This window comes from Cervus elaphus, chromosome 22 (genome assembly GCF_910594005.1).
Source record: "Cervus elaphus chromosome 22, mCerEla1.1, whole genome shotgun sequence".
Classification (NCBI taxonomy): domain Eukaryota; kingdom Metazoa; phylum Chordata; class Mammalia; order Artiodactyla; family Cervidae; genus Cervus; species Cervus elaphus.
In genome coordinates this window covers 44,170,656-44,231,903 of record NC_057836.1, presented here as the reverse complement: position 1 = coordinate 44,231,903, position 61,248 = coordinate 44,170,656, and the positions used below count along the sequence as shown (strand labels likewise).

The following is a 61,248-nucleotide window of genomic DNA, read 5'->3' as shown; positions in this document are numbered from 1 at the left end:
TCCCTTAGAAGAAATGGAGTAACCCTCATAAACAACAAAAGAGTCTGAAATGCAGTACCTGGGTGCAGTCTCAAAAGTGACAGAATGATCTTGGTTTCTTTCCAAGGCAAACCATTCAATATCACAGTAATCTAGTCTTTACCCAAACCACTAATGTTGAAGAAGCTGAAGGTGAATGGTTCTATGAAGACCTACAAGACCTTCCAGAACTAACACCCAAAAAAGATGTCCTTTTCATCACAGGGGACTGGAATGCAAAAGTAGGAAGTCAAGAGATACCTGGAGTAACAGACAAGTTTGGCCTTAGAGTACAAAATGAAGCAGGGCAAAGGATAACGAAGTTCTGTCAAGAGAATGCTCTGGTCATAGCAAACACCCTCTTCCAAAAACACAAGAGATGAGTACACATGGACATCACCAGATGGTCAATACCGAAATGAGATTGATTATATTCTTTGCAGCCAAAGATGAAGAAGCTCTATAGAGTCAGCAAAAAGAAGACCGGGAGCTGACTGTGGCTCAGATCATGAATTCCTTCCTGCAAAATTCAGACTCAAATTGGAGAAAGAAGGGAAAACCACTAGACCATCAAGGTATGACCTAAATCAAATCTCTTATGATTATACAGTGGAAGTGACAAATAGATTCAAGAGATGAGATCTGACAGACAGAGTACTTGAATAACTATGGACAGAGGTTCTTGACATTGTACAGGATGTGGTTATCAAAATCATCACCAAGAAAAAGAACTGCAAAAAGGTAAAATGGTTATCTGAGGAGGCCTTACAAATAGCTGAGAAAAGAAGAGAAGCAAAAGGCAAAGGAGAGAAGGAAGGATATATCCATTTGAATACAGAGTTCAAAAGGAATATTAAGGAAAGATCAGAAAACATTCCTAAGTGATCAATGCAAAGAAATGGAAGAAAGCAATAAAATGGGAAAGACTAGAAATCTCTTCAAGAACATTAGAGACAACAAGGGAACATTTCATGCAAAGATGGGCACAATAAAGGACAGAAATGGTATGGACCTAACAGAAGCAGAAAATATTAAGAAGAGATGGCAAGAATACACAGAAGAACTGTATGAAAAAGATCTTAATGACCCAGATAACCATGATGGTGTGATCACTGGACTAGAGTCAGACATCCTGGAGTGTGAAGTCAAGTGGGCCTTAGGAAGCATCACTTCAAACACAGATAGTGGAGGTGATGGAATTCCAGTTGAGCTCTTTCAAGTCCTGAAAGACGATGCTGTGAAAGTGCTGCACTCAATATGCCAGCAAATTTGGAAAACTCAGCAGTGGCCACAGGACTGGAAAAGGTCAGTTTTCACTCCAATCCCAAAGAAAGGCAATGCCAAAGAATGCTCAAACTCCCGCACAATTGCACTCATCTCACACACTAGCAAAGTGAAAGAAAGTGAAGTCGCTCAGTCATGTCCAACTCCCTGTGACCCCATGGACTGTAGCCTACCACGCTCCTCCATCCATGGAATTTTCCAGGCAAGAGTACTGGAGTGGGTTGCCATTTCGTTCTCCAGAGGATCTTCCCGACCAGGGATCGAACCCGGCTCTCCCGCAATATAGGCAGATGCTTTACCTTCTGAACCACCAGGGAAGCCCTAAAATTCTCCAAGCCAGGCTTCAACAGTGTGTGAACCATGAACTTCCAGATGTTCAAGCTGGATTTAGAAAAGGCAGAGGAACCAGAGATCAAATTGTCAGCATCAGTTGGATCGTCGAGAAAGCAAGACAGTTCCAGAAAAACATCTACTTCTACTTTACTACTACGCCAAAACCTTTGACTGTGTGGATCACAACAAACTGTGGAAAACTCTTCAAGAGATGGGAATACCAGACCACCTTACCTGTCTCCTCAGAAATCTGTACACAGGTCAAGAAGCAACAGTTAGAACCGGACATGGAACAACAGACTGGTTCCAAATTGGGAAAGGAGTACATCAAGGCTGTATGGTTTCACCCTACTTATTCAATTTATATGCAGAGTACATCATGCGAAATGCTGGACTGAATGAAGCACAAGCTGAAATCAAGATTGCTGGGAGAAATATCAATAACCTCAGATATGCAGATGACACCACCCTTATGGCAGAAAGCGAAAAAAGACTAAAGAGCCTCTTATGAAAGCAAAAGAGGTGAGTGAAAAATTTGGCTTAAAACTCAGCGTTCAGAAAACCAAGACCATGGCAATCAGTCCCATCACTTCATGGAAAATAGATGGGGAAACAATGGAAACAGTGACAGACTTTATATTCTTGGGCTCCAAAATCACTGCGAAGGGGGATTCAAGAGAGAGGGAGAGGTTTCCACCTGAAACTAACACATTCCAGGGAGAGGGGACAGCAGCACACTAGGCAGGACCTACTGTGTGGCAGGCACTGGCCCTGGACATGGACACACACGCGATTTCACCCTCATGAACACATAGGGAAACATGATTTCCATCTTAAGGTGAGGTCAGTTAAGGAGCTCCAGGTCACACAAGTGGGACGTGGCAAAGGCCAGACTGGGGTTTAGTTCAGGGTCTGCTGACCCTCACAGAGCGGCTGGGTGGACAAGGGCAAGAGCTGGAGGAAAGAGCCTCTGTGGTGACGCCCCAGGGCCTGGGAGCAGGAGGAGGCTGAGACCAAGGAGAGAGCAGGAGAAGCTCCCGGGGTGCTGGGAGGCCGCCTTCCTCGCCCCTCCTGGCCTTGGGGACTCAATGTGCTGCCCCCCTCCCCGTCCTGCCCTCACTGCTGAGACAGGTGCTAGATGACAGTGGGAGAGGAAGTGAGCACCTTGACTGATGCTACTGCCGAGTTTTCCCAATTTGTTGACATACTGAGTACAGCACTTAGCAGCAGCATCTTTTAGGATTTGAACTAGTGAGAGGGTTAACACTCAGGTAGGAAGGCCAGGGGTACCCAAGCAGTAGGAGGAAATTAAACTGCAAGTGGCAGAAGCTTTTTTTCTTCTTTAACACAAAATTAAAGGAGGCTCCTCTAACCCTGTGTTGAAGGAGGACACTTGGTTGTGAACTCAGTGTCAGAACTTAACCTTGGGCTACTAATGACTCAGCATACCAATGCATTCTTCTCATGGAAATGTGTTTCTTAAGCTATGCTAATGAAACTATGTATTTGCTTTGGAATCTGCCTTTCTTCAAATTGATTCCCCCTAAGACTAACCTTTTCTCAAACTTTGAGCTGATAATAACTCAGCATACCAGTATATCTTACTCACGGAAATATTTTTCTTAAGCTATATTAATGAGACTAGGTATTTGCTTGGAAATCTGCCTTTCTTCAAGAGGTATGTCAATTGTTTTATGGCTGGAGATGACTCCCCTTGTGCCATTCTATCTCAAAATGCATATTGTGGGGGAGGAGCCTCATGCAACACTCTCTGTCTGAGGCATTTCTTTTATCTAATAGCAGCTTGCTATCAGGTATATAATGCCCTGCTAAAAACTAGCAAGGGGTCACTCTTTCTGCCCTTTCTGATGTCTATCTTAGAAGCTTTCTCTATCCCTTTTACATGTTAATAAAACTTTGCTACACAAAAGCTTCAAGTGATCAAATCTCATCTCTGGCCCTGGATCAAAATCCTCTCCTCCAGAGGCCAAGAAGCTGGGTGTCCTTAAAGGGTCACAGCCTCAACCTTTCAATAGCTCAGCTGGAATTCCACCACCTCCACAAGCTTTGTTTGTAATAATGCTTCCTAAGGCCCACTTCACTTCATACTACAGGATGTCCAGCTCTAGGTGAGTGATCAAACCATTGTGGTTATCTGGGTTATTAAGACCTTTTTCTTATAGTTCTTCTGTGTATGCTTGCAACCTCTTCTTAATATCTTCTGCTGCTGTTAGGACCATACCACTTCTGTCCTTTATTGTGCCCATTTTTGAATGAAATATCCTCTTCAGTATCTCTAATTTTCTTGAAGAAATCTCTAGTCTTTCCCATACTATGTTCTCCTCTCCATATATATATATATACATTTTTTTTTTTTTTTTTTTTGCATGGTTTGGTTAAGAAGGCTTTCTTCTCTCTCTTTGCTGTTTTTTGGAACTCTGCACTCAGATAGGTGTATCTTTGCTTTTCTCCTTTGCCTTCTTCTCTTCTTTTCACAGCTATCTGTAAGGCCTTCTCAGACAACTAGTTTCCTTTTTTGCATTTCTTTTTCTTGGGGATGGTTTTCATCACTGCCTCCTGTACAATGTTATGAACCTCCATCCATAGCTCTTCAGGCAGTCTGTCTATCAGATCTAACCCCTTGAATCTACTTGTCACTTTCACTGTATAATTGTAAGTAAGGGATTTGATTTTGGTCACACCTGAATGGCCTAGTGGTTTTCCCTATTCTCTTCAACTTAGGTCCGAATTTTGCAATAAGGAGCTCATGATCTGAGCCACAGTCAGCTCCAGGTCTTGTTTTTGCTGACTGTATAGAGCTTCTTCATCTTTAGCTGCAAAGAATGTAATCAATCTGATTTCAGTGAAACGTTACCTGTCCTTGGAGGTCCAACTCCAAAGCCTTCTTCCTCTACTGCCTTCCCCCACTTCCTCTCCAGGCACCCCTGGAATCTTGCACTTCCCTGGTTGTGACTCTATTTGTGTGAAGTTCTGCAGCTCCCAGCACTGGGCAGGGGCCCTGTCTCTTCTCTTCTCTTCTCTTCTTCAAGCTCCAGGGCCTCCAGGGCACCCTCCAACCTCCTGAACAAAATCTAGCTAAAACACGAGGTGTGGGACCTGTTACTGTGACACGAAACAACCAGCTTCTTGAAGACACAGCACAGCCCTTGTTTTTCCTTTGGTGCAATAATTCCATTTGCTTTCCTTGTCTATCTGGATGAAAAACTCTTTCTGACAGTCTCTGCTATCAGATTTCTGAGTATTTCCATTTACAGGCATTCCCCAATTTCCAAAACATTGTTGTAGCTACGCATTCCAGGAAACAAACTCACTCAGAAGGACAATGCAGATAGTGGAGTGCAGTTCATTACACTGGTGGGCCCAAGGCAGAGTCTCCTCTTAGCCAAGGACCCCGATCAGTTTTTATGAAAACCTTATAGACCCTAAGTGTACTTGCTCAAACCCACCTCTCCAAATTCCTTGAAACTAGTCTGGACAAGGTAAAAGAGAGATACGATCAAAGTTAACCCATGATTCATGTGTCACAAGACTAGATAAACAGTGGACATTTATCAATAGGCCTGTGGTCATATCCTGATAAACATAATGGAATTTACGACTTTGTTCTGTTACAGAGATAATTACCATATTCTTTTAGGCAACAGAGAGTCCAAGTACAAGTCCTGAGGCTCTTTTATCCGGGGGTCTGGTTTCCCATTGGTATGCCACTTCTATAGACACGGGGCACAAAGTTCAGAGTCCATTAGGAGGGTGACCAAGCGTGTAGCCTAATGCTTGCAGCCTGGCCTAAGATGGAGTTTGGCTCTCTCTGTTTCCTCCTTCATTCTCCCCTCTTGATGCTCTTAACTCATATTATGAGCATCATTCATAGGGATATATTGCACCCTGGCTCTCCGACCGCCAGTTTGGGAGAATGACGTCAACCTTCAGGTTACAAAGTTCATAATACGTTGTAAAATTCAGGGTCCACAAAGCAGAACTATCAAGGCAACTATAACAGTGGTGTATATAGTTTTCTACCAATCGCCTTCACCCAAGATAGGACCAAAGTCCAGAAAGGAATGTTTTCATTTGACATTGCTTTTACCTGGTTTTTCATGTCATCTAAAGCAGTCGATACATTGCCAGATAAGTCAGGAATGTATACACAACATTCAACCTTAATTCTAGCACAGGTCCCTCCTTGAGCAGCTGTGAGTATCTCCAAAGCCATTCTATTATAAATTACTGCTTTTCTCATTTGGATTTGCTCTTCATTTAAGGCTTGGATGGCTTTTGTTCTATCTAGGAGGGCCTGTTTTGTGAGATTGGTCAAGGCCTCTACTTTAATCATAATATCCATTGTCCCTATAGAGGGTACGCATAAGGCAGCAATATACTCATACCATTGAAACACAGATATTGTCCACCTAGCATGTAAATAAAGTAGATTCACTGGGGCTTGTTGTAGGTTAGGCTTTTGTTACACTGGCGTTTATATCAAATGTAACCCCATGACCCAAGTCTATTGACTGTAGGTCTTACACCAAGAGAACAAAGAGAAGTTATGATTGAAAAGAGAGAGGAACGTCTCTTTTTGTCGTCCCAGAAAAGAGCAGAGTGGTTCAAAGTCTCCTTGGCAGAGTGGTGACACCAGCCAAAGAAGTCCATCCATCACAGACAGAGGTATAGTCCCACATACCCAGCAGTTGAAGGTGTTGTGGAAGTCCACATAGGAATGTGCCCATGAGATGAAGACATGAGTTGAAACGGAAGTTAATTCAAAATCACATTGATGAGGCCAAGCAGCAGGAGTTGATTATGCCGCTTCATCCTGAAGGGGCTTGTCCGGGATCTTCTTTTCCTTCTTAAGGATGGTCTTAGTCTCTCGAGGGTCAGCGGGGTCCCTCTGTGCAGTCCACTCAGTGTTTTCTGGGTCTGTATGGTAGGCTCTCTTCACCCTCGTATGATGGATCCAAGGGACAATACCTGCAAATTTAACTGCAATAGGGGTAGTTAAAATAACATAAGGGCCCTTTCACCAAGGGGCTAGCAAATCATGTTTCCAATCTTTGACCCATACTTGGTCACCGAGTGTAAACTCATGAATCTGTTCCCCAAGGGGGAATGGCACCCTTTCTTATACAAACTTAGTTACCAGATTTATTACCTTACCCAGTTCCATCTGCTGTGAAATCCTATCCCCCCTTACCTGAGGCAAGTTTGTTGACTCCTGTTTTATTATGGGAGGGGGCCTCCCATACACAATATCGTATGGAGAACAGCTTTGGGACTGTGGGGTCATCCTGAGTCTGAGCAGAGCTGTCGGAAGCAAGTCCACCCAGGACCAGTCAGTCTCTATGATCCACTTGGAGAGTCTTTGTAAGTGTCCAGTTGGTTCATTCCACCATCTCAGAACTCTGGGTCTATATGCAGTGTGCAGTTTCTATTTGATGTTTAAAGTTTTGCTTACTTGTTGTACTAAATCAGTTACAAAAGCTGTGTCACTGTCTGAACCAATGCTGGTAGGAAGTCCAAATCTGGGAACTATTTCCCTAAGCAGGCACCAGGCTACTTCTGATCCTCTTTCAGTCCAGGTAGGAAAAGCTTCTACCCATCCTGAGAACATACATACCATGACCAGCAGGTAACGGTAGTGTCAGTGAGGTTTCATTTCAGTGAAGTCCACTCCCAGGTGTTCAAATGGCAGCATGCCTTTCAGCTGAATACCCGGAGGATTTTGTCTGAATACCTGAGAGGCAGCATTAACCTGTGAGCAGGCAGCATGGCCTAGGTGGGTCGCTTGGTGTGTTTGGCTTACCAGAGTGTGTGCCAGCTCCTCCGGTACCAATAATTTGCCACTTGGTAATTCACACCATCCCTTTTTAGTCTTGATGGCCCCTTCCACTTTGGCTAACCTGACAGCCGTTGTCCTTGTTTTATCAGGCTAGTGCCACCAGTATATAGGACCCAGTTAGGGTCTGGAACCTTGTGCCCTTCTTTAAAACAAACCCCAGATACCTTACCTCCTCTTTGTAGATCTGTGCCTTCTTCTTCGACACCCGGTAACCTGCTTCCATCAACAGCTGGAGCAGTGCTATTGTCCCTTTCCAGCATTTTATCTTGGTCTTGACAGCCAGCAGCAGGTCATCCACGTACTGTAGGTGCCAACATCCAAACTCTTTCGGATAGAATGAGTCCAGGTCAGAAGCCAAGGCTTCCCCAAAGATGGTTGGGGAATTCTTAAACCCTTGTGGGGGGTCCAGGTGAGCTGTTATTTGGTGCCCCCGACTGGATCTTCCCATTCAAAGGCAAAGATGGGCTGTGACGCTGGGGCAAAGTATACGCAGAAGAAGGCATCCTTGAGATCTAGGCAAGTATAAATTTTAGTCCTTGGCAGGAGGAGGCTAAGTAAGGTATAAGGGTTTGGAACAGTGGGGTGTAAAGTCACAGTAGCCTGGTTGACTAGCCTGAGATCTTGTACAGGCCTACAGTCCTGTCGTCCTTCCTTTTTCACTGGCAGGATCAGCATATTCCAAGCTGACTGGCACTCTACTACAGAGAATGCCTGCTTGTTTCAATCTATTGATGTGGGGCAGTATGCCGGCCCAGGCCTCTATCGGTAGTGGGTACTGGCGCTTTCCAACCGGGATGGTGCCTGGTTTGAGTTCTATTATCACTGGGGCTTGATGTTTAGCCAGCCTGGGGGGAGGGGGGGTTGTCTTCCACCCAGACCTCAGGGAATAATTGTGTTAGCTCTCTCTCATGCTCTCCCAGCCCACCCGGTTCTTCCTTCGGAGGCTCATGCAACCTCCACTCATCTTGCGGTGGTATTGAGAGAGAGAGAGAGCAAATAAGTCATAGTGCCCATCTGGAAGGGCACTGGCCTTTCTTCAGGAGAGAAAGTCACTTGTGCTCCTAGTTTGGAGAGCAAGTCTCTTCCCAGCAGGTGTACTGGGCACTCAGGAATGTAGAGGAATTCATGAATCACTTGGTGCCCCCCATCTGACATTTTCTGGGCTGGCAAAATGATTTAATCATCTCTTCTCCCTATACCCCAGTTACAGCGGTAGTCTCTTTGGACAGTGGTGCCACAGGTTTTCTTACTACTGACAGTTCTGCTCCTGTATCCACCATGAAGTCAGTGTTTTGGTTCCCCACTTCTCAGTTTACCATGGACTCTCGGGGACCTGATATCTCTGAGCCCCAGCAGCCCTATTTAATTTCCAAGTCAGCAAGCCCCACAACTGCGGGAAAGTCCTCTTCCTTCCTTGCCTTAGGGCATTCATTCTTCCAGTGGACAAAAGCTCAGCACCGGGCACACTTGTTTGGCTGTAACGGGGCCCATGGCCTCCGTTGGGACCAGTTGAAAGCCTGTCCTGTCCCTGGGGCAGAGGAGGTTTTACAGAGGGCCCGAGATAGACTTTCCCAGAGCAGCAGCTAGCATTGCAAATCTCTTGTCTGTTCTCTTTCGTTCCCTCCAGTTCTCTGGCAGAGCGCAGTCTCTGCTTAATTCCAACGTCTCCTCTCCTTCTTGTCAGTACTCACTGGGAGATGCGGGTATAACTTGGGCGGCTCGGCTGAAGCCGGATCCTGGAAGTGTTGGCCAGAGGCTTCTGTCACCGGATCGGAACCTGCCCAAATGGCAGCTCTATGAACTCCGGGAGAGCTGATGGAAGAGCAGTGGCTGCTGCAGGAACTTCACCTGGCCCTGGATCTGGCATTAAGGCGGCCTCCGGTCCTGGTGGAGTACTGGGAGGCAGGCGCGTCATTATCCAGTATGGGAGAGGGGCCAGGTCATCCCCGTCCGAATCCTGTAGAATTTCCTTTTTTATCATCAGTCAATTTTTGTGCCATTAATATTTTTCCCTTTCCCTTCTGGATACAGAACCTTGTCCAAGTAGGAGGGTCTTGAGCTAACCCTAGCCATGAGTCATTATATGGATATTGATCCAGGTGTCCTGGCTCTCCTGTGACTACTGTATAGACTGCTTCCACTATTTTTAAGCTCATGGTGTTCTCTGGTGGTGAAATCTTGAATTTCATCCTACTCCCATAGGGGGCCATTTGACTTCACAGAGTATGTGGAGGCGGTTAGGCTTCATCTTCACCCCATCAGTCAGTTCAGTTCAGTCCAGTCGCTCAGTCGTGTCTGACTCTTTGCGACCCCATGAATCGCAGCATGCCAGGCCTCCCTGTCCATCACCAACTCCCAGAGTTTACTCAAACTCATGTCCATCGAATCGCCCCATAGTCTCCTCCTAATCCCTTCTTTAAATTTTTAATCATTCACTCCAATACAGTTGCCTTAGATTCACTTCCCCCCATCTTGCTTACCTTCTTGGACCTTCTTCTACTTTTCCTTTTCGTTCTGCCTACGAAGTTCTCAGTACCCTATGTACTTCTGATATTTCCACTCAATGACACTTAAATTGCCATTCTGCTTCCTTCCTAATTGGGGTGAGAAGAGCCTTACCTGCCAGATCCCAGAGGGAGAAGGGGGATCGGCGTGTCTTCACCTGCTGGTCAGCACAGCCAAACCAGAACACCACGTGGTCCAAGGCTGTTTCTCCCTTAAAGTCCATTCTGCCTTGGTGGGCTTGATCAGGTGTGGACGAAAACACAGATGGGTTAAATATCCCATGTCCCAGGCCATCTCCGGAAAAGCCAATTCATCCTCACTTATGTATCCCCCTCCTTCTAGCCTAACAATTCCAAGGGGGTCAAGAATTTCACAGCAGACGGGACACCTCCTGGAGAGGGCAGAATACGAGCATACAAGGACCAGTTTCCTATCCTAAAAATCCCCTGGTGATCACTTGGTAATAATTTTCCCTGAGACGGCATGGACACACCTCCTAAACGACCTTCACAAATTTCTTCCTAAACCCTAGCATGTTCATCAACCTGTGTACCAAGCAATCGCTGCTGCCTGACTATTCCAGGCTCCTGTGGGTCCGTGCCCCTTCTAGTCCCTCCCAGGGGGGTGATCAGGCCCCTTCTTCCACCCTGCCGGGTGGGTTCCTCCTCACCTGAGCGCTCAGTTTCCCAGCTGCTGTCCACTACCTGCTAACGTGAAAGGTCTGGGCGTTGAGAAGGAGAATCCTTCCAGAAGGGCGAGGCGCCTTCCCCCTTCTAGAAGATTCAAGCCGCAAGGCCTCGGAGTGGACCCAAATGGGACTTGTCTCCTCAAAGTAAGGAGTTTCCTGGCCAACGCACCAAATATTGTAGCCACGCGTTCTGGGAAACAAACTCACTCAGAAGGACAGTGCGGATAGTGGAGTGCAGTTTATTACACCGGCAGGCACAAGGCAGAGTCTCCTTTAGCCAAGGACCCCAACCAGTTTTTGTGAAAACTTTATATACCCTAAGTGTACTTGCTTAAAACCGCCTCTCCAAATTCCTTGAAACTAGTTTGAACAAGGTAAAAGAGAGATACGATCAAAGATAATCCATGATTCATGTGTCACAAGACTAGATAAACAGTGGACATTTATCAATAGGCCTGTGGTCATATCCTGATAAACATAATGGAATTTACGACTTTGTTCTGTTACAGAGATAATTACCATATTCTTTATAGGCAACAGAGAGTCCAAGTACAAGTCCTGAGGCTCTTTTATCCAGGGAGTCTGGTTTCCCATTGGTATGCCACTTCTATAGACACCAGGCACAAAGTTCAGAGTCCATTAGGAGGGTGACCATGCGTGTAGACTAATGTTCGCAGCCTGGCCTAAGATGGAGTCCAGCTCTGTTTCCTCCTTCAACATCACCCTATGCCAATAAACTGTGATATGAGACCTACAACCTTTTCTCTCAATGCCATCCCAGTTTAAGAAAAGTTTCCTAGGAACACTACTTTCAGGTAGCAGGAAACACCTGCATTTCCTCATGTCTCCTTTCTAAAGTTACGATAGTTTTCTATAAGAAGAAAGATATGGGTTCCAGCTAAAATCTGAAAGATGCTTTACTGCACTGGAGGCTCCTTTGAAGCCATAGAGGAACAGTGTGTTCCTTTTTGACTGCAGTAGGTACCTGTTAAACATGTTCGCTTTAAGGAGAAGAAGAAGGACATAGGCAGGGAAAGAGGGAGTTCAGAACAGTAGGTGAGTAGGAGGGGAAAAAAAGGAAGGAAGGGGAAGATAAAAGTGGGAAGAAATAGAGGACAAAGAAGGAACAAAAAGCTTCTAATCAATCAATCAATGAAACCTGAGGGGATCTGAATGTAAACCCAAAAGAAAAAAGAAAAATATTAGAAGAAAGGAAACAATCTGGAAAAATATTGTTAAGGAAAACTTTCTCACCAACACACAAATCCCAGAAACCATTTGACCTCAAAAATCAAAAATTTCAGAGGACACCATAAACTAGATCAGAATATAAGATAAATGACCTGGAAAGCAACTAGAGAAGGAAGAAATGAAGAACGCCAGGGTTAGTAGAAGGAAAGAAATCTTATAAATTAGGGCAGGAATAAATGCAAAAGAAACTAAAGAGACCATAGCAAAAATCAACAAAGCTAAAAGCTGGTTTTTTTAAAAAATAAACAAAATTGACCAACCATTAGCAAAACTCATTAAGAAACAAAGGGGGAAGAACCAAATTAACAAAATTAGAAATGAAAATGGAGAGATCACAACAGACAACACTGAAATACAAAGGATCATAAGAGACTACTACCAGCAGCTCTATGCCAATAAAATGGACAACTTGGATGAAATGGACAAATTCTTAGAAAAGTATAACTTTCCAAAACTGAACCTGGAAGAAATAGAAGATCTTAACAGACCCATCACAAGCAAGGAAATCGAAACTGTAATCAGAAATCTTCCAGCAAACAAAAGCCCAGGACCAGATGGCTTCACAGCTGAATTCGACCAAAAATTTAGAGAAGAGCTAACACCTATCTTACTCAAACTCTTCCAGAAATTGCAGAAGAAGGTAAACTTCCAAACTCATTCTATGAGGCCACCATCACCCTAATTCCAAAACCAGACAAAGATGCCACAAAAAAAGAAAACTACAGGCCAATATCACTGATGAACATAGATGCAAAAATCCTTAACAAAATTCTAGCAAACAGAATCCAACAACATATTTAAAAAATCATACACCATGACCAAGTGGGCTTTATCCCAGGAATGCAAGGATTCTTTAATATCTGCAAATCAATCAATGTAATACACCACGTTAACAAATTGAAAGATAAAAACCGTATGATTATCTCAATAGATGCAGAGAAAGCCTTTGACAAAATTCAACACCCATTTATGATTAAAACTCTCCAGAAAGCAGGAATAGAAGGAACATACCTCAACATAATAAAAGCTATATATGACAAGCCCACAGCAAGCATTACCCTCAATGGTGAAAAATTGAAAGCATTTCCCCTAAAATCAGGAACAAGACAAGGGTGCCCACTCTCACCACTACTATTCAACATAGTTTTGGAAGTTTTGGCCACAGCAGTCAGAGCAGAAAAAGAAGTAAAAGGAATCCAGATAGGAAAAGAAGAAGTGAAACTCTCACTGTTTGCAGATGACATGATCCTCTACATAGAAAACCCTAAAGACTCTACCAGAAAATTACTAGAGCTAATCAGCGAATATAGTAAAGTTGCAGGATATAAAATTAACACACAGAAATCCCTTGCATTCCTATACACTAACAATGAGAAATCAGAAAGAGAAATTAAGGAAACAATACCATTCACCATTGCAACAAAAAGAATAAAATACTTAGGAGTATATCTACCTAAAGAAACAAAAGATCTATACATAGAAAACTATAAAACACTGATGAAAGAAATCAAAGAGGATACAAACAGATGGAGAAACATACCGTGTTCATGGATTGGAAGAATCAATATTCTCAAAATGGCTATTCTACCCAAAGCAATCTATAGATTCAATGCAATCCCTATTAAGCTACCAATGGTATTTTTCACAGAACTAGAACAAATAATTTCTCAATTTGTACAAAAATACAAAAAACCTCGAATAGCCAAAGTAATCTTGAGAAAGAAGAATGGAACTGGAGGAATCAACCTGCCTGACTTCAGACTATACTACAAAGCCACAGTCATCAAGACAGTATAGTACTGGCACAAAGACAGAAATATAGATCAATGGAACAGAATAGAAAGCCCAGAGATAAATCCACGAACTTATGGATACCTTATCTTCGACAAAGGAGGCAAGAATATACAATGGAAAAAAGGCAACCTCTTTAACAAGTGGTGCTGGGAAAACTGGTCAACCACTTGTAAAAGAATGAAACTAGAACACTTTCTAACACCATACACAAAAATAAACTCAAAATGGATTAAAGATCTAAATGTAAGACCAGAAACTATAAAACTCCTAGAGGAGAACATAGGCAAAACATTCTCTGACATAAATCACAGCAGGATCCTCTATGACCCACCTCCCAGAATATTGGAAATAAAAGCAAAAATAAACAAATGGGACCTAATGAAACTTAAAAGCTTTTCAACAACAAAGGAAACTATAAGTAAGGTGAAAAGACAACCCTCAGATTGGGAGAAAATAATAGCAAATGAAGGAACAGACAAAAGATTAATCTCAAAAATATACAAGCAACTCCTGCAGCTCAATTCCAGAAAAATAAATGACCCAATTCAAAAATGGGCCAAAGAACTAAACAGACATTTCTCCAAAGGAGACATACAGATGGCTAACAAACACATGAAAAGATGCTCAACATCACTCATCATCAGAGAAATGCAAATCAAAACCACAATGAGGTACCATTACATGCCAGTCAGGATGGCTGCTATCCAAAAGTCTACAAGCAATAAATGCTGGAGAGGGTGTGGAGAAAAGGGAACCCTTTTACACTGTTGGTGGGAATGCAAACTAGTACTGCCTCTATGGAGAACAGTGTGGAGATTTCTTTAAAAACTGGACATAGAACTGCCATATGACCCAGCAATACCACTTCTGGGCATACACACAGAGGAAACCAGATCTGAAAGAGACACATGCACCCCAGTGTTCATCGCAGCACTGTTTATAATAGCCAGGACATGGAAGCAACCTAGATGCCCATCAGCAGACGAATGGATAAGGAAGCTGTGGTACATATACACCATGGAATATTACTCAGCCATTAAAAAGAATTCATTTGAATCAGTTCTAATGAGATGGATGAAACTGGAGCCCATTATACAGAGTGAAGTAAGCCAGAAAGATAAAGAACATTACAGCATACTAACACATATATATGGAATTTAGAAAGATGGTAATGATAACCCTATATGCAAAACAGAAAAAGAGACACAGATGTATAGAACAGACTTTTGGACTCGTGGGAGAAGGCAAGGGTGGGATGTTTCGAGAGAACAGCATTGAAACATGTATATTATCTATAGTGAAACAGATCACCAGCCCAGGTTGGATGCATGAGAGAAGTGCTTGGGCCTGGTGCACTGGGAAGACCCAGAGGGATTGGGTAGAGAGGGAGGTGGGAGGGGGGATCGGGATGGGGAATACATGTAACTCTTTGGCTGATTCATGTCAATGTATGACAAAACCCACTAAAATATTGTAAAGTAATTAGCCTCCAACTAATAAAAATAAATGAAAAAAAAGAATAAGTACAGTTTTTTTCTAATTAGTTCATTATAATTATTCATTAAATATGGATGACTCTTAGAAACACAGTATTGAGTCAATAACAACTCAAGCCTCAAAAGAAAAAAAAAAAAGATAAGCAAACTGGAGACAAGGTTTGCAATATATTGAGTAGACAAAGGTGAATATTTCCAACACAGAGAGAAACTACAAACCCACATGTGAAGACTGAAACCAGCTTTTAAGAAATGCATAAGAGATCTGAAAGGGCTTCCTAGATGGCTCAGACAGTAAAGAATCAGACTGCATTGCAGGAGATGTGGATTGGATCCCTCGGTTGGGAAGATTCCCCTGGAGGAGGAAAATGGCAACCCAATCCAGCATTCTTTCCTGAAAAATCCCATGGACAGAGGAGCGTGGCAGGCTACAGTCCATGGGGTCACAAAGAATCTGACACAACTTAACTACTAAGAAGTCATGCATGCAAGAGATCTAAACAAACAATTCCCAGGGAGGTGACTTGTCCAGGGTCATACAGCTCTCAGAGGGCAAGAGGGCAGAGTGGAGGCCAAGACCAGGCCTTCTGACATGGATATGTAAGTGGGGAATGTGATTTTATTTTATTTTAACTGATCAAAATATACATTCTATTTTTCTCTTTTACTTGATTTTTTAACCTTGAAACCCAGCATGTGGGATCTTAGTTTCCCATCCAGGGACTGAACCCACAACCAATTCAATGCAACCATGAGTCTTAACCACTAGACCACCAGGGAAGTCCCGGGAATATACTTTTAATAACCCCAAACCTTCAAGGTTTGTCTCTGCCTGTCTAAACACATAGATCTAAGGTCATGCCCCTCCTGTTATACTGACATGTCTACAGTTTGGCTTTTTATCTTAATGTTGCAAATCCAGCATCATAATGTGGACATAGCACAGTAAGCCCCCTCACTCTATTAGGGCCATCTTCCCCCAAAGTAGCACCATCACCTACAGTCCTGACCTGAGGGCCTGGCGAGCTCAGGAAGACAAAGCCCTGTGTCCCCCCAACACGGTCTCTTGTCCCGCCCCTCTCAGGCCTCAGTTTCCCCCCAGGGCCTGACACTGAGCAGGTGCTCAGAGACAAAATGGTAATGAACCTGGATTCCTTATATTAATATCGCAAAAGAAACCCTTTGTCCCTGTCAGCCTCAGCACAGCACCCTGGGGGGAAGCCTCAAGCTGGCCAGGCCACAGAAGGAGAGTCTGACCCCACCACCCTCCTCTACCCCCTCAGCGTTCTCTAAATTTCCCAAAGGACTGAGCACCCCCAACACCGTCTTCCTTCTGGGGTCACCGCTCACGTCTCAGGAGTCTACATCCTGAGCTGAGCCAGTCTGAGCAGGTGCCACCCTCCCTCTGCACTGTTCAGGGGCCCAGGTTGTGGGAGGAAGCTGTCAGACACACCTGCTTCCACAGTCAGGCTCTGCTCCTGCTTAGCCTGTTTCCTTGGGCATGACCCAACTCTCTGAGCTTCCAGTTCCTTCTTCTGTCAACTAGTGACAAGCATCTTTTCTCAGACATTCATCCTGAGGATGGGGAGAGGGGTGGGGGTCCTACCTGCCTGCTTGCCCAGGAATCCTCTCTGGCTGGGTGTGAACAAGATCCAGTTGTTCTGAGCTCTGCAGATGCAGCCACCAGCTGTGCATCTCTGCAATAAACCACACACATTGTGTGGGTCCAGATACACTTGGAGAAGCAAAAGAGAAAGTGAATGCCCTCACATCTGGATTGCTCAGATTAAATAAACACTCTGCCTACCAGGTCCCACCCTGGGCTAAACCCAGACTGTTTGTTGACTCCCTTAGCTAAACAAGCCACGCCTGACATGCCAGGCTCTTACTGACTCAGCACATCTTGCCCTGGCTCCCTGAAGGAAGACCTGCCACCAACACACTGTGAGCCCCTTTTCCAATCCCTCCCCTTTCCCATGGGCTTCTTCCAGACCCCTTGACCCTGTCTATCCACTCACTCTCACCCGCCTGCCTGCCTTATTCATCTTGATGCCACCAGCACGTGGCACAGTCCTGGAAGATACCAGCTTCTCACCACATACTGGTCATATTGTTCTCGCTAAGAGCCACATCCATGTGGGTTCAGAGTCCACTATCCCCTGCTCTGCTCCCACAGTATCTGGGAGAGGGGCCTAAGGCCACCCTTCAGCCACTCTATCCATGCCTCTACCCTCAAACTTGTGATCAGATCCTTCTAGACTTGGCCTTGATGAGAGGGATGATACAGGTGCCTTTTGTCCCAGTGACCCACAGGAGGAGGGCTGGCCTTGATGGTCACCACCATTAGGTGGATGCCTAAGTTTGTGGGAAGGGCTGAGAGCACACTTCTTTTCTCCCCTGGCTTATTTCCACCTGACAACAGATATATTTCTCTCCAAATGGAGGACTTTAACAGGAAGGCTAGTGTCCTGGTAACTCAGAAAAGTCTACAAGAGAGAGTCAGTCCTTTTCCTTTTTAGTGCCTGAGAAGAGACTCATTGTGGGGAGAGGACTGAGCATGTGCCAGGGTCCCTGCTGGCACCACCCTCACATTTCCTATTTAATTCTCACATCAGCTCTAAGAACTGTCGGCTCCACTGTACAGATAAAGAAACTGAGAAGCAAAGATCCCACAGCCTGAGAGTCCTGCAGCTGGACTGCTGGTGGACTTTTCTGCTTTGTCCCAAGCAGAAGGGACTGCAGTTTTCCTGGAACCCTGACCACTCCTGGAGGCCTGCTTGACCTTCCATCAGGGCTGCTTCATCCCAGGAAATGTCCCTGGGCCATCACGGCCACCTCCTCCCTGCTTTTAAGGGAGGGACGTAAGAGTGATGAGTGCTATTTCACGAGGACCACACACTACTGTTCGGTCTTACAATCACCCATAATAAAAGCCAGGAATTCAATTTGATTTTGCAGATAAGGAAGAGGGGTTGGGGGGAGTGGAGTGGGGGAAGGGGGAGGCAGGGGATTTCTTCCAGTAACTCAGGGACTTCATTTGGCAGGAGAACGTCAGCAGCTCATGTCTTGCAAAAGTCCATTTGTCCAAACACCACACACTCACGCTCTGCCCACAGAGTTCAGAGTTCAGGCTGGAACAGACACCCCTGAGCACAGACTCAGAGGGGCCAGGAGGTTAACGTTCAGCTATCCTGCCCACTGACCTGCACAAGCCTGCCCCTGACTCCACAGGAGCTGCTGGTACTCAAGGACGCCTCCTCCCTGGAGCTTGGGATCTTCTGGGAGTCACCCCTACAGGAGGGGCTGTATAGGGAGGAACAGTGGGAACAGGGGTTTTCCTGCAGGGAAAATCTGAGCACAGTCACCCCTCCCACCTGCTTACTTTAAACCTCATGTAGAAATCCAGAAAGAAGGGGGCAGGGAAAGCACATGGGCATCCCCGTGGGACACCTGCCTGAGTGAGGGCTCCCAGGCCCCGCTTCCTCAGTGCCTCCACCACAGGACAGCGCGGGGCCCTGAGCTGTGGGTGGGCATCCCGGGATGCACCTCCTGGCCAGGTAGCCCCTGCAGCAGGCCTGGAAGCTGATGATGACGTCCGTGATCTTCAGGTCCCGCTCCTCCTCAAGGGGGGCCAGCACGCTGGCCCAGAAGAAGACCTTGCTCTCACTGATGCGGTACAGGCTGCTGTCGAGCTCAAGGGCTTCGATCTAGAGGAGGAGAGCCGGCTGCTAGCCCTCTACAAGAGGCTACCCCAGCCACCAAGGAACACTGGAGCAAGGCCAAAGTCGAGGGCGGGCCTAGAGCTAGGGTTGGGCCCACTGCTGTAGGCAGCCTCACCTGGTAGAGGGAAATGAGACTGAAAGGAGGCAGGAAAGTGGGCAGGTGGGGTTCAGCAGCGCAGGGCAGATAACGAGTCAGACTTGCAGGGAAAGAAAATCCTTGGCCCTGAAAGGACCTTACCTGCAAACATCTCTGCCCATGTGCATTTCTAACCAAGGTGCCAATGGACAAGGGGGCTCAGGTGACATTAGATAACTAGAGAAACGGAGTTTCTTTAAACAGGCATTTGAAAGGCACGAGTGGCTTCAACATACTAAGGAGCCAGAGGAGTCAAGCACGCAAGGCCAAGCAGTGCGGGGCCATGTGGAGGATGGTGGGCGAGGACCCGAGGTGGCTTGGGAGCAGCACTGCGTCAGTATAAGTCTCCTGTCACCAGTTGTCATTGACGGGGAGACTGAGTACAGCCTGGCTCATCACACATCCAAGAGTAACCAACTGCTAGATATTCTGTACCAACAGCACAACATGCTGAGAAGGACCAGCTTTAGTCTAAGCTTGAACCTCTGCAGACTCAGGACAGTCCTGCTCGGTCAGGGCCAAGCCCCAGGAACAAGCCAACTGGGCAAGGTGTGCCAGCAGGTGTGACGGCAGCTCGGCCACTTACTGGCCACACCTTGCAGATGTTTGGGGTGTCTGGAGGCCTTACTGGCTGTTTCAAGTAGGGACTGCCCTACTGACCTTGGAGGGGAGGGGTCGGGGCTGCTGCTAAACATCCTACAATGCACCAGACAGTCCTGGAGAGTAAAGACGGATCCAGCCTCCACCCCTCAAGAAGGGCAATGTGGAGGCTGAGAGGCCCTGCCGCAGAGTACTGACAGTGCAGTGTTAGGCTTCCCAAGACTATTTCATTCATGTTCCCTGATACAGTGCTGGTCACCCCCAATTTCCATGTGAGGCAACCAAGACTCAGAGAGGTGAATTGTCTGGCCCAAAATATCACAGACACAGAGCCCCAGTACAAACTCCAGAGCCAGCACCTTTAGCACAAATCTCACTTCCTTACCTGGAAAATGAACCTAATAATAATACACAGTCTGAGCACCTTACAGGACTGCTGCAAGCTTCTAGCAAAATGGAATATGTGATGATGAATAAGTACCGCCCACCTGTCCCCCACCTCAGGGCTCAAGGTCATAGAATCGTCTCTCTGTCTCCCAAGAAGGTCCATCCGCACCATCCTTTGTGTGCACTCCTCATGTTGCCAGTGAAGTGGATGATGCAGAAATCTGCTTTGTCCTTCAGCTGCTTGGGCTTCTGGAACTTGGGGTGGGTGTCCTGTTCCTGCACCACGTTCTCCTTGAAGCTCTTTCCCGTGGCTTTGGAGAACCAGCACTCCTCATCCAGCGGGGCAAGAATGCCAGGGGGCCTGCATGGAGGGGGCACAGTATCCCACAGATGAGCTTGACCTGCAAAGCTACCCACTGTCACCAGAATCTCCAGAATTTCACCAGAATGTGGGCAATTCTTCCCTTACCACGGGGAAAAAAAGAAGCACTACTGAAAGCACTCAAGTTAAGAGTTCTAGTTTAAAGAGGAACTTCTGGTATCCAGGCGACAGCCGACCCAACTGAACCCAATGATCCATGACAGTGGTTCTCCAACGAGTGCCCTGGAAATCACCTGGTGGGGTTGATTGCCTGTGAGAAACCCTGACCTATGTCCAGAGGCTGCCCTCAATTGGTGCTCCGAGCCCTGGAGTTCCTCTCAGGGCCCCTGCCACAAGCTCTATGGCTGCACAACTCTGCGGCAAGTGGTGACATTAGAACAAAACTCTGGAGACGTGCCCCCAGAGCCCCAGAACCTTCTGTGCACGGAGTTCACAAGACAAGAGACCGACTCAGACAGTGTGGGGACTGGCTGACAGGCCAGGAGCCACATGGGTTCTTAAAAAAACTCGTCATAGAAGTAAATCATTCCACGTTAGGATTGCAGACAGTTCCAGCCCCACCCTCACCCTTATCCCGCCTCAGGTAATGTTACCAAAAGGTATGCATGGGAGGGTCCCTCTGCTTGTCACTCAAAAGCCAGTAAACAGGCAAGTGGGTGGAAAGGAAAGTTTGCTTTATTTCAGATGCTGGCAACTGCAGGGGAGGGCGGTGGACATCTGTCCTCAGCCTGACTCCCCACACGCCCCGGACAAGCAGGATGTGAGAGCATTTATAGACAGAGTTGAGGAGGGGGTGGCGTCACATGCAGAAACAGCAGAGTCATCTCTAACAGTCATCTTCAACTGGTCACCACTGGTCTGGCTAGCATCATCTTGGTTGTTTTAGGCACAGTTAATCTTCAGTTCCAGGGTGCACTTGTTCCCATTTCTTTGTGGTCACTTCTCAGAATTGTGACAGCTCAAGTCCTGGGTGTAAGTCTGGTCGTCATGTAGCTAACTTCTCCACCTGGTGTTTTAGTATCTGTTAGACAGCTCACAGGATAAGGCTTAGAATATGACCTATAGCCCTTGAGAAAGAACTGAAGGTCCTTGAAAATCCTTAATGACTTCATTGTTTATCTCCTTATTTTGTTTTCCTTTGTTTCAGCATTTCTCACTTCTCTGATCAAATTTATTCTTTGATTAAGTTTTCCACATGCAAAAGACAACAGAGGACATAGTGGTGGGTGGGGGGACGGGGAGTGGGGGGCAAGGACCATAGGGTCCTGATCCATTTCAGTAATACTTCAAAATGCACCAACTTCTTCCTAGGCCATTTGATTAACTAACATTCAGTTCAGTTCAGTTCAGCCGCTCAGTCGTGTCCGACTTTGCGACCCCATGGACTGCAGGACGCCAAGCTTCCCTGTCCATCACCAACTCCCGGAGTTTCCCAAACTCATGTCCTTCGAGTCAGTGATGCCATCCAGTCATCTCATCCTCTGTCATCCCCTTCTCCTCCCGCCCTCAATCTTTCCCAGCATCAGGGTCTTTTCAAATGAGTCAGCTCTTCACATGAGGTGGCCAAAGTATTGGAGTTTCAGCTTCAGAATCAGTCCTTTCAATGAACACCCAGTACTCATCTCCTTTAGGATGGACTGGTTGGATCTCCTTGCAGTCCAAGGGACTCTCAAGAGTCTCCTTCAGAGTTCAAAAGAATCATTTCTTTTGTGCTCAGCTTTCTTCACAATCCAGCTCTCACATCCATACATGACCACTGGAAAAACCAGAGCCTTGACTAGACAGAACTTTGCTGACAAAGTAATGTCTCTGCTTTTTAAAATGCTGTCTAGGTTGGTCATAACTTTCCTTCCAAGGAGTAAGTGTCTTTTAATTTCATGGCTGCAGTCACCTTCTGCAATGATTTTGTAGCCCCAAATATGAAGCCAGCCACTGCTTCCACAGTTTCCCCATCAGTCTGCCATAAATTGTTGGGACTGGATGCCATTATCTTAGTTTTCTGAATGTTGACCTTTAACTCAACGTTTAGTTGGGTCAGTTGAAACTCAGCTCTTTCACTTTCATCAAGAGGCCCTTTAATTCTTCTTCACTTTTTGCCATTAGGGTGGTGTCCTCTGCATATCTGAGGTTATTGATATTTCTCCCAGCAATCTTGATTCCAGCTTGTGCTTCAATCAGCCCAGAGTTTCTCATGATGTATTCTGCATATAAGTTAAATAAGCAGGGTGACAATATGCAGCCTTGACATATGCATTTTCCTATTTGGAACCAGTCTGTCTTTCCATGTCCAGTTCTAACTGTTGCTTCCAGACTTACATACAGGTTTCTCAATGGGCAGGTCAGGTGGTCTGGGATTCCCATCTCCTTCAGAATTTTCCACAGTTGATTGTGATCCACAGAGTCAAAGGCTTTGGAATAGTCAATAGAGCAGAAAATGATGTTTTTCTGGAACTCTCTTGCTTTTCGATGATCCAGCAAATGTTTGCAATTTGATCTCTGTTCCTCTGCCTTTTCTAAAACCAGCTTCAACATCTCGAAATTCACGGTTCACGTATTGCTGAGACCTGGCTTGGAGAATTTTGAGCACTACTTTACGAGCGTGTTTGATGAGTGCAATTGTAAGGTAGTTTGAGCATTCTTTGGCATTGCCTTTCTTTGGGATTGGGATGAAAACTGACCATTTCCAGTCCTGTGCCCACTGCTAAGTTTTCCAAATTTGCTGGCATAATGAGTGCAGCACTTTCACAGCTTCATCTTTTAGGATTTGAAATAGCTCAACTGGAATCCCATCACCTCCACTAGCTTTGTTGGTAGTGATGCTTCCTAAGGCCCACTTGACTTCACATTCCAGGATGTTTGGCTCTAGGTGAGGGATCACACCATTGTGATTATCTGGATTGTGAAGATCTTTTTTGTCAGTACCTCTGTGTTTTCTTGCCACCTCTTCTTAATATCTTCTGCTTCTGTTAGGTCCATACCATTTTTGTCCTTTACTGAGCCCATCTTTGCCTGAAATGTTCCCTTGGTATGTCTAATTTTCTTGAAGAGATCTCTAGTCTTTCCCATTCTATCATTTTCCTCTATTTCTTTGCACAGATCACTGAGGAAGGCTTTCTTATCTCTCCTTGATATTCTTTGGAACTCTGCATTTAAATGGGTACATCTTTCCTTTTCTCCTTTCCCTTTCGCTTCTCTTCTTTTCACAGCTATTTGTAAGGCCTCCTCAGACAGCCATTTTGCTTTTTTGCATTTCCTTTTCTTGGGGATGGTCTTGATCCCTGCCTCCTACACAATGTCACAAACCTCCATACATAGTTCATCAGGCACTCTATCAGATCTAGTCCCTTAAATTTATTTCTCTCTTCCACTATATAATCACAAAGGATTTGATTTAGGTCATACCAGATTGGCCTAGTGGTTTTCCCTACTTTCTTCAATTTAAGTCTGAATTAGGCAATAAGGAGTTCATGATCTGAGCCACAGTCAGCTCCCAGTCTTATTTTTGCTGACCGAATAGAGCTTCTCGATCTTTCACTGCAAAGAATATAATCAGTCTATTTTCAGTGTTGGCCATCTGGTGATGTCCATGTGTGGAGTCTTCTCTTGTGTTGTTAAACAGGGTGTTTCCTATGAAGAGTGCGTTCTCTTGGCATAACTCTATTAGCCTTTGCCCTGCTTCATTCTGTACTCCAAGGCCAAATTTGTCTGTTACTCCAGGTGTTTCTTGACTTCCTACTTTTGCATTCCAGTCCCCTATCATGAAAAGGACATCTTTTTTGGGTGTTAGTTCTAAAAGGTCTTCCAACACAAAGTGATGCTGGTGGCAGGATTTTCTGACCTGTCCCAAAGGAAGTCCGGCTTGGTTCTTATCTCTAGGGAAAGGAACTTTGATCCCATCTCTTCACAACAAGTTTTTTAAAAGTTAGCATTAATTGAGCACCTACGCTATGTCAGCATCATGTGAAGCATTTTTCATGCATGATCTCAGTTTTCTCCACAATAAAATGGAACAGATGAAGAAACTAAGGCCAAAAGTAGTTCAGGAACTTGTTGAAGGTCACATAACCTGCCCCTTCCTTACAGGTTTCATCTCTTCTCAACCTGAGGCCTTTCACTGCCAGCAAATGATGTGGAGGAAATATTCCTGATGGGATCTTGAGAAAGAACAACTAGGATCCCAACCTTAGGATCCTGCCTGGAGGAGGTGTGTCTGCCAGGAGGAAGCTAGCCTGGGAGATCTTCCCAAGGGATCTGGGTAAAATTCCTGGCACGCTTGTGTGGTTTACCTGGACAATTTGGCCTCAGCCACAAAACTCTCTCAGGCATTGTCTTCAGTGAGCAGGAACTGCAGTTCTTCCCTGCTCACTCTCTCTGGGAAATACTCAGTGAGATCGTCAATAATGTCTTGACTCTCTACACAGAGAAAAAAGAAAAAAGATTAGAAGAAATTATGGTGTAACATAAATTGTATTGAGTTTAAAGTGGCTCAGCAGTAAAGAATCTGCCTGCAGTGCAGGAGACACATGAGACACAGGTTCCATCCCTGGGTCTGGAGTATCCCCTGGAGGAGGAACTGGCATCTCACTCCAGTATTCTTGTCTGGAGAATCCCATGAAAAGAGGAGCCTGGTGGCTACAGTGCATGAGGGTGCAAAGTGTTAGTGTGACTGAGTGACTGAGCAAACAAGAACACACATAAAGTGGTTCAAGTTCACCTTCCTGAGCAAAAGTCATTGAGGTACTCTTAATGCATTCTCCTGGGGTTGCAGGTAGACCATTCATAATGGTCTAATTCATAAATTGAAATCCTGACCCATTCTTCCCCCTGCACTGTCTGTATTAGGAGATAGGGCCTTTAAGGTAGTAGTTAGGTAAGACAAGACCATAAGTGCAGAGCCCTAATCCAATAAGATTGGTACCCATATTAGAAGAGACATCAGATATCTTTGTCTTACTCTCTATCCCCTCAGCAAGAAGGCTTCTAAACTTTTCCTTTTTTCCTGCATCACTTAGGGAGAAAGGAAACTAGAACTTGCCTGGAGGGAACCCACAGAATTAACTCTGTATTGATTGATAGAGGGGAGGTGGGTGGGGGAAACAATGGAGCACCTGGGTATCTGCAGGGGTGCTTGAGATCAATAGGACCAGTATCTGCCTGAGGCAGTCACCCCTGGTAAGCAGGTGTTTACATAAGGGAGCCCTGGGAAAAATGCCCTAACACAGCATGGGGGAGGGGGGATTCTAGAGAAAGAGGTTTCCACCTGAAACCAATACATTCCAGGTAGAGGGGACAGCAGCACACTAGGCAGGACCTACCGTGTGGCAGGCACTGGCCCCGGACATGGACACACACGCGATTTCACCCTCATGAACACATAGGGAAACATGATTTCCATCTTAAGGTGAGGTCAGTTAAGGAGCTCCAGGTCACACAGGTGGGACGTGGCAAAGGCCAGACTGGGATTTAGTTCAGGGTCCGCTGACCTCACAGAGCAGCTGGGTGGACAAGGGCAAGAGCTGGAGGAAAGGGCCTCTGTGGTGACGCCCCAGGGCCTGGGAGCAGGAGGAGGCTGAGCCCAAGGGAGAGAGCAGGAGAAGCTCTGGGGATGCTGGGAGGTCACCTCCCCTTCTCCTCCTGACCTTGGGGACTCAATCTGCTGTCCCCTCCCCCTCCCCGTCCTGCCCTCACTGTTGAGTCAGGTGCTAGATGACAGTGGGAGAGGAAGTGAGCACCTTGACTGATGCGCTCCTGAGAGAACAAACCCTATTTCCTTTTAGGTTCCCCAGAAAAGAATCATCATGGGCAGAGGAAACATGGTTGGCCTTCTCTGTAGACTTTCCTAAGTTGCTAAGACTCTGGACTTCCTACAAAAGTCCTCCAAAATAGACCTATTGTCAAGTGAAAATAAGTTGAGGTAGAAAAGAGCAGTGTGCTCTCAGCCCTTCCTGTGAACTCTGCATCCATCCACATGGCCTTGGTCACCCAGCCTGGGCCACTGGGACCAAAGTCACTGGTGTCTTTCTTGCCCTCATGGACAAGACTACAGGGACCCAGACATCACCGACTCAATGGACATGAGTTTGAGCAAGCTCCAGGAGCTGGTGATGGACAGGGAAGCCTGGTGTGCTGCAGTCCATGGGACTGCAAAGAGTTGGACACATGACTGAGTGAATGAACTGAACTGAACTGAGACTACAAGGGTTGTATGTGACATGCACAGAATGGCTAAGCGGTGGACTTAGGGCCCTCTCCCAGGTACCATGGGAGCAGAGCAGGGCACTTCCTGAGGATTTCTCAGCAAAGTGATGCCAGGATTGGGCTTTGAAAGATGAGCATAACTTTGCCAAGTGGTAGGAGCAGGTGTTTCTGGAAGAAAGATCTGAGGGAGGAAGTGCCTGGAACCCACATGAGTGTGGCCCTCAGCAGCAGGAGTATGACCAGTATGCAGTGAGCAGCTGGTATCTTCTGGGACTGTGCCAAGTGCTGGCAGTGCGAAGGTGAGTAAGGCAGGCAGGCTGGTGAGTGAGGGTGGATGGAGAGGGTGGAGGGGCTGGGAAGACAGCCCTGGAGTAGATGGAGCACTATTGGCAAAGGACCTCAGTCTGTTGCTGGCAGGTCTTCCTTCACAGAGCCCAGGGCACAATGTGCTCGGCCATGAAGGACTCCACAGGACAGGACTGGGCTTGGTTATCTAAGGCAGTCAACAGGGAGGATGGGATTAGCTCAGTGTGGGGCCTGGTGGGCAGGGTGATTGCTTAATCTGAGCAACCCAGATGGAAGGGCGTTCACTTTCCCTTTTGCTTCTCCAGGTATAGCTGGGCCCAGATGGTGTGTGTTGTTTATTGCACAGCTGGTGGCTGCATCTGCAGAGCTGAGAACAACTGGATCTTGTTCACACTCGGCCAGAGGAAGACTCCTGGGTAAGCAAGGGGGTAGGACCCTGCGCATCTCCCCATCCTCAGGACAACCATCTAAGAAAAGGATGATTGTCACTAGTTGACAGAAGAAGGAAACAGAAGCTCAGAGAGATGAGGTCATGGCCAGAGGGGCAGCTTAAGCAGGGGCAGAGCCTGGATGTGGGGGCAGGTGTGTCTGAGGGCTTCCTCCCACCCCCGAGGCCCCTAAACGGTGCAGAGGGAGGTCAGACACTTGCTCAGGTGGGCTCAGCTCAGAATGTGGACTCCTGAGAGGCGAGCGGTGATCCCAGAAGGAAGGAGGGTGTTGGGGGTGCTCAGCCCTTTGGGAAATCTGGAGAAAGCAGATGGGTAGAGGACAGGAGAATGAAAGCCTCTTCTCCTATGGCCTGGCCACCTTGTGGCTGCCCCCAGGGTGGGGAAAGGGTTCCTTTTGAGATACAAGGAATCCAGGTTCATCACCACCCTGTCTCTGAGTGCCTGCTCAGTGCCAGCTCCTAGAGGGAAACTGAGGCCTGAGAGGGGAGGGGCAGGAGACCAAGTGGGGAAAGTCAGGGCATTGCCTTCCTGTGCTCTCTGGGTCCTCAGCTCAGGGCTGCCCATGATGGTTGATCACGTGTGGGGAAGATGGTCCAGATGGAGGAAGTGAAAAGGGCTCACTACACAACGTCGGCATTGTGATCCTGGTTTTGCAATATAAAGATAAAAAGTCAAACTGTAGACACACTAGTGTACCAGGAGGGGATAGGCTTAGGTCTATCTGTTTAGACAGGCAGAGATAAACTTAGGAACTTTGGGGTTATTAAAATTATATTCCTGTGACTTCCTTGGAGGTCCAGTGGTTAAGACGACCTGCTTCCCCTGAAGGGGTTGTGGGTTCAGTCCCTGGTTGGGGAATTAAGATCCCACATATTGAACAGTGCAGCTAAAAAGTGAAAAAGAAAAAAATAAAAACAGAGGGTTCAATTTGATCAGTTTACATAAAAGAAAAGAAAATCACATTCCCTACTTACATACCAGTGTCAGAAGGCCTGGTTTTGGCCTCTACTCTGCCCAGGGAGAGCTGTGTGACCCTGGACAGGCCACCTCCCCAGGGAGTGTTTGTTCAGTTCTCTTACCCAGTTTTAAAAGCTGGTTTCAGTCTGCTCATATGGGTTTGTAGCTTCTCCCTGTGTTGGGGATACTCACCATTATCTTCTCTAAGTATTGCAGACACTGTCTCCAGATCCCTTGCATGTTGATTTGGTTTGCAGTGTCCTAAGCAATTTCAAATTTTTAAGAGGTCCAATGGTTTCTAGGATCTGTGTCTTGGTGAAACAGTTTTCCTCAAGTTAGCAGTATTTTTCCAGTATGTTTTGCATAATGTTTTCAGTTCTTTCATTCTGGTTTACCTTTAGATCCCTTTAGGTTTCACTAAGTGATTAGAGCTTTTTTTTTCTTCTTCCTCCTCTTTTTCTTCCTACTTCTACCTTCTCCCTCCTTCTTTTTTTCTCCTCTTCCTCTCCTGCTCTCCCAGACTCCCTACCTTCCTTCCTGCATGTCTGCTGCTTTATCCCCTTAAAGCAGGATTTACTTAAGAGGTATCTACTGCAATCAAAAAGGAATACACTGTTTTGTTCTGCCTTTAAAGGAGCCTCCAGTGCAGTAAGGCATTATTCAGATTTTAGCAGGAGCCCATGTCTTTCCACAATTCTCTCTTCCTCTTTCTCCTCCTGTGAAAATATCATGGCTGGAGTAAGGAAACATGAGGAAATACAGGTGTTTCCTGCCACCTGAAAGTACAGTATTTCTACAAAAGCTTTCCTAAACCAAGATGGCATAGTGTGAAGAGGATGTAGGCCTCACTGCACAGTTTAGGGGCAGAGGGTGATCTTTTGGAAAGCAAGGGACACCCATAAATGGAAACACTCAGAAATCTGATGGCCCTCTCTGTCAAAAAGAGCTTTTATCAAGACAGATAAGGAAAACAAATGGAATTACCCAACTGCAGGTAAAAGAAGTGTGGTGCTGTGTCTTCAAAAGTTGGTGGTTTCATATTCCAGTAACGGGTCCCACACCTCGTATTCTAGCCAGGCTGTGCCCGGGAGGGTGGAGGGAACCCAGAGGTCCCAGAGCAGGAGGAGCAGCAGAGAAGAGACAGGGCCCCTGCCCAGTGCTGGGAGATGCAGGAACTCCACACAAACAGACCCGCAACCAGTGCAAGATTCCAGGGGTGACTGGACAGGAACTGGGGGAGACAGCAGGGGAAGGAGGCTTTGGAGTGGGAACTCTAATTACAGGTAACATTTCAGCTGGTAAGGCAGGTGGGTAAAGGCATTGCAGGGGGAGGTGCAGCCTGAGCAAAGGCCTGGAGGCTGGGGGGAAATCAGATTCCAGGGAGCTGGGAGTCCTCGAGGCCCCTGGACTAGGCCCTGTGGAGTCAGGAGGGTGAGGAGGACAGGTGTAGGAGCATCAGGAGGGCCTGGTGATGGGCTAAGGACTCTGCACTTGATCCTGCCCTAACCCTTCCTTTCCCTGCCCAAGGTGGATAACTTGTAGCCACATGGAGGGAGATATTTGGTGAGAACCTCTGCCCACATGGAGGGGAGGCCTCAGCATCTGGCCACATAGTTGGGTGGGGACAGTCTTTTCAGGGTTCTCCTCTCTCCCACTGATAGTCTTTTCAGGAAGTGACCAGTCAGAGGCTAACAGAGGAAGCCACCCCAGATAGTAATCCAGCAGCAGAAGTACTGTCCAGCATCCACACCCAGCTGAGGCCCCAGTCAAGGGTCAGGACCAGGACAAGAATGGGAGAGGACAGAAGGATGAAGTCAAGGGTCCAAATGCATTTTCAAGTGTTCGGCATCATCCAGGATCAGTCCTTTCTGCCCAAGCTCTCCTCCTCTCTCTGCCTTGGCTCTTGGTCCTTGTGTTTCCCCATTTCAATTGGCTGCCCTGGCTCCTGGGGTCCTACAGCTTCGAGGCAGAGAAGGAGGCAAGGGACCAGCCAGCTCTCCTCTCCCACATGCCTGGAGGCAGGCCTGCCTGTGTAAATTCTCTCCCATCCACACAGTCAGTGCCCACAGCTCTGCCACCAGGCATACCCCTGGTAATCAAGCTGATAGTTACTCTTCTTGAGGGGAACCCTGGGCATTGCAGAGGGAAGGTGGTAGAAAGATTCTAGGATCAGATATCAGGTTAGGGGGTTTGGGGGAACTCTAAGGAAGTTGGGCCACTCTAGATTGGGTGCTGTAGAGAATGGCAGGGGCAGTTTTACCAATGATTGTGTCGGTAACTATCTATGGAGAGGGGAGACCAGAGCAAGGATAAAGGTGCAATTGGTAAATAAAGAGCAGTCATAATTTTCAGCCAAGGGAGGGAGTGTGAAGACTCTGAGTTCCTGCCACCACCAACCCTGCTTTTAATTACTATTAGTGTTAGCAGCAAAGTGAGAAAAAGCCGGGTATGGGATCTTGAGCCCAGAGAGTGGGGTGGGACCCAATTCTTCATGAACGAGGTTTCTGACCTTGGGCAAATCACAGAATATCTATGCGTCAGCTTCCTAAGCTGTAAACGGGGATACAGTGGTACACACCTCCTGGTTATCAGAACAATATGGATTATAATTTATAAAGTCTTAGAGTAACTACCAGTACAGAAGAAAATCAGAAATACAAGCCACTGTCATGAGTAGCTGTTACTGTAACTATAAGGACCTTTACTATCATTTCAGTCAGGTCTCAGGAAGAATACTTAAATAAGTACTCTTTTGCCTTCTTAAAATACTGCCTAAGTGTAATTAACACGCTTTCTTGTCTCATCTCCCAACACAAGAGAGTCACAACTGGAACCGAAAGACATTCTTTCTATATAAAGATCTGCTATTTAAAAAAATAACAGAGAACTGGCAAGACAAAGGATGGACACCATCACATATGATATGTGTGAATGTAAATTTGTACAGTTTCTTTGCATAACAAAGTAGCTTAAGTATGAAAAAATGTTAGGCGTTGATACCCTTGGATCCAGTCATTCTACTTCTAGAAAGAGTTTAATCAAAGAATTTTAAATGTAGGCAAGGTTTTATGCAAGAATAGTGTTCTTTGCACTATTATTTACATAAAGAATTAAAAACAGCCTGAAGTCCAACAATCAGGAGTGGACAGCAAAGAGGACACCATTCACGTCCTCAGCTGACCAGGGCAGGGCTGCAGGGATTGGAGTGGAGCTGGTGGGACTCCAGAAAAAAGGTCTGTGGGATAAAGGCTATTGCAGAAGCGAGGAAGATGTGGGCTGTGGGAGCTACAGCACCGGGAACTTTATCAAGGCAGAGACTCGACCACAGGGTGCATGACATCATTTGCAGTAAAAAGAGCCCATTTCTGATTAACATGCATCCACAAATAGACATTTTTGTACATTAAAGCAAGTAGAGCATAGTCATCACAAACCTGGGATTTGGATCAGAAAGACTTGGGTTCAAGGCCCGGCTCCAGCAGAAATGGGAAAACTTGGACTGACCTAAGTTTAGGTGAGTTTCAGGAGCCTGCACATCATAGACAGTGGGTCAATATCACCTATAACCAATTAGTAATACACGCGTTCCCAACCTCATGTAATTTCCAGAGTGTTCCCTTCCTGCCTGTTCTTCTGTCTCTGGTTTTATTGCTCCTATAACTTTGCAGATGGCTGTCTCCTCTCTGATTATCCTCTCCTTGTGCCCCAACAGGAGAGCAGGACTCTGGCTGGGGAGGACGGTGGGAGGATGAGTAACTTTCCTTAACAAGTGATCTGCAGAGCCCAGGGAACAGAGAACCACACTGGGTTAAGTCCCTGGTGGCGCTGGTGGCCATCCCAGGGGAACCTGCCAGAGACCACGCCCCTCGCTGCTCCCTACAGCCACTGCTCACGTGTGATCAAGCCCACAATCTGTTTTCTCTTCCCCAAGGGTGAAATGACATCTTCTTCCAGCCTCACACAGACGGGTGAGATCTCTGAGACCTTGCTGCTGCCACCATGAGCTCAAAAGATCCCAGGGACCACTCAGGTAGTCAGCCACCTCGTCTTTGGCAGGTTGCTACTTGTGACCCAGAATTGAGGGCGGTGCCTCCTGGCCAAATTAACCTGCTGAGTAATCAAGAACCAAGAAAGGCGTGGAGAAGCATCCCCCAGAGAGGCAATGGGGAGTCCCCTAACACTTGGCGGTCTGTCCCCACAGCCTCTTTCCTGGTCCTCTCCTCAGGGAGCCACAGCCAAGATGCTAACTTCCTCCCCCTGCCTCCTGACCCCCAGTTAATGACTCAGAGGTGAGGCCAGGACAGCCCATGGAGGGGGCTGGGCACAGCAGAAGAAGTCCCCAAGGCCAGGTGGGACAGGGAGAAGAGGTCCCCTGGAGCTTCTCCTGCCCTCTCCCTTGGTCCAAGCCTTCTTCTGCTCCCAGACCCTGGGCTGTCAACACAGAGGCTGTTTCCTCCACCGCTCGCCCTGCTGCCCACCCAGCAGCTTTGTGAGGGTCAGTGGACTCTAAACTGAACCCCAATCTGGCCTTTGCTGCCTCCCACATCTGCCTCCCTGATCTGGGGCACCTGACCTGACCTAACCTGTAAAATGAGAAGGATATTTCCCTATGTTGTGATGAGGACCAAATATAATGTGTGTCCGTGGCCTGGGCCGGGGCCTACCACATAGCAGGTCCTGCCTAGTGTCCTACTGTCCCCCCCACCTGGAATGTGTTAGTTCCAAGTAGAAACCTCTCCCCTTCTCTAGAATCCCCTCTCCCCTGTGGAGTGTTAGGGCCTCTGCCCAGTGCTCCCATGATACACACCTGATTACCAGGTGACTGCCTCAGGCAGGCACTAGCTCTGTCATTCTCAAACGCCCACACAGACACCCAGATGCTCGGTTATTTCCTCCACCCACACCACCCTCATCAATCAACACACAGATCTAGTGCTGTGGGCTCCCTCCCGGTGAGCCCTGAGTTCATTTCTCCCTTAGTGATGCATGAGAAAAAGAAAACCTAAGAACACTTAATACTTCAGGGAAGAAAGAGAGAGTGGAAGAGATCTGACGTCTCTTCATTTAATGAGGACACTGGTATTACTGAATTAAGGCCCCACACTTAAGGCCTCATTTCACCTAATTACTGCCTTAAAGCCCCCTATCTTCTAATACAGTCATTGCAGAGTGGGTGGGTCTGGGCATTAACTTATGAATTGGGGCTGGTGAATACAGTCCCCCTGAGACCCCAGAAAAATCCATCAATAGCATGCCAGATGAATCCTGCTCAGAAAGGTGAACTTTAACCACTTATACTCGATACCATTTACATCACACCATAGTTTATTCGAATCTTCAATTTTTATTTTTCTGTCTAGAGAGCCAAAACTTTTTTGAGGACGTCATTGAGTATTTCCAGGAGAGTGTGACATTGGAACAACTGCAATTCCTGCTCACTGAAGACAAACCCTGGGAGAATTTTGTGACTGAGGCAGATTTGTCCAGGTAACCATGCAGGTACACCAGAAATGTCACCAACATGCCCCCAGGAAGATTCTCCCAGACTGGTTTCCTCCAGGCAGATCCTATGGTTGGGGTCGAGAATGTTCCTCCTCAAGATGCTATGTGGAATGTTTCCTCCGTGTTATTTATTGGCAGTGAATGACGTTGGGTCAGAAGAGACAAAACCTGGAAGGAAGGGCAGGTTATATGACCTTGGACAAGTTACTGAATTACTTTCTGCTTCATCATCTGTTCAGTTTTATTGTGAGGACCCTGAGATCATGCACGCAAGTGCTTTTCATGATTGCTGACACAGAGTAGGTGTTCAATCAATGTTAATCTTAAAATAAGCTTGTTGGGAAGAATCAGGGACCTTCTTCCTGGAGATGAGAACCAAGAAGAACTTCCTTTGGGTCAAGTCAGAAAATTCTGACCCGAACATCATTTTGTGTTCCTGGGGATTCCGACTAGAACTCTTTCATTCCCCATCTTAGGAATTATACCAACACTGCAGGTTCCTGCTGGCTAATAAGGCAGAGAGGCTGGAGGGGAACTGGTTGGACCTGGTGGGATCCTGGATCTAGCCCTGCCCAACTGTGGGCCGGTGGGTTTAAGACTTTGAGTCTCAGATTTTTTATGTGTTATGTGTCCAGTGGGAATAGCAATTCAATCTGATGGATTGTGGTGATGGCCTCTGAGTGAACTGCAAGGTCAGAGGTGGGGAAGCAAGTGCAATCATCTCATCCAAAGGCCCAGGGAGGCCTGGACCAGGGTCAGACCCAGGAGTCAGGGTGGAGCAGAGGGTCCAGGTTGTAGGACTAGTAGGCAGGCTTGGGCAGCAGGGCCAGGACTAGAGTGAGGAGAGTGGGCCTTAAGGACACAGAACTGAAGGGGCTGTGACTCTAACAGAGGTTCCGGGAGTGGGAGAGGGAACATTTCTTCCCTTCCTGATGGGATCCCCTCAAGCTGGGCTAGAGGGCCCTGGGTGACCGTGTCCTCCATACCCTGCCTGGGACCTGGATTCTCACTCCATCTGGGACCCTCTTCTAGTCTATGTGGAGATGCCCTGACAGTGGGAAGGCTGTGTGGTTCAGTGAGCCCTCCAGGGTCATAGTAAGTGGCTTTGATGTGTGTCATTTGAGGGATTCTGAGGAGCCTCACGCATCGCCACCCAAGAGGAAACGCTTCCTCCACCAGCTGTGCAAGTGCAAGTCTCTTCAGGCTCAGCCACTCAGATGGGTGTTTCCTCAGGTCTCTTGAATCTTTAGAGGTTCCATAAAGTTGCACATGGCCTTGGGGTGCAGGCTCATGAAGCTGTCAGAAATTAACCTAAAACCCCTGAGAGATCAGGGGTGCTGGGTCCTGGGTCAGAATTCAGTGAGGTGGGCTGGAGGGGCCACGGAGAACAGGGCTCACAGCACATCTCCTGCTTCCCAGTCAATATGGGCAGTGGACAGACACAGTGTCCTTTTGCTGAGAAGGCCAAGGGTTCAGGCTTGGGTGAGAGCAGATGCCAGGCAATAGGATCGTTAAGGGTCCTTCTAGCTGAGTTTTGATTTAAAAAAAAATAAAATTCTAGGCACACAGTTAGCCAATCTGAAAAATATGAGGACACAGTGCTGGGACTGTCCTTACATTTCCCATCAAGGGCAAAGTTGGGGGATCCCACAACCACCCTCAGATTGTAGAACTCCATAAAAGGATTCACAGACTCACTTAAAGCTTCAGGATCCCAGTTATGGTCTATTACAGGGAAGGATGCAGTTTCCCATCAGCCATAGGGCAGAGTCTAGGCGGGTTTCACACACGAAGCTTTCATTGTCCCCAGGATGCGTTACTGTCCTGGATTCAGTGGGGCAGGACACATGGAGGACTGCCCGCCAGGGACGCTCACCCTATTTAACAACAAATTATCCTGACCTGTCATCTCCAGCCCCTGCCAGAGCTCAGACTAATGCCCTAGAGCCCAGCTCCTCCGGAGGTCAGAACTGATACCACATGACCCAGAGGCCCATCACATGTCAATTTGTCAGACTGTCCAGTGGCCAAAGTCCCAGGCAGATGAGGACATTCTTATCAGCCAGAATATTCTTGGGGCCTAGGGACCACATCCTAGCAGCCAAGAGCAAAGAACAAGTGGACTCCTCACTATACACTAAAGTCCTTGAATGAAGGGATTTCTTCTCTAATCCCACTTCTCTTTGTTTATCTGTGAAGTTCCCATTTTACACACATTCTGGAAGTGATGGTATTGGTCTGCCTTTGAGGTGTCTTTATCAAATATCTTTCTTAAGTTAAAGGTATCCTAAGATGACCTTTGCTTATTTATTCCATGTTTGAATAAGCACATGGAGCACTAACAATATCCAAATGAGGGTTTAAGGTTGGCAAAGTTTTTACGTTAGTAAAACTCTTGTGATTTACAATAAAATCTCTGTGGTTTATTCAGGATAGAGCTTGTTGAGCCTGTTTCATAGACAAGCAAACTCTCTTTCTAAGGCTTTACTGTTCATTGTTACAGGGAAGAGGCAGATGTACTCCGTGAATTTCTGATCAAGCTGCAAACAAACTTGGCCAGGGAGGACCCAGACAGGCTCCAAAAATACCAGCAGGAAAAGGAGAGGTTTCTGAAGGAGTTTCCTCAGGTAAAACAGGAGCTGAAGAGGAGCATAAGAAAACTCCGTGAGCTCGCAGACAAAGTTGACAAGGTGCACAGGGACTGCACCATCTCCAATGTGGTAGCCTCCTCCACCGGCGTTGCGTCTGGTGCCCTGGGCATCCTTGGGCTAATCCTGGCACCCTTTACAGCGGGCCTCAGTCTGGGACTCTCAGCTGCTGGAATAGGGCTGGGAGCAGCAGCTGCTGTGACAGGGGTGTCCAGCATGGTGGTGGAAAAGGTAAACACGTCATCAGCAGAAACGGAGGCCAGTCATATTAACACAGCCGAAATGATTGCCTATGGATGGAATCTCTACCAAGTTAAAGACTTTGGGAGATATATTCATGCCACCAGGGTGGCCAGAGGCAACCCTCAATTTGTAGCTGCTGCTCGGCACTACCTAACCACCGGGAGAGCCTCTGTCCGAAGTGCCCAAGTGAGAGGACATGTTGGAGGCACAGCTCGGGCAGTGAGTAGAGTAGCCCGCATCGGCCGTGGAGTCGCGTCAGGTTTATTCTTGGCGCTGGACGTGTACTCCCTGGTGAAAGACGTACTGGACTTGCAGGAGGGGGCAAAGACAGCATCAGCTGAGAACATGAGGCAGAAAGCCCGGGAGCTGGAGACAAAGCTGGAGGAGCTCACCTGGATCTATGAGAGTCTGCAATAGGGCCCGACTGGCCACCCCTAGAGCAATGCAGGGACCAGGCACATGTGCAGGGTCACGGGGAGAAACCACTTGTTTTGGACTAAAGAAGACACAGAGGGCAGAATAAGGGAGAGACAGGGAGACTAGCAGTGAGAGGCCAGGAATAGGGGAGCTTTGAAAACGGGAGAAAGCCAAAGAGTTAGGATTGCAGAGATCCAGCACAAGTAGCAGGGGCTCCTCTGTCGCCCTCCCCAGGGTTTGATATTCCAGCAAGAAGGGTTTCCCCCTGGTGACCGTCTCTAGCCCTACTTCGCCAGCATCAACTCACCTTTGAACTCATTGGGTAGTGAGTTGTTTGTTTCCATGTTTTATTAAAGTATAGTTGATTTACAATACTGTATTAGCTTCAGGTGTATAGCAAAGTGATTCAATTATACGTGTATCTATGTACATATTTATTTTTTTTAATTTTTTATAAGTTCTTCAGTTCAGTTCAGTCACTCAGTCATTTCCGACTCTTTGCGACCCTGTGAACTGCAGCATGCCAGGCCTCCCTGTCCATCACCAACTCCCGGAGTTTACTCAAACTCATGTCCATTGAGTCGACGATGACATCCAACCATCTCATCCTCTGTCGTCCCCTTCTCTTTCCGTCTTCAATCTTTCCCAGTATCAGGGTCTTTTCAAATGAGTCAGCGCTTCACATCAGGTGGTCAAACTATTGGAGTTTCAGCTTCAGCATCAGTCCTTTCAATGAATATTCAGGACTGATTTCCTTTAGGATGAACTGGTTGGATCTCCTTGCAGTCCAAGGAACTCTCAAGAGTCTTCTCCAACACCACAGTTCAAAAGCATCAATTCTTCAGCACTCAGCCTTCTATAAAGAAGGCTCCAACTCTCACATCCATACATGACTACTGGGAAAATCATAGCTTTGACTATAGGGGACTTTGTTAGCAAAGTGATGTCTCTGCTTTTTAATACGCTGTCTAGGTTGGTTATAACTTTTTTTCCAAGAAGCAAATGTCTTTTAGTTTCATGGCTGTAGTCTCCATCTACAGTGATTTTGGAGCCCAAGAAAATGAAGTGTGTCACTGCTTCCATTTTATCCCCATCAAGGAGGGCTGCGTGATGCCAAATTCTCTCCCCACTCATGGAAGATGGACAGATGTGGACACAGAAGAGTGGGCCCCAGAGTCTCTGTGAAGAGTTCAGGCAGCTTTCCCCCGAGGTGGGGCTGTTGCAGAAATGAGTTGACATTTGATGCCAGTCACAGAGGGTCCCCATTGGCCCCGTCAGACTCAGCTCCCTGTGGCCCCTAGGGGCTCGGGCCTCGAGCTCACTTCTTTGAACAAGAGGTAATTGATGTTTATGACTCATCTCGAGCTCTCAGGGAGCATTTATGGAAGGAAAGTACATTTTTAGACTACTGGGATGTTTAAGGATTACTCTTCTTCTAAGGAAATGGCATTGTCCAGAAAAAAGACCGACCAGCCTGTTGCCCCATTTGGGGGCAAGTCTGAACCTTAGTTTTGCCAGGTGACATTGAGATAGCAAATGTTTCCATCACAGGGCTGAGGTAGTTTGCACAACGGTGTGTGTGAAAGTGTTTTACGGACTGTAAAGGGTTCAGGTGCTATGTTACCCCACAAAGGCTCCGCTTTTTAGCAATTTGTTTTAATTTTAAAATTGTCAAATTTACCATTTTACCCACTTTTCGGTGTACAGGTCAGTGGTATTAAGGACACTCACATCATTGTACAACCAGCGTCACCATCCATCCACAGAATGTTTTACATCAAAAATGAAACTCTGTCCCAATTATAAACTAATACCTCATTCTCCCTCCTCTCCACCCCTGGAAAGCACCAGTGTACCCCCGGTTTTTATGAATTTGACTCCTCTCAGGACCTCATGTGAGTGGAATCATACAATATTTGTCCTTTGTGATAGGATTTTCTTTCTTTCTTTTTTTCTTCCTGTGGTAAAATATACACAACATAAAATTTACCACTTAACCATTTTTAAGTGTACAGGTGAGTGGTATCAAATACATTTATATATTTTGCAGCCATCACCACTATCCATCTCCATATTCTTTCTTCCTGAAACCTGAGACTCCTCTGGACCGTGACTCCCCCTCCTCCTCCCACAGCCCCTGACAACCCCCTCCCTTTCTCATCAATTTGCCTACTCTGCAAAACTAATAAAAACAGAAAATACAATAAGTTTCTTGTATCTGTTTTATTTCACTGAACATGATGTCTTCAAGGCGCATCCAGGCTGTAGCAGATGTCTGAATTTTCTTCCTTTTAAAATAATTTTTTAAAAAAGAACTTTCTTCCTTTTTTAAGTGAGTAATAGTCCGTGGTATGTATAGGCAGAATTTCTCTTATATTATTTTTCTTCCTTCCTCACTCTGGCTATTGTGACGAGGGCAGCCTGGCAGTGAGTGGCCGAGACCCGTTCCCTTGAGGTCGCCTGTGCTGTCTGCCTGGAGGGCATCCCCTGTGCTCTGCCCCCCAGGGTCCACCTCCATCAGCAACTCTGATGACTCTAAAGCCGTCTGGTCACATGCTCAGTATGAAGCTCCCTACTCACTCCCACTGGTCCTATAAAAAGGAACGAGGACAGGCAGGTGGGTCGCTGTAGCCATCCTGGGGTGCTTCTCTTGTGATGTTGGGGTTAAGTGGAGCCCAATTTTATCATTATTGAATCTTTAGGATCTCCAAATGGGTGGTCTCAGCTCATGCCCTGGGTTGAAGCCTTGCTGAGTCCTCACCTGATTTGAGTCTGCAGTTCCCGTGGCTGCTCTCCCATGGGCTTGTGTTTATTGAGCCCATGACGGGCTGGCATCTATTAGGCGTTCTCAGCAGAGGACCTTCATGACAGCTGGACACAGTCCTCTGGATTAGCTGAGTTCTGCATCTCAGGGAGGTTTTGCTTAACTTCCAGACAAACTCATGCTAGTGGAAGAGAGAAGAATCACTAGGAGGGAGTTTACTGGGGAAAAAATTATTTAAAGGAAAGAAAAAAAAAAAGGAACTTTAAACAAGGAGTGACGTTTCCAATAGGCAGTGACGACCTTGGTTTGAATCTTGGCTCCTCCCCTGAGTTGCTGGAAGAAAGCCCCCTCCTTGCCCCCGCCATCAGCTACCCTACTGCACAAATCAGGTCAGATTCCTGGTCTGTGTTCCAGGGTAATTGTAAGACCAAACTGTAGAGTGTGGTCCTCATGGAGTAACACCCATCACTCCTCTGTCCCTCCCTCTAAGATGGGGAAGGTGGCCATGATGACCAGGGCCATTTTCTGGGGTGAAACAGCCCTGAAGGATGGGCAGGTGTGCCTCCATGGGGGGTCCAGCCCCACTGCTGCCCCTTGTGGTTGGGGCAAAAAAGAAAAGTCCACCAGGACTCTCAGGCTGTAGGACCTTTTCTTCTGTTTCTTTATCTGAAAAATGCAGCCGACACGTCCTAGAGCTATTGTGAGAGTAAAACAGGAAAGGTGTGGACAGAGCCTGCACAGAGCGGGGCTAATGCTCAGCCCTCCATACACTTTGGCTCTTTGCTCAGGAACCAAGCAGAAAATAAGACTGGTTTTCTGTTGTTGACTTTTGAGTTGCCAGATCACTAGCCTTCCTATAAAGGTCCTCCATTTCGAGAAAAGAAACTGTGCACCTAGAATAATCAAGGGTAGAAAAGAGCAGCATGCTCTCAGCCCTTCCCACAAACTTTGCATCCATCCAAATGACCTTGACCACCAAGGCTGGGCCTCCTCAGGTGAGTTGCTAGACCTGAATGCACTAGTTCTGTGCCTGTCAGCAGGGCCAAGTCTAGAAGGACTTGATCGAAGGAGTGGGGGCGGGCATGAAGAGAGTGGCTCAGGGGTGGCCTTAGGCCCCTCTCCCAGGTACCAAGGGAGCAGAGCAAGGACAGTGGACTCTGCAAGGGAGGTCCTGGAGGGCTTCTCAGAGGAGGTGATGCCAGACTTTGGCTTTACAGGGTGAGTATGATTTCTCCAGGTTCGATGCAGCAGGTATCCCTGGCAGAAGGACCTGCATGAACAAACCCTAGAAGCCACGGTGATGTGACCCTCACCAGCAGCAGTATGACCAGTATGCAGTGAGGAGCTGGTGTGAACTGGAACTGTGCCATGTGCTGGTGGCATGAGGGTGAATAAAGCAGGCAGGCTGGTGGGCGGGTGGGTGGGGAGGGCTGAGGGGGTGGAGAGACGGCCATGGGGTGGGGGAGTGGTTGTCCAAGGGACTCACAGTGTGTTGGTGGCAGGTCACCTTCAAGGAGCCGAGGCAGGGTGGGCTGTGTCAGAAGGATGTGGGATGTCAGGGCTGGGCTTGTTTCTCTAAGGGGGCAGTAGGAGGGTGGGAATAGTTCTGGGCGGGGCCTGGTGGACAGAGTGATGGTAACTTGAGCCACTCAGAAGTGAGGGTTTCGCTTTCCCTTCTGGTTCTCCAAATATATCTGGGACCACAAGGTGTGCGAGGTTTGTTGCAGAGACAGAAGGCGGCTGCATCTGCAGAGCTGAGAAAAACTGGATCTTGTTCACACTCAGCCAGAGGAAGACTCCTAGGTAAGCAGGGGGTGGGTAGGACCCCCGCCCATCTCCCCATCCTCAGGATGACTGTCTGAGCAAAGGGTGATCTCACTACAAAAGGAAAACGGAAGCTCAGGGAGGTGAGGTCATGGCCCGAGGCACAGGTTAAGCAGGGGCAGAGCCTGGATGTGGAGACAGGTGTGTCTGTGTTCCTACAAAAGCTTTCCTAAACCAAGATGACATAGAGCATAGACAATGTAGGCCTCACATTGCAGTTTACTGGCAGAGGGTGTTCTGGAAAGTGCAGGATGCCCATAAATGGAAACACTCAGAAATGTGATGACACTGTCTATCAGAAAGAACTTTTATCAAGACAGACAAGGAAAACAAATCTAAGTACTCCACCACAGGTAAAAGAAGTGTGGTGCTGTGTTTTCACGAAGCTGGTTGCTTCATGTCCCAGTAACGGGTCCCACACCTCGTATTCTAGCCAGGCTGTGCCTGGGAGGGTGGAGGGAGCCCTGGAGGCCCTGGAGCAGGAGGAGCAGCAGAGTGCTGGGAGCTGAAACACTCCACACAAATAGACCCACAACCAGGAAAGTGCAAGATTCCAGGGGGGCCTGGAGAGGAACTGGTGGAGGCAGCAGGGGGAGGAGGCTTTGGAGTGGGAACTCTAATTACAGGTAACATTTCACCTGGTGAGGCAGGTGGGGCAAGGCATTGCAGGGGGAGGAGCAACCTGAATGAAGGCCTGGAGGCTGGGGGAAAATCAGAGTCCAGGGAGCTGGGAGTCCTCCAGGCCCCTGGACCAGGCCCTGTAGAGTCAGGAGGGTGAGGAAGTCAGGAGGGTGAGGAAGACAGGAGTAGGAGCATCAGGAGGGCCTGGTGATCAGGAGGGTGAGGAGGACAGGAGGAGGAGCATCAGGAGGGCCTGGTGATGGGCTAAGGACTCTGAATCTGACCCTGCCTTTACCCCTCCTGTCCCTGCCCATAGAGTATGAGCTGTCCCACATGGAGGGGGATGTTTGGTAGAATCTCTGTCTGCCCACGGGGAGGGGAGGGCTCTGTGTCTGGCCATGCAGTTGGGCAGGGACAGGCTTCCCCATAGTCCTCCCTTTTCCCAGAAACAGCCTTTCTAGGAAGTGAACCGGAGGCTAACAGAAGAAGACACTTGCAATAGAAACCCAGCAGAAGGGAGCACCGCCCAACATCCATACCCGGCTGAGGCCCAAGACAAGGGTCAGGACCAGGACAAGAGTGGGAGGGAAGGACAGAAGGATAAGTCAAGGGTCATGATGCATTTACAATTCTTTGGCCTCATCCAGGAGCTGGCCCTTCTGCTGGAGCCCTCCTCTTCTTTCTGGCTTGAATTTTCCTTCTCATGTTTCATGACTTCAATTGGCTGCCCTGGCTCCTGGGGTCCTGCAGCTTTGAGGCAGAGAAGGAGGCAGGGGAGCAATCAGCTCTCCTCTCCCATCTGCTTGGAGGCAGGCCTCCCCTGTGAATACCCTCCCATTCACAAGGTCCGTGCCTATAGCCTCTGCCACCAGGCACACTCATTAGTGGACAAGCTGATGCTTACTGTTCCTGAGGGACAACCCTGGGCATCACAGACAGAAGGTGATAGAAAGATAGATCCTAGGATGTGGCGTATGGGAGGGGATTTGGGGAAGGCTCTAAAGATATGGGGCAACTCTAGATTGGGTGCTGCCAAGAACTGGGGTCAGTTCTACCAGTGTGAGTCTCAGTAACTCCATCTTTGGAGTTGGGGACCAGAGCGAGGATAAAGTTGCAATTGGTAGAGAAGGAACAGTCATGCTTTTCAACCAAGGGAGGGGTGTTTCCTTGGTGGGGGTGCAGTGATGTGTGCTTGCTCTCTTCTTCACTCCTGCTCTCGGGGTGACCCTGTGTGAAGTTGGAGTTCTGTGAGAGCCTTTACATCCAAGAGAAAAAGAACATCACCCTGTGGTGACACCAGGCCAGCTTTGGGATGTCAGGGGTTCTTTCTTTCTCAATCCTTTATAAACATTCCTGTGAATAAACAGAATGGAATATCCCCTCAGACTTCAAGACAGCTCTTCTTATTAAATTTATTTCATAACAAAATATTTCCTATTATACTTTCTCTTCTTTACATCATGAAAAGAAAAGAAAGAAAGATACCAGCTCAGTCCTGTATTTTATTTATTTATTTATTTATTTCTTACTCGGAAAAATAAGGATTTCATTTAGTTTTATACTTTTTTATACCCTTCCCCATCTTCTGCTTGTATTGTTATTTCTCTAATTTTATCTCCTCTATTAGGAAGTGTTGCACTTGTAAACATTTTATTTACATATTTATTTGTTACACTTTCAACTGGAGCTACTATTTCTTTACTCCTAGCTTTGTAAACAATGCTTCCTTTCAGAACTTCAGCTCCCAAGTTCTAGAAATGTATTTTAATTTTTATACTGAGTAACCAAATTGATAAATATTATATATATCAATAATACTTCAGTTTTAAAACAGCATCCAAAATAATCAAAATGGGAAAACCAGAACATGGACATACATTAATTTGCCTTAGATTTTTTAAAAAATCTCAAACAACAGAGTTTACATATTTGTGACATTTTAATACTTTTCTTTAGAACTCAGCTCAGTTCAGTTCAGTCGCTCAGTCCTGTCCGACTACTGCAACCCCATGAATCGCAGCACACCAGGCCTCCCTGTCCATCACCAACTCCTGGAGTTTACTCAAACTCATATCCATCGAGTCAGTGATGCCATCCAGCCATCTCATTCTCTGTTGTCCCCTTCTCTTCCTGCCCCCAATCCCTCCCAGCATCAGGGTCTTTTCCAACGAGTCAACTCTTCACATGAGGTGGCCAAAGTATTGGAGTTTCGGCTTCAGCATCAGTCCTTCCAATGGACACCCAGGACTCATCTCCTTTAGGATGGACTGGACTGGTTGGATCTCCTTGCAGTCCAAGGGACTCTCAAGAGTCTTCTCCAACACCACAGTTCAAAAGCATTGTTTCTTCGGAGCTCAGCTTTCTTCACAGTCCAACTCTCACATCCATATATGACCACTGGAAAAACCATAGCCTTGACTAGACGGACCTTTGTTGGCAAACTAATGTCTCTGTTTTTTAATATGCTATCTAGATTGGTCATACCTTTCCTTCCAAGGAGTAAGCGTCTTTTAATTTCATGGCTGCAATCACCATCTGCAGTGATTTTGAACTTATACCAAATAGCTGCACATGCTTCTGGGAAGACCTTTAGTTTTTCCTGTTGTTTCTAATTGGCTTCATTTTCACCCTTGCATGTTTATCTTCAACATTTGCTCCATTTCTTTACAACTGTGCCTCATGTGATACCGAGTCCCCTGTCCCCACAGACTCTGGACTTCTTATCCCTTTCTGGGCTGGTTTCTCTCTAGGTCTGCTGTGCGTCCAGCTGGGATCCTTGGATTTCCTTCCCACTGGGTTGATGTTCCTGATTCCTGGATCCCACATCTATCTCTCTCATGGGTATCCTTTATCTTCCTCCTTAATTAAACAAACACATAATCTTATTTTTTCCTGCATCTCATTCTCAAGTAATTTCTAAAGGTCTGGTGAAGAGTGAAGGCTGCTGTGAATATGGGATGGGATGTGGGGTTGGTGAGGTTGTCCCCTGCTCTCCCCTCGGCCTCCCTCTCATCTTGCCCCCTCTCTGGGGCTCTGCCCAGCAGACCAGTCTTCTCTCCTGTGAACATCCTCCCTGTTTCTCTCCCTCTCCTGCACTCCTCTGTATTCAGCTATCACTTCTCCATCCAGTGAGTCTTCAAACATTTGTTGAACACTCTGGTCTCCTGTTGCCCCCATGCTTGATTTTATTAACAGCAGAGGAAGAAGAGGGAGGCTGTGGTCTTTGACCCAGTGAGTGGGGTGGCCAGTCTACCAGGGCCAAGACTTCTGACCTTGGCCAAATCATAAAACTTCTGTACTTCAGCTTCCTTATGTGTAGATGGGGATACAATGTACACATATCAAATGTTAATGGAATAACATACAAGTTATCATATGTAAAGTTTCAGAGCCAACACCAATGCAGAGCGATGACCACAAACACAAGTCACTCTTATCCGCAGCTGTTATTATACCTGTAAGTACCTTTACTATCATTTCAGTCAGGTCTCAGGAGGAGGAGTTGACAAAGGCTCTTTTGCTTTCTTAAAAGAGTAGCTAAATGTAATCAACATCTGCTTTCCTTCCTCTTCTCCCCTGGCAAGATAATCACATGCAGAACCAAAATAAAATTTTTATATACAAAGACCTGAGCCTTTTTTTTTTCTTAAAGACCACTGAGAATGGGAAAGTCTGAAAGGATGTACATCCTCATATATTATGAGTGCAAACATAAATTATGAGTTTGTTTGCATAACAACAGGTATGAAATTTTATGAAATTTATGAAACCTATGAAATAGGTATGAAAATACTTTTAGGTTTTGATGCCTTGTAATTTAGTAATTGTACTTCTAGAAATAGCTTAAGGAAACAGTCTCAAATGTGAGTGAAGTTTAATACAAGGAGAGTGTTCTTTATTATTTACACAAGGTATTAGAGACAACCTAAAGTCCAATAGTCAGGGGAGAGCAGCAGAGAGGAGGGGGCACCATTCGGGGTCCTCAGCCACGCAGGGCAGAGATACAGGAAGTGGGGTGGGGCTGGTGGGACTCCAGGCCCTTGTGGGATAAAGGCTCTTGCAGAAGCAAGGAAGACCTGGGCTGTCAGAGGTGCACCACCAGGAACTTTGTCAAGGCAGACTCGAGCCTGGGGGGCAAGACATCACTTTAGAATGAGAAGAGTCATTTACCATTAAACATATATCCGCAAGTAATTATTTTCGTATATTAAATGGAGTAGAGCATAGTCATCACAAACCTGGGATCTGGATCAGAAAGACTTGGGTTGAAGTCCAGGCTCAGGCACCAGTGTGAAAAACTGGGCTGACCTAAAGTTAGATTAGTTTCAGGAGCCTGCACGTCATAGACACTGGATCAACATCACCTATTGCCAGTTAGTAACAGAGTTGCTCCAACCTCATGTAATTTCCAGACTATTCCTTCCTATCTGTTCGTCCGTTTCTGGTTTTATTACTCCTATAACTTTACAGATGGCTGTCTCCTCTGTGATTATTTTCTCCTTGTACCCCAACAGGATAACAGGACTACGACTTGGAGGAAATTGGACGGAGATGAGGAACTTTCCCTGACTAGTGACCTACAGAGCCCAGGAGACAGAGAACTATGCTGGGTTAAGTCCCCGGTGGCACTGGTGGCCGTCCTAGAGGACCCATCAGAGACCTCACCACTCCCTGTTCCCTGCAGGCACTGCTCACTCGAGATCGAGCCCACATTCTGTTCTCTCTTCCCCAAGGGTGAGGTCACACCTCTTTCCAGCCTGACAGAAACAAGGAGCTGAAGGGAGATCTCTGAGACCCCACTGCTGCCATCATGAGCTCAGAAAACCTCAGAGACCTCTCAGGTAGGCAGCTGCCTCTTTTCTGGCCAGTTCCTACATGTGACCCAGAATTGAGGGTGGTTCCTCCAGGCAGAGTTAACCTACACAGGAATCAAGAACCAAGAAGAGGAGGGATAAACATCCTGGAGCCCCCCAGAGGGGCCACGTGGAGTTCCCCCAAAGCGGGTGTGTCCACAGAGCCTCCTTCCCAGCCCTCTCTGTGGGGATCCACTTGCTAGGTGCTCACTGCCCTCTAGCAAGTGACTCAGAAGTGAGGCCAGGACAGCCCAGGGGAGGGGGACAGCAGAGAGAGTCCCCAAGGCCAGGCAGGGCAGTGAGGCGAGGTCATCCAGGGTCCCTGGAGCTCCTCCTGCCTTCTCCCTGGCCCAGCCTCCTCCTGCTCCCAGACCCTGGGGCATCATCGCAGACACCATTCCTTCAGCTCTCACCCTGCCGCCCACCCAGCCGCTCTGCAAGAGTCCGCAGACAGTGAACTGAACACCAGTCTACCTTTGCCACCTCCCACATGGAGGGGAAGGGTGACGGGGTTGTTCACAGGATCACATCTGGCTCCACCCCTCCTCCACCTGGCTCATCCCCTCCCCTGCCCATCCTGAGTGTCTCTGATTAAGATCCTCTCACATAGCAGTCTCACTCAGCGGTGGGTGGTCCTAAATCCTTTTTAGAATGAGGTCACATTGGTTTACAATGTTCTATAAGTTCATCCGATCAGCACTGGACTTCTCCTTCTGTGTGTGCTGCGGTGTGCTGCTGCAGCCCCTGCTTAGCTGCCCAGTTGCTGTCGACGCTCTGCGACCCCCAGGACTGCAGCCCACCAGGCCCCTCTGTCCATGGGATTCTCCAGGGAAGGATATTGGAGTGGGTTTCCATGCTCTCCTCCAGCTGAAGCATACTCACCACCAAAATTTAGTTGGAAAAATCCCTATGTGGCAGAATGAAGAAATCACAAGAGTTTAAAATAAGGAGGATTGAGTCATGTCCAAGAAGTGTCTGATGCTTGACCTTGGGTTCCACCTCTGAGCTTTCTGCTCACTGGCCTTGGGCTGTCCGTTCTCCTGTCTGAGTCTCACTTTCTTCTTCTTTTGCTTTTTTTTTTTTTTTTTTTAATTTTTTTATTAGTTGGAGGCTAATTACTTCACATCACTTTCTTCTTCTGTGAAGTAAAAATAATGCCTCTGTGTGTTCATGCACCAGGAAACACATCTTACATCGTGTCGCAGCCCCCCATATATACCTGTGTCTTACCTGAAATTCCGTGACCTCTAGATCCCTGAAATCACACAGGGATTTTGGTAACTCATTTGAGCAGTGATCTTGCCCTGTACTGATCCGAGGTTAGTTATTTTCCTTACATTCTTTATCCCATTTAATGTGAATATTCTTTTGTTTCACCGCCAAAACACGAAAGCATGCATTTGCAGGGTGCTGCCAGTCTCTGCTAGAAGTAACTCACAAACACACAGGCCTGTGCTCTCTCTCTTTGTGTGTATGCATGTTCTCATCTGTTCAGACCTGTTCAATTCTGTGTGACCTCATGGACTGTAGCCCGCCAGGCTCCTCTGTTCTTGGGATTTTCCAGGCAAGAATACTGGCAGTGGGTTGCCATCTCCTGTTCCAGGGGATCTTCCCAACCCAGGGATCGAACCCACAACTCCTGTGTCTCCTGCATTGGCAGGTGAATTCCTTACCACTGTACCACCTAGAAAGCCCTCGTTCTCTTTCTGGCCCTCATTCTCTTTCTAAACATTGCAATTGTAAATTCCTGAAGACATCTAAATCCTCGGATTAGATAATGATTTCTGGAGGTTTGGAAGTCCAAGATCATCAAAGTAGTGGTGGTTTCAGATGAGACCACTCCACATGGCTTGCAAATCCTAACTGCCCTCTAACTGTGTCCTCACATGGCCTTTCCTCTGGAGGAGGGCAGAGGAAGAGAGAGAATCGGCGTGCGTAGTCACTCAGTCGTATCCAACTCGTTGCGACCCCATAGACTGCAGCCTGCCAGGCTCCTCTGCCCATGGGATTCTCCAGGCATGAATACCTGAGTGGGTTGCCATGCCCTTCTCCAGGGGATCTTCCCAATGCAGGGATTGAACCCAGGTCTCTGGCATTGCAGGCAGATTCCTTACCATCTGAGCCACCAGGGAAGTCCTCTCCAGGGGAAGATCCCGACCCAGGGATCGAACCTGGGTCTCTTGCATTGACAGGAGGATTCTTTACCACTGAGCCGCCTCTCCTGCGTGAGAATCTGGTGTCTTCTTTTCTAATCAGGACAACAATCGTATTGGATTCGGGCCTCACACTTATGACTTCATTTTACCTCAATTGCCTCCTTAAAGGCCCAATCTTCAAATACAGTCACTGGGGGTTAAAGCTTCAACATATGACTTGGGGGGTGAGGGCGGGAAAAGCAGGTCCATCCATGACCCAGGTGACTCTACCAACAGTGCCCCGGTGATCACTCCTCAGGAAGATGAATTTTAACAATGTATACTAAATAGCATTTTTTTAAAAGAATTGTTCTAGAATTTATTGCAGTTACCATTTTATGATAACAAGAGCAGATCATTCTTAAGGCATCAACTGTGTTTATTAATTTAAATAAAAATAAATGATCCCCGTCACACACAGATACAATTCTGAAAGTTTACTTCTGTGAGCTGTGAGCGAATCCAGTATCCTTGGCCTCCAAGGAGAAGACTTCAGTCTGGAGGCAGAGACAAGGCTGGATCACTCAGAGTTTTTTTGTAGTAGAGTTTCATTAAACTGTAAATGGGGTAGAGAAAGCTTCTAAGATAGACTTCAGAAGGGGACAGAAAGAGTGTCCCCTTGCTAGTTTTTAGTAAGGCATTATATACCTGATCAGTTAGTCAGTCAGTTCAGTCTCTCAGTCATGTCCGACTCTTTGCAACCCCATGAATCGCAGCACGCCAGGCCTCCCTGTCCATCACCAACTCCCGGAGTTTACTCAAACTCATGTCCATCAAGTCAGTGACGCCATCTAGCCATCTCATCCTCTGTCGTCCCCTTCTCCTCCTGCCCCCAATCCCTCCCAGCAGCAGGGTCTTTTTCAATGAGTCAACTCTTCGCATGAGGTGGCCAAAGTATTGGAGTTTCAGCATATACCTGATAGCAAGCTACTAATCAGATAAAAAAAATGCCTCAGACAGAGAGTGTTGCACCAGGCTCCTCTCCCAGAACATGCATTGTAAGAGAGAATGGCACAAGGGGACTCACCTCTGGCCATAAAACAATTGACATGAATCTTGAAGAAAGGCAGATTTCCAAGCAAATGAATAGTTTCATTACACAGGTTAAGAAAAATATTTCCATGAGAAAGACATGTTGGTTAGCTCAAGGTTTGAGAAAAAGTTAAGTTCAGGGGGCACCAGGTGTCGTCATGGCAACACAGGATTACAAGGAACCTTTTAATCTCATGTAGATAAGGGGGAAAAAACGTCTGCCACTAGCGGTTTATTTCCTCCTGCCACGTGGGGACCCCTGTCCTTCCTCCCTGACTGTTATCCTTTATTTCCCCCCTTTTCATTTAGGAGAATATGGCTACTAGGGAAAGGGGGTGGCCATTCTGTTCAGACTGCTTTGAGATGGCCAGGGACACAGACCCTAAATTGTTGAGGCAGCATGTTCTGCTTACACTCATATTGACGATCTTTGATCCAGGGGGCCCCAAGTAATAGTTGGAGGAAGCTGTGGCACTTGGAGGAGCTTGAGCAACCATTTGTAATTTAAAGGCTTCATGCAGCCAGAAACAGGTTGAATCAATCAATATATATACATTTGGAAACTATGCACCTGATGTGCTAAGTCACTTCATCATGTACGACTCTTTGCAATCCTGGGTACTGTATGTAGCCCACCAGGCTCCTCTGTCCATGGGATTCTCCAGGCATGAATACTGGAGTGGGTTGCCATTCCCTTCTCCAGGGGATCTTCCTGACCCAGGGATCAAACCCACATCTCCTACATCTCCTGCACTGACAGGCAGATTCTGTACCACTAGCACCACCTGGGAAGCTCAACTATGCACCTAGTATCATATCATACCAGAGATAAGGCTGCTGTCCTCAAAGAGTACATGGATCCTTGGTAGTCAATGATTAACCTAGTGAATAACATAAAATACTGCGGAATATTGGAAAACTAACAGATTTCTCTGGACATTGTTTATCTTGCCATTCTGAGAGACCTATAGATCTAGATGAGATTAGTTTGGAAAAGGGGTCTCACTTAGTTCAGAGAATTGTCAGAATCCAGTATAGTTCTGGGCTAATTAGAGACTAAAGAACCTTTGTAAAGAGAACTAGGCTTGGGAAGCAAGCAGTCCTCTTTTGAATTAGCATGTTTTAGTCAAAGGTATGGAATTAATTATAAGAATTAGTTAGGAATTTCTGCAATGTCCTCCAATGCCAAGTGACCACTAACATCCTATTTCCCACTACTCCTTGATGAGAGGTAGGAGGCGTAAAGAATATTACCAGCTATAAAATAAAGTGCACTCCAATGCTTGTGAGTCCTAAGATAAATATTTTTTTAGATAGAAGAAACTCACTGAATCAAATGATTGCTAAGCAGAGCAAATGCAGTCTACATAAAATTAAGGTAAGAAACCTCTTAATTACACAGGAAACCAATGGAAGGATTAATGATTTTAAGAGAAGGATGATTTTTGCCATAGCCACAGTGGTATGAATGATGTCTTCATGAGCCTGGGCCACCTTCCCCAGTGAATACTGGGGACCTATTACTGGTCTCAACCAACCAATTTTCATTCTGGCCTAGAGGGCTGCTGCAAACTACTGAAATTCCTTCTTGGAGGATGAATGGAGAGCTACTCTTTTATGCTAGATTCCTTTGTCATGGATCCTGTGGGTTTATTTCAATACAACCTCTGCTGCCAACAACTGTTACTTGTCCTCCATGTGACAAAAAATTTAAATCTTTGCTAAGATTTACATTAGTAAACATTTCAATAATCACATCAACTCTTTTTTCACCAATGGATTTCTTAGTTTTATCAATATAATTAACTTCTTTGTGATTAAACACTTCATGGGCTCCATTTTGCAAAACAATCATTTGTCCTTCCTCAGTAGTAGCTGTGCCCAGAATCTTTAAGCCATAAGCTCTAACCATTTGGCCTGCTGCTCTTCCAGCTCCTCCACTAGCCCCAGAACACTTTCTCCAGCTTTCACACGGGCACTGTGGAGCAGACTCGATAAGCAGTAAAACATGGGATGCTGATGGCAGCTCCTTGTTTAAAGTCCAGTTTTTTGGGGAAGCGCATTAACAGTGTGATGGGCTCCCAGAGCATACTCGGCGTAGCCCCCAGAGATCATCCTGGTAGTGAATGTCACCTTTCTTGAAAGCAGATACATTCTCTCCAGCAGCTTCTACTATCCCAACCACATCTCAGCTAGGAGTATAAGGTAGAAGTGGTTTTATATTGTGAGGGCCAGAGCGCATATATGCGTCCACTGGGTTTACACCACATGCTTGGACTTTGTTAGAACGTAGTGGTCTTTCAGAATTGGTATAGCAACATCCAAATGGAGTTTCAGCACTTCGGGTCCACCAAATTAAAAAACTCAAATAGCTCTCTTCAGCTTCTATTGCCATGGTGATCTAGATACCTGTTCTAGAGTGGACTGTCAAAATCTGTGAGCCCTCCCCCAGGTTACACAGGCTTAAAAAAAAAAAGCTACCCAATACCATTTATGATCCACCACAAAATCTTCTTCGCTTTCCCAGTGACTCAGACAGTAAAGAATCTGCCAGCAATGTGGGAGAGCTGGATTTTATCCTTAGGTTGGGATATCCCCTGGAAGAGGGAATGGCTACTCACTCCAGTGTTCTTGCCTGGAGAACCCATGGCCAGAGGAGCCTAGCGGGCTATAGTCCACAGGGTCACAAAGAGTCAAAAAGGACCGAGCGACTAACGCTTTCCCTTTTTCTCTTCACAAATTCTTCTAACCTTATTCCCTTTCCTCTCATCTAGATATTGAGATCTTCTTTGAGGATGTCGCCAAGTGTCTCTGGGACATACTGAGCAGGGAGGAACTGCTTCTCCTGCTGACTGAATTCCTGAGGAAAATTGAGGCGAAGGCTGGTTTGTCCAGGTAACCTCCACAGGTGTATCCGTGTGTCAGGAAGGTCACCCACACCCCGCGGCACCAGACTAGATTTCTCCTAGCAGGCACACCTCCTCCAAGCAGGACTCTGTGGTGGGGGTCGAGGATGTTCCTTCTCAGTATCTCATGAGGAATGTTTCCTCCATTCATTTGCTGGCATTGAACAACCTCAGGTTGAGAAAAGATGAAACCTGTAAGGAAGGGGCAGGTTATGTGACCTTGGACTAGTTACTGAGCTGTTCTCTGCCTTTGCTTCATCATCTGTTCAGTTTTATTGTGAGGATACTGAGATCTTACATGCAACAATCTTCCCATTATGACTGATACAGAGTAGGCATTCAATCAATATTAACATTTAAAAAGCTTGTTGGGAAGAGTTTTCTTTCTGGTGATGAGAACCAAGAAGAATTTCCTTTGGGGCAAGTCAGAAAATCCTGACGCCATCATTTGTATTACTCGGGCTTCTACCTAGATAAAGCCTTTCTAGTCCCCACCTTAGGAACTGTACCAACCCTGCAGGATCCTGCTGGCCCACAAAGCAGAGAGGCTGGAGAGGAACTGGGTGGAGCTGATGGGATCCTGGATCTAGACCTGCCCAGCTCCTGGGTTCTGGGCTTATGTGCTAGAGTTTCAGATTTGCATGTGTCCAGTGGGAATAATAATTCAATCTGATGGCCTATGGTGATTGCTTCAGAGTGAACTGCAGGGTCAGAGGTGGGGAACCAAGTGAAATCATCTCATCCAAAGGCCCAGGGAGGCCTGGACCAGGGTCAGACCCAGGGGTCACGGTGGAGTAGAGGGTCCAGGTTGGAGGACTAGTAGGCAGGCTTGGGCAGCAGGACCAGGACTAGAGTGAGGAAAGTGGGCCCCAAGGACACAGAACTGAAGAGGCTGTGACCCTAGCAAAGGTCCCCTGAGTGGGAGGGGGGTCATTTCTTCCCTCCCTGATGGGATCCCCTCATGCTGGGCTAGAGGGCCCTGGGTGACCCTGACTGCACACTCTGCCTGGGACCTGGCTTCTCACTCCATCCGTGACCCTCTTCTAATCTACGTGGAGCCCACCTGACAGTGGAAGTCCATGTGGCTCAGTGAGCCCTCCAGGGTCACAAAGAGTGGCTGCGATTGTGTGTCATTTGAGAGATTCTGAGGAGCCTCACACATCCCCACCCAAGAGGAAACTCTTCCTCCACCAGCTGTGCAAGTGCCGGTCTCCTCAGGCTCAGCCGTTCAGGTGGGTGTTTCCTCAAGTCCCTGAATCTTTAGAGGTTCCACAAAGTTGCACATGATCTTGGGATGCAGGCTCATGAAGCTGTCACAAACTAACATGTGACCCCTGAGAGGTCAGGGGCTCTGGGTCAGGAGTCAGTGAGGTGGGCTGGAGAGTCCAAGAGGAACCAGCAACACATCTCCTGATCTCCAGGCAGCTGGGGCAGTGGATGGACTCAAGGACCTGCTGCTGGGAAGGCCAAGGACACAAGCCTTAGAAGACAGCCGATGGCAGACTAAAGGACTGTTAAGGTGCCTTCAAGTTCTGACTTTGGAGTTTTGGGTTTTTTTTTTTTACAAATTCTAAGTCATAGAGACAGCCAGTCTGCAAAGGATGAGGGCACAGTGCCCAGGACTATGCTTTCATCTGAACCAATGGAAAATTTAGGGGATCCCCAAAACCACCCTCAGGTTTGAGAATTCCCTATAGAACAGACAGGACTCACTGAGAGCCATCATGATCCCAGTGTATTACAGGAAGCCTGTGGGTTTCCATCAGCCACAGGGCAGAGTCTGGGCGGATTTCACACCCGAAGCTTCGATTGTCCCCAGGATGCATTACTGTTCTGGAGCTCAATGAGTGGCAGGGCACAGGGAACACTGTCTGCCAGGGACATTCACCCGATTAAAGACAAATTACCCTGACTTGTGGTCTCCAGCCCCTCCCAGAGGTCAGACGAATGTCCTAGAGTCCAGATCCTCCAGAGGCCCCATCACATGTCTCCTTGTCAGACTGAACAGTGGCCAAAAGGCCCAGGCAGATGAGGAAACTCATATCAGCCAGAATATTCTAGGGGCTTAGGGGCCACTTCCCAGTAACCAAGGGCAAAGATCAGGTTGACTCCTCACTACACACTGCTGCAGCTGCTGCTGCTAAGTCGCTTCGGTCCTGTTCAACTCTATGCGACCCCATAGGCGGCAGCCCACCAGGCTCCCCTGTCCATGGCATTCTCTAGGCAAGAACACTGGAGTGGGTTGCCATTTTCTTCTCCAATGCATGAAAGTGAAAAGTGAAAGTGAAGCCACTCAGTCGTGTCCAACTCTTAGCAACCCGATGGACTGTAGCCAACCAGGCTCCTCCGTCCATGGGATTTTCCAGCAAGAGTACTGGAGTGGGGTGCCATTGCCTTCCCTATCACTACACACTGAGGCCCTTGAATGCAGGTTTTCTGCTCTAACACCACTTCTCTTCTTTCTCTGTGGAGTTCCCACTCACCAACTCTTTCAAAGTGCTGGTGTTGACCTGCCTCTGAGACGTCTCTACCAAATACATTTTTTTTTCTTTGGCTGAGCCACATGGCTTGTGGGGTCCTTGTTCCCTGACCAGGGACTGAGTCATGCCCGAGGCAGTGGGAGTGCAGAATCAGAACCTCTGGACCACCAGGGAATTCCATCAAATATCTCTCTTAAGTTATGAGTATCCTAAGGTGACTTTTGTTTATCTGTTAGAGGATTAAAGAAGTATATGGAGCATCTACAAGGTATAAAACCTGTGTTTAATGTTGAAAGAGGAAATTTTACTTTTGTAAATTTCTCTTCTAATCGATTTATAGTACTATCTCTGTATGTATGCAGAATTGACATTTTGGAACCTATTTTACAGACAAGCAAACAGCCTTTCTAAGCCCTTGACCTTCATGTTACAGGGAAGACATTAATGCACTACACGAATATCCGAATGAATTGAAAAGAGACTTGGCTGGGAAGGACCAGGAAATGCTCCCAAAAGAGCAGCTGGATAGGAAGAGGTTTCTGAAGAAGTTTCCTTGGGTGACGCAGCAGCTGGTGGAGCTCATAAGCAAGCTCTGGGAGTTGCAGACAATGTAGACAAAGTCCACAGGGACTGTACCATCTCCAATGTGGTGACCCACAGCACCGGCACTTTATCTGGCGCCCTGACCATCCTTGGCCTGGCTCTGGCACCTGTGACAGCCGGGGCCAGTATGGCACTCTCAGTCACTGGGATAGGGCTGGGAGCAGCAAGTGCTGTGACCACTGTGTCCACCAGCATCGTGGAACATGTAAGTAGGTCATCAGCAGAAAACAAAGCCAGTCAATTGATGTCAATTGTTGTCAAGAAATGGAAGGTGCTCCTAGAGGTACTCAAGAGCAACCCCAAAACTGTTGACACAACAGAGCAATTGGCAAAAGCCAAGAAACACCTTGAAATAAATATCCATGCCATGGAGACAGGTGAAGCCAACCCTGACTCTGCAGCTAATGCAAACATCCTCGTGAGCCCTGGGAGAATCTCAGCCCCAGCCATCCAGCAGGTAGAGGCAGCTTTCAAATGCACGGCTTCGGCAGTTATCAAAGGAGCCCGAATCGTGGGTGCGGCCACTGCAGGTGTCTTCCTCCTGATGGATGTGGGCTTCCTGGTGAACAAGTGAATGCACCTGCATGATGGTGCAAAGACAGCATCAGCTGCAAACCTGCGGCAGCGGGTCAGGGAGCTGGAGAGGAAGTTGGAGGAGCTCACCCAGACCAATAAGCATCTGCAAGAGGATCCAACTCCACCACCGCCAGAGCACTGAGGGTCCAGGGGCACATTCAGGGTCAAGGTGCAGAGGCATATTGTTAGAGAAAAATGGAGAGTGAGACAAAATTATTGGAGCTGAGGGTTAGAAAACTGGCATTTCTGCAGATGAGCACAGGAAGGGAGGGGTGAATGTAGGTGATAGATGGGGAGAGAGGAGGAGCCTGGATTAAGGGAGGAAGGGGGACTAGAGAATGGGCGGGGGCCAAGGGAGAAACCTCTTATTTTTTTCATACTGTGAACTTTTTGTTTTGTATTGAGGAACAGTCGATTAACAGTGGTGTGATAGTTTCAGGTGGACAGAGAAGGGACTCAGCCATACACACACATGTATCCATTCTCCCCCAACTCCCTTCCCATCAGAAACCACTTACTTTGAACTAAAGAAGTCACTGGGGGCTGAATAAAAGGAGAGGCAGGGGAACTAGCAACAAGAGACCAGAAATACAAAAGGGTTGAAAATGGGAGATAGTCAGAGAGGTAAGATTGTTGGGTTCCAGAAGTAGCAGGGGCTGCTCTATTGCCCTTCCTAGGGTTTGACGACCCAGCAAGAAGAGTCTCCTCCTGGTGGTGGTCTCGAGCCCTACTTCTCCAACCACTCAGCTTTGATTCCAGCATTTTATCTCAATTAGGCTGTGACTTCTTTTGTCTGCTTGTTTTTTTAATTGAAGTAGAGTTGATTTACAATATTCTGTTAGTTCCGGTATACATCAAAGTGATTCAGTTATACATAATCTATGTATATATCTATATTCTGTTAAATTTTTTCATTACAGATTATTATAAGATACTGAATATTATTCCCTGTGCTATACATAAAGTCCTTGTTATTTTAATGTTTTATGTATGGTAGTGTGCATCTGTTAATCCCATACTCCTAGTTTACCCCTCTCTCTCTTTCATAACAACAAGTTATGTTTTCTATGACTATGAGTCTGTCTTGGCTTGTTCATAAGTTCATTTGTACTCTTTTTTTTCGGCCATGCCAAGCAGTTTGTGGGATCTCAGATCCCTGATGTGGGATAAACGTGGCCATAGCAGCAAAATCACCAAATTCTAACCACTAGACCACCAGGGAACCACCTAGACTATTTCTTAGATTCTCCATATAAGTGATATTATATGTCTGCCTTTTCTGCCTGACTTACTTCACTTAGTATGATCACCTCTAGATCCATACATGTTACTACAAAAGGCATTATTTCATCTTTTTTATGGTTGAGTAATATTCCATTATTTGTATGTACCACATTGTCTTTATCCCTTCATCTGCTGACAGACATTTAGGTTGCTTCCATGTCTTGGCTATTGTAAACAGTGTTGCTATGAACATGGGGTGCATGTATCTTTTCAAATTGGAACTTTTTCTTTTCCAAACATATGCCCTGAAGGGGGATCGCTGGATCACATGATACCTCTATTTTTAGTTTTTAAGGAACTTCTTTACTGTTTTCCATAATGACCACACCAATTTACATTCCCAGCAACAGTGTAGGAGGCTTGCCTTTTCTCCACATCATCTCCAATATTGATTGTCTGTAGACTTTTACTTAATGGCCCATCTGATTGGTAGAGGGTGATCCCTTATTATAGTTTTGATTAGCGTACACACAGGATGAGATGGTTGGATGGCATCACTGACTCAGTGGAGATGACTTTGAGTAGACTCCTGGAGCTGGTGATGGACAGGGAGGTCTGGTGTGCTGTGGTCCATGGGGTCGTGAAAAGTCGGACAGGACTGAATGACTGAACTGAACTGAACTGAATAATTAGCAGTGTTCAGCCTCTTTACATATGCTGGTTAGCCATCTGTATATCTTCTTTGAAGAATGGTCTACATCGCACTTCAGGCAGTGACTTCTTGATGACAATGGTGGTGATGATGGTGGTGGCAGCAGCAGTGATGACAACACAGTGGATGGAACATCTGACAAGTATCCAGGTGCCCTTTGAGTTCAGGGTGCACTGAGACCAGTGAAGTTCCCATGGAATTCCCAGTGTTGTGTAGGAACAGAGATTGATTTGGGAAAAAAAAAAAGAAATAAAGATGAAAGCAGAAGGCACCAACAGATCAAGGAACTATGCGGTGTGTCAAGGAGATCAACCAGCCTGGGGCCAACAGACAAGGCCTCTCTGACCTTCAATTTCCTCCTCAGTTGGGGATGAAGCTGAACAAGGTATTCTAGGACTATCTACCTCTCTCAACATTGTGTTCTACAGACTTTAGTTCAATAAATATGAGCTGATTCACTGAGGCTTCCCTGCATTGATTAATGAGCTCAGCTGGGCTCCGGATGCCTGACCTCCTTCCCCATGAGCCTGTCTCCCAGGGTCTCAGGGAGCATGTCCTCCATGGCTCCTATCTGCCTGCTGGGCTCCCATTCAGTCATTTCCCTCAGACCCTGGAGCCCTGCAGGCCCCGTGGGACACCTGAGGGAGCCCGTGTCATCTGACCTGAGCATGAGGATGCTCCTCCTCCAGCCCCAGGGACCAGGATGGACACGGGGCACCCAAGGGTGATTGAGAGCAGAGGACTTGTGTGCAGGTGTGAGAGACAGTCAGCTGTAAACAGAGGGGCAGAGAGAGAGAGCACATCCCTCATCCAGGCTGCCTTCATGTTTTACCAGTACTCCTGCAGGAGCTTCCAGAACAGTCTTTTTGTGTTTACCTCGGGGCACTACCCTGCCTCACCTGTCTATTTCCCACACGGAACTAGAATGACTTGATCTTAGACCTACCTGCTTCCCTTCCTCCACGGCGGCCCATGACTCTGAGCCCAGATACTCAAAGCCTCCCTGCAGCCTAGCCTGCTGGAGCCTGTGGTCCCTCAAAGGCAGAGCTGGATGCCAGGCTCACTCGATCCCCAGGAGCAGGACTGAGGGGCTGGGGGAAGTGGGCAGGAAGGAGGGAAGGTCCATCCAAGGCCATGTTCTGACCTGGTCACCCATCTGGGATTGCACCTGCCTGGACCTTCTGAGGAGCCTTCATGGGATGCCTCAGGCTCCTCCTCTCCAGGGAGGAGAGGGGAGCATCTGGGTGTTGCTCTCACCCCACGGGTCTGCTCCATGAGGCACTGACTCTCTGTGTTTCCATGTGGAGCATGTGAGCACCTAACAGTCTCCCACACCTGGAGCCCAGGGTAGGAAGCCAGAGACGCGGGACCTGGAAATGATCCCAGGATGTCTCCTAAGTCCCTCCCCACGTGCTGCACAGCCTTCTCCCCACTTCTGTCCAAACCTCCCTCAGAAGACTGTCCTCAGTGCCTTGACTCCCTCTCAGCCCAGGTTTTCCTGAGGCTCCAACTGGTCCTCTCATTCCTTCCTGAAGACGTCAGCAGTCATGGCCATCGCTCCCTGACCTTCGGAAATGTGAGTTCATTCCTTCATCAGTTCTTCCTCAGTTCCTGGAGAATTCCCATCCTGCACAGACTTCTCTGGGCAGGTTTCAGGCACCGGGTACAGAACCACTCAGCGTCCCCCCCATCGCCCCTGAGCCCTTAGAGCTGGACCCCATTGAGCTCACTGTGTGGCTTATGCAACTCCACGGTGATGCATGTCAGGTGAGAGCCCTGTGGTTCTGAGCACAGAGACTGAGTCTGGCTAAGTGAGCGCAGAAGAGCGTGCACTGGGAGGGAAGAAGCCCAGGTCAGAGAACAGAAAGACGTCCCCAACGTGCACAGTTCAGGGAGGACAGGAAGCAGGACAGGTCCCCCCCAGGATCCCACAGTCTGGCCCCTGAGGTCCCGTGAGCAGGGGCCTTAGGTCCAAACACCTGGAATCTCAGTGTCAAGTTCCCAGAAGACAGAATAACTTGGGTCTGGGGACTGTATCCTTGGACTAATAGTCCAGGCTGTTACTAATAGTAACAGGCTGAAGGATGAGGAAGATGACTGTGTAACAGGGACCCAAACCCTGGGGGAAATTCTCAGGAAGAGATGCTCCAGATTTAGTGCTTCCTGGATGCACACATGCCCTCTTCTCAGACCAATGGATATGACTCTCCTCGCACTGTTCTGGGTCCAACCACCCCACACACGACAGTAAGTACACTGCCCACTTCCCCAGCTGGAGACAGACA

At 47.2% G+C, this 61,248-nt stretch overlaps 1 protein-coding gene, 1 long non-coding RNA gene and 2 pseudogenes across 2 annotated transcripts; 3 read left to right on the top strand and 1 right to left on the bottom strand.

The window, feature by feature from the left end:
- The first annotated feature begins 26,890 nt into the window (after positions 1-26,890).
- LOC122680097 (apolipoprotein L3-like) lies at positions 26,891-37,595 on the top strand. The gene is made up of 5 exons (XM_043881047.1): positions 26,891-26,950; positions 27,263-27,373; positions 32,295-32,393; positions 33,724-33,850; positions 36,369-37,595. Exons 3-5 carry the CDS (start codon positions 32,363-32,365, stop codon positions 37,171-37,173), a joined length of 963 nt encoding a protein of 320 aa, XP_043736982.1. The 5' UTR covers positions 26,891-26,950; positions 27,263-27,373; positions 32,295-32,362; the 3' UTR covers positions 37,174-37,595.
- A 3,990-nt stretch (positions 37,596-41,585) lies between these two features.
- Positions 41,586-49,774, top strand: LOC122680106. The gene is made up of 4 exons (XR_006336632.1): positions 41,586-41,740; positions 45,766-45,839; positions 46,897-47,223; positions 49,428-49,774. It is a non-coding gene; the product is annotated as an uncharacterized LOC122680106 (long non-coding RNA).
- A 93-nt stretch (positions 49,775-49,867) lies between these two features.
- Positions 49,868-52,847, bottom strand: LOC122679975 (annotated as a pseudogene).
- Positions 52,848-53,229: 382 nt separating this feature from the next.
- On the top strand, positions 53,230-57,890 carry LOC122679974 (annotated as a pseudogene).
- The last annotated feature ends 3,358 nt before the right edge of the window (positions 57,891-61,248 follow it).

What these genes read in the sequence shown, in the direction of transcription:
- LOC122680097 (XM_043881047.1), top strand. Translation starts at nt 32,363, where the DNA reads ATGAGCTCAAAAGATCCCAGGGACCACTCAG. An exon ending in AGATCCCAGGGACCACTCAG is followed by an intron (nt 32,394 to 33,723) that starts GTAGTCAGCCAC and finishes TTTTCTGTCTAG; the next exon opens with AGAGCCAAAACTTTTTTGAG. An exon ending in ACTGAGGCAGATTTGTCCAG is followed by an intron (nt 33,851 to 36,368) that starts GTAACCATGCAG and finishes TCATTGTTACAG; the next exon opens with GGAAGAGGCAGATGTACTCC.